Genomic DNA, 57,500 nt, shown 5'->3' on the forward strand with positions numbered 1-57,500 from the left:
TGTTTTCTGCACTCTATTACAGAGGAAACTGAGATCGAAGGGACGCGTCGATCGATTGTGTTCCTAGAAACATCCCTCCCTTGTGGAACACTGTGTCTTTCTCTTTCTCTCGCTCTCCTTCTCTTTGCTTTCGTTCTCTCTTAAGTTTTTTTCATCCTTACCTGCTTTCTGGACTTGCAGTATTCGCTCGTACACGCCGTCAGAGTTCTCCAGCAGCGTTCGGTTGGTCTGGATCATCTGTGAACACAGGGAAAAAGGGACACGTAATGAGCATCCGTGCGATTACTGTCACAATCTGACGACAGCTCATTTGTAGAGGCCTGTAGCCTGCAGATACTCGTGTGCATTCAGAGGTCATATGACATACAACAGATGTATTCCAATGACACAAAAAATAAAGCAAAGTTAATAATAATAATAATATTTTTATATATATATATATATATATATATATATATATATATATATATATATATATATATATAAATGAATTTATGCCTGAATATGGGTCATACAGTAGATATGGAAGATATTATTACAAATTATATCAGAGGTCACATGAAACATTAATACATTATAATCACCAGAATAAAATAAGTAAAACAGATATGTATATAAAAATTTGATAGATAGATAGATAGATAGATAGATAGATAGATAGATAGATAGATAGATAGATAGATAGATAGATAGATAGATAGATAGATAGATAGATAGATAGATAGATAGATAGATAGATAGATAGATAGATAGATAGATAGATAGATAGATAGATAGATAGATAGATAGATAGATCAAATAAAATAAAATTTAAATAAAATACATTTTGTGTTTATGAATTTGGGTCATATATGTGCTATACTATATGGGTCACATAGTAGCTGTATAATTTAAAGATATTATTACAAATTATATCAGAGGTCATATGAGACAATAACATCATATAGTAGTAGTATAATAAACATTACTGCAAATTAATAAATAAAATATATAAAAAAGGTTATAAAACAAATGCTTATTAATTTTTTTCCCAAGGCCAGGAAAAATATGAACTACTGGTCAGCCAAAAAACATCTATTTTAAGCCTTGTGTTCAACATAAGATTACTAGTTACAATTCAGAAGAGGAAGTTGATGGTTGTTGAATTAATGAGGAAAGTCATCGCAGGACAGGAAGTGGGGCAGATTACGCAATAGATCTGCTCTTTTGTTGAGCCTGAACCCACACCCTTCTAATGAGGCGAGCGGATTCCTACATTTAATTAAACACACACACACACACACACACACACACACACACACACACACACACACACACACACACACACACACACACACACACACACACACACACACACTAACTCAAACTAATTCAGACGGACATCTCAGCACAGGGCCAGCGGCTACAGATCCTGCACCAAACCACATCATAAAGCCATAGTCCAGATCAACAAACTTTCCTTGTGAGACTCAACATGCTGCCAAGAAAGGGGAAAAAAATGTTGCATTTACTAAAAGGCCTTTGCTGATGTTCACTTATAATGGTTTCTTACACACTGTGATGGAGTTTTACATCATGTCCATGTTGCACTCTCTCTGACCCTTAGAAATAACCACAATTTTAATAATGCTAATGCTTTTGCTCTATGTAAATTGCCTCTGTTATGATTTACTGGCTGAGTCTCAAGTCTCTGTTTAAGTTAATCTATGCAGATTATGTTCATTCTGACCTTTAGACTCTTGAAATGTTGGCCCGTATCATAAAAAACAAAGAGTTTACACTATTTTGTAACAATGGCTGTTTAGTTGAAATAATGGTTAAATTATAAATAAATAAAAAAACACTTCATTCAAGTCACTTCAGAGCAAATACATAAATATCACAATGTATATTTTATGATTTACAGAGCTTTTCAAAATGTTGGGGTCAGTAAGATTTTTGTGTTTTTTAAAAGACGTCTTTTCTGCTCACCAAGGCTGCATTTATTTAATCAAAAATACATTTAAAATGGTAAAATACTGTTTTTTTTTGTGTTGTTTTCTATGTGAATATACAGTAAAGTGTAATATATTCCTGTGATCAAAGCTGAATGTTCAGCATCATTACTCCAGTCTTCAGTGTCACATGATCCTTCAGAAATCACTCTAATATGAGGATTTGATGACATTTATGAATATTATCAGTGTTGAAAACAGTTCTTTTTCAGGATTATTTGATAAATAGAAAGTTAAAATGAATTTGAAATAGAAATCTTTTGTTACATTATAGATGTCTTTACTGATACTTTTGATCAATTTAATGTGTCCTTTCTGAATAAAAGTTTGAATTTCCTTAAAAAAAAATCTTCCTGACCCCTAACTTTTGATAACTATATATCAAATACGACAATTTATAAGAAAATGATTTTCGCAACTTGTTTGTGGTGTAATATTTATAGCAGCATATACTTAAAGGCACAGTGTGCAAGTTTCGCCACTAGAGGTCGCTTATTCACAACAATAACAAAGCCGTGGCTACTTGATGATGCCGCGAATGTGGAAAACTAGCCTATCACTGACGCCTCAGTGTTTGTTTGACACTTCAGATGCGGATTTTAAAACGATATGTATATACATGTTTTCATATCATTATAAAGTAATTAATTTGTTGATTAGATGCGCCATTAGTGGAGAACGGCAGTGTGTTTGCAGTCGAGGATAGCATTAGTAGTACCCAGAGCCATAAAGAGAAAGAGTTGCGACACTCCCATAGACCTCCGTTGTAAATAATGGCGGCGCTTTTAACCGCCCACTTCCGGGATTTGAAGAGCGGGATAGTTCTAAACACTGTCATTTTGGCGTTGGACCCCATTCACTTACATTGCTGCGCGTCGAGTTGTTCCAGAGTTAAGTTGTTGAAATATCGACCTCTTTTGAATTGTCAACCGTCTATTTTGTATCAGAGGCCCTTTGCGATGCTTATACTGGTCTTCATTTGTACATGCACAGCGTAATTATTTATATTTTATGTTAGTTGTTTCAACCAATTTTCAAGCACTGCCTGCTAACTTAGCTAGTTAGCTAGCGCGACTTCGTCAGTTAAGAGTTCGGTAATGAATCGCTGCGACCTTTATAGCAACTTTTATTTTATTTAATTTTTTGGGATATACTAACTTTTCATTATGTTTTATTGTCTTGAGTGAAGCGGCTTGTGAGAACAATGCTGGACCTCTAGGATTGTTATGGCCATCATCAGTCCTGTCTGTTTCATGGATCACCTGCCCCTGATTTTTGCTTTTCTTGTTCACACAAGCACACATTTTTGTTGTCTGTCATTGTTTAATAAAAAATGTTTATTTGAAAACCTTCATTTGTATTAGCAATGCTTAAATTCGTTTTTAATCTGTTATAGTTTTGATAATGTGTATGGCTTAATATTAAAATAATATTCTTAGTCTTAACATGATAATGTTTCACGTTGTGGTCCTGGGGTGGCCACTTTCATCAGAAGAAGTGAGCTAGCTTAAGCGAACTCTGAACGGACCGCCACGGCAGACCTCTTTGCGTGATCACGAAGGTAGGCTAATGGCTGAATCAAAATTTATAAGCAAAATCACGGGAATCAATAGCCTAATACAGCCCAGTTGTGCTAAAATAAATATCATGAGACGTCCATCATCAGATGAATGATATGGAAAAGTTAAGTTAGAGCCGCTAAAGCCAGTGCTACTACCCATACGAACATGAACACTAAGCTTTTCCCTCCAAAAATATAGCCTAAAACTTGTCTCCAAATGCAAAACTGACATTAACAAAATGCAATAACAGCTGAAAAAGTACTTGAGGTGTGTTTTATTTTATATTTACCGTTCAATAATGCAATCGCTGCTGTCTGTCCCATAGAAGAACATGACAGCCAGCGTATGTTTTAGAACTATTGGGGCTTACATGAACCACGTGACAGCCATAGCGGCGACATCAAAGAGTGTCGCAACTCTTTCTCTCTATGGCTCTGGTAGTACCGTACACGGTTAAATCAGTCAGTGTGACAAAAACACACGCAAGCCCGACACAAATGTTTAATGTCACGATTGGTATACCATCTGTTTGCATTAGTGTACATCCAGCTGGTCATTTATCATGCATTCGTTTGGAAGCAGAGCTGCATATATAAAGTGTCGTGAGAAAGCAAACCGATGTGATCATGCAGCCGACACACACAAAGAAGATATGCATCTGATTTCACTTCTTTTTATCATTACTGTAACACATATTTTGTTATTTTGATAAGATAATCATCAAGTGTTCTAAAATAAAGTGTGAGAGTAGACATACCATACACATAAGTGTCTAACTTCACTGCTATGTGTAGATATTTAAATATGGCAATCTTTAAGCATGAATGTTTGGATTTATATGAAATACAATAACAGTCCATCTGTAACATTAACTAAGGTTATTAAATGTTTTAGAAGTATTGTTTATTTAGATAATTAATTTCAACATTTGCTAATAAAAGTTGTATCTGTTAACATTAGTTAATGCACTATGAACTAACATAAATGATCAACGTATAATCAATATATTAATATTTAATTTTAATATCTATATTTATTTCATTTAATAAGTACAGTACATTTACTTGGTTCAGCTATGTTTTTTGTAATAAAAAAGATAATTTAGTTTGTTTTCATTCAGTATCAATTTTAAAAAACTATCGGTTATCGGTTATCAATATATTCATATTAATATCTATATTTATTTAATTTAATAAGTACAGTACATTTTCATGGTTTAGCTTTGTTTTTTGTTGTTTTTTTGTAATAAAAAATATTATTTTGTTTGTTTTCATTCAGTATCCATTTTAAAAAACTATCGTTATCAATATATTAATATTTAATATTAATATCTACATTTATTTAATTTAATAAGTGCAGTACATTTTCATGGTTTAGCTTTGTTTTTTGTTGTTTTTTTGTAATAAAAAATATTATTTTGTTTGTTTTCATTCAGTATCCATTTTAAAAAACTATCGTTATCAATATATTAATATTTAATATTAATATCTACATTTATTTAATTTAATAAGTGCAGTACATTTTTATGGTTTAGCTTTTGTTTTTTTTGCTGTTGTTTTTTATAATAAAAAATAGAATTTTGTTTTTTTCATTCAGTATCCATTTTAAAAACTATCGCTTATCATCCAATGGTTATCGTTATCGGTGAAATCCAGTATCGGACGACCTCTAGTAGATGTGGATTTAAAATAGACTAAGAATAAATCGTGAGATAATGTTGTTAAATATAACAGACGTAAAGTAATTGGAGTCACACTGCAGTGTTTTGTCCGTCTATCTTTCTCGTCAGGCTTCCGACGGTTTCTTTGAAACGTTCCTCTGAATAGCAACGGCCGCCTGTGCTCGTGTGATGAAGAAACAAAGGATTATCTGAAACTTCACTGTAATGCAGTCAGGGATCTGCCAAGGACACAGGTCATCATGTACCGGCCGTCTAATTGAATCGTACATCCCTATAGTGGCTAAAAGCGCAGCAGGGTCACTCGTCAGGACCAGATTATCTCTCAGTGCCAATAAAGAGGAGAACAGCTGCTTTACTTCTGACGGGTCGTGCTCAGAAAGCTTCAATCATGAGGATGTGGACGCTTTCCAAGAAGACACACACTTTCTAATGGCCTCGCCACGTGGTGATGTTGCCCAGACATAGATTATCATAGTGCACTTTATGTTTGGACCTGTCAAACACACATTGCATGCTTGCAGATTGTACAAAATGCTGCAGCAAGGTTGTTAATGAATGCTTGGGAAAACGGATCATGTTACTCCCTTGTTATCTTTTTTTTTAGGTCGGCTACCAATACATTTTAGGATACAGTATAAGATTCTGATAAATGTTTTTTTATTATTTTTTTTTATTGGAGAAATATAAAAAGTACAGATAGGCTTAACAAAATTTAAATCTGAAGATCCTCCGTCTTTTCCTTATGCATACAAAATCTAACAGGATATTATAGTTCCTTCTGCAGTTGTTAATTATATATATATACACACATTTGTACACACACGCATATATTCACTAACATGCCTATACATGTACATGCCACCTACACACAAACATATGCATATATTCCAACATACAGAAACTCTTAAAACAAAGCTACTAGAACCCTGATATATGTTTTTAAAGCACTTCACAGAATACTTAGCTGAGCTTATTAAGCCCTACAGTTCAGGCGTAAGACTAAAGCCCTATTCGGACGGGACTAGTTTAACATGGAGAGGTGGGGTAAAGTAATAATTACCAGAGCTTCTCTGTGATATTAGTCCTGTCCGAATGTGCATCTCAGTGATCATCACGGACAATGTCGGGAAAGATTACGCAGACTTTTCCCCTCAGTAAAAAGGTCTGGAAAAATTCCCTCAGGTAATACTGATCCCGTGCGAATAGACCCGCTGTAAATATGTACGTACATATTTCATAATTTCCTGTTTAAAAGTAGTTTTCCGTGTTTTTTTCAAGTATGGAGACGCTTGAAAAGCGTTCAGTTGCGTTCTAGTTGCTGGGACGAGTCTGTGGCAAAACTCAAGTGTTTCACACACACCATTCAGATCAGAAAGAATATCGACAGCACTTGTTAGAGGCACGAAACATCTTTTAGCGTTAGGTAAGTGCCTATTACCAACACAATCCAATCTGAAGTTAATACATCGTTCAACCGGACATAACTGTTTTATATATATAAATATAGGTTATATGTGTTTACACACGTGATATCAGGAAGCAGCGTAATACACACATGACGACAGGAGTGACAGCCGTGTGTAAATCGAGTACCTCTTTCACTTCTGCTAGTTTTACTGAGATTTCTTATCCTGTACGAATTGGTCATTAATATTACAGACGTCCTGTGGTAAAATTACATCACTCCATCTACCCTTGTAAAGTTAATCCCGTCCGAATAGGGCTTAAGATCATCAAACAAGTTTCTTCTAACCATTCCTCATGCACGTCTCAAATTGAAGTGTGATCGTGCTTTCTGACTCTTGATGTTTTTTACATCCGCTTAAAATCTTATCTGTACTCTTATCTGTGGCATTTTAGTACATTAGTACATGGATATTTTTATGTTTTGTATTGTTCTGTTGCTTTTTATTGCAGTGTACAGGACTTTGGAACTACGGTGGAAGCCTGTAAGGTGCTGTATAAATAAATTAATTAAATGAAATGAAACGACATGACAGATGCAGACAGGGAAGCTAACGGTATGCAAGTGTCAGATACAGTTTTTTACACAATTTTCCTCCCATAATCCAGGAAGAACCTCTAGATGTGGCCTTGCACAGGCAAACAACACTCGCATGTTCTGCAGAAAATGTAAAAAACTAGTTAGGTGACACTAAAGCCTCTTACAGTGCACACTTTATAGTAACTTGAGGCTGAGTATCGTGATCAATGGCACACTGGTGAAAGTTCATCAATGCATCTGAATCAAGTTGAATGAATCAAATTAGGACTTTTTAAAACACATTCAGAACAATTCATGATGGAATCACTCAATGGTTTGCAATATTTAATATAAAAATGGTAACACTTTAGTTTAGGGTCCAATTCTCACTAGTTGCTTTTTAACAAGTATATTATTGGCTGTTTATTAGGACTTATAAAGCACACATTAATGCCTTATTCTGTATGACCATATTCTATATCCCGATACCTAAACTTAACAACTACCTTATTAATTATTAATAAGCAGTAATTAAGAGTTTATTAAGGCAATAGTCATAGTTAATAGTGAGATTTGGACGCTAATTTAAATGTGACCTATAAAAACTAAAATACACTAGGCTACCATTCAAAAGTTTGGGCTCAGTAAGACTTTTTTTTTTTTTTTTAAGAAATTAATAATTTTATTCAGCAAGGATGCATTAAATTGATCAAAAGTGACAGTAAATGCATTTATAACGTTACAAAAGATTCTATTTCAAATAAATGCTGGTCTTTTGAACTTTCTATTCATCAAAAAAATCCTGAAAAAAACAATGCATCGCGGTTTCCACAAAAATATGAATAAATCCTCATATTAGAATGATTTCTGAAGGATCATGTGACACTGAAGACTGGAGTAATGATGCTGAACATTCAGCTTCGATCACAGGATATAAATTACACTTTACTATATATTCACATAGAAAACAGCTTTTTTAAATTATTATAATAATATTTCACAAAATTACTGTTTTTATTGTATTTTTAATCAAATAAATGCAGCCTTGGTGAGCAGAACCCAAACTTTTGAATGGAATTGTTTATCAGAAGAAAATATAAGCACTATAGAAAATTCCAAGCCTGGAAACCCAGTTAAAATTCCCTGATTTTCCATGAGTGTGTGTTGAATCAGTTTTTGGTTGTATCTGTGAGAGATAAAGCCAGAAGCCTGTTGCACATAGTTGCACAGCTGGAGCATCTGTCTCATCCGTCATGCCCACTGTCATTACATTACTAATGGCTGAAGAAATTGCAGTCTTGGTGGCAGACAAACCACTATAAGGAGGTATTTATAGAGCGAGGGAGCGGGAGGAGGACAACAGACGCCCCTTGTTCAACTGGTGCACAAACACTCACGCTTTTCCTCAAGATGAGCATATCGTTCAGCTAATTCATATGCATGTCGCTGGAAAATAAACAGTGCTCGATAGATTTCAGCAACAATACCAGACAAAAAAACGGTAACACTTTACAAAAAGGTTCATATATTAAACATTAATGTAGTAACTAACATGAACTAACCATGAGCGGTACATTTGTTCCTGTTTTTGTTAATCTTAGATAATAAATATCCAGATGTTCATTGTTTGTTGATGTTAGTTCACAGTGCATTAATTAATGTTAACAAATACAACCTTTGATTTTAATAACGTATTAATAAATGTTAAAATTCATAACTAAGATTAATAAGTGCTGAAGAAGTGTTGTTCATTCTTAGTTCAGGTTAACTAATGAACCTTATTGTAAAGTTTTACAGATTTACGCTACTATTATTATACTACTGTTAGTTCACAGTGCATTAACTAATGTTAACAATATTTTAATAAAGTATTAGTAAATGTTAAAATTAACATTAACAAAGATTAACAAATGCTGTATAAGTGCAGTTCATTATTAGTTCATGTTAATTAATGTAGTTAACTAATGTTAACTAACGAACCTTATTGTGAAGTGTTATTTAAGGCCTATGGTTAATGCTCCTAAAGTGCTGTTAATAAAATCAATAAGCTAATAAATAAGCCAATTTTTGACATGTTGACATGCAAAATTGGTTCTCATGTGGGTCTGTTGTGGTCCTTTGCTCCAGGGATCTTCCTGAAATGAAAGCTCGGAGACTTTAATGCCGTTCCTGCTCATCAAACTGCAAAACACGGCTATTCTCCGGGCAGTTTTCCCAGGAGTTTGAATTTACAATTTGTGATGGTGCATTATTCAAACATAAGCAAAAACAAAAACTGTTGGAACGCATTATCATGACCCATGAATACGGACCTGGTTTATTCATGGTTGCATCATTGCAACCCATCAAATCTGAGTCAACATGCATTCAAAAAGCCTTTGCATTTCACTACAGGACATACATACCATCATGCAAACCACAGAAAGTGTATTCTTTAGGGAGATTTCGGTGTAAATATTTTGGCTACTTTGCAATATTAAAATAAAACTGGTAACACTTTACGGTAACACTTTGTCATTGTTACATATGTTACATGTACTTACCATAGTAATAACAGTAAATTATGCATAATTACATCCAACTTACCCTCAACCAAACCCTAATCCTACCCTAACCCTACAGTAAGTACATGTAGTTGATTAATATTACTCAGTACTTAAATATATAATTACACTGTAACAATGACACCTTAAAATAAAGTGTAACCTACATTTCTTACTATATTAGTTAATCTTTGTTAAAGGGGTGGTATAATGGCCTTTTCACAAGATGTAAAATAAGTCTCTGATGTCCTCAGAGTGTGTGTGAAGTTTAAGCTTAAAATACCCCACAGATATTTTTATATAGCATGTTAAAATTGTCACTTTTTGAGAGTGAGCAAAAACGCACCGTTTTGTCCCTTTAAATGCAAATGAGCTGCTGCTCCCGGCACAGTGGGCGGAGCTTCAAGAGCTCGTGTTCTTTTACCTCACACACACATGCACTGAAAATTTCATAAACTTTTAGGCTTTTATGTTCAAACCGGAGTCAGACAATGATGGAGAGACTCGAGAAGAAGTGACAACATGTAGAAGCAACAGGACATTTCTGAATGATTAGTTGATGAATTTATGAAGCTGATGTGTAGTTATCTTCTAGTCATTGATTAGCATATTCTGTCATGATAATCTATAAATCGTGTTCCCGGGGGCGGGGTTTATGTAAATTTTAGGCTTGGTGATGTCACTAACCCGGGAGGAACGTGGTGTAGTCTCTACCAGCCGTTTGTTGTAGTCCTTATAAAACGATTTCTTTAAAAGCAAATATCTCCCTTTGAACTTTGAGCGTTGTAACTTTGCAGATGTTGTTTATGATCAAACAGCAACATTACACACTAACTAAAGTTAGAAAAGTCAAATCATAATCAACCACCCTTTTAATTTAAAAATCCAGCTGTTCATTGTTTGTTCATGTTAGTTCACAGTGCATTAACTAAATGTTTAAAAATACAACCTTTGATTTTAATAACGTATTAGTAAATGTTGGAATTAATATGAACTAAAATGAATAAATGCTGTAGAAGTATTGTTCATTCTCTAATGAACCTTATTGTAAAGTGTTGTCATAAAACCTTGCAATGTTAAAACTTGTCTTGGTTATTGCTGCTTTGAAACGATGTGTGTATAAATCTTTATGTAAATGCACTCACCATCTCATAAGCGGTGACCACTTTCTTCAGGACTTCGGGCAGCAGGCCCTGGGCCTCCATGATGGGGTACTGATCTCTGAGGTTAAACAGCAGAAGCGGGCTCGCGTCCGGCCCGCTGAGGCGCGGGGAGAGCGCTAGGATACACTGCTTCAGGTTAGCCACCGCGGACAGACCGCACAGCTCTTTAAACGGCACAATGGCATTCTGTGGAGGACATGGAGGTCAGAATGTGAAATGCTTTACAGCACAGGATCAAATCTTTCACCAAGTGTTGTGCTGCACGATTCATTGAAATAAAACAGAAACTGCAATAAGGCTGTGAATTAATTAAATAAATATGAATATGTGCTGCGAGTTTCAGAGTAAAGCATGGCTGTGAGTTTGGGTCACTTTAATGTACATTTGTAAACGCATCAAAATAAGTATTAGTATTGCAATTTTACAGTTGTAATGTCAAATAAAATGATTAAATGACTTATTTTTTTTTAATAAATTATTTTTCTTACTTTTTTTGTATTTAATTTTTTTTGTATTAATAATAATTATTATTATTATATAAATAAATAAATATTATTATTAATAATAATTATTATTATTTTATAATACATATTATTATATAAGTAATAATAAAATAGTTAGTATTATAAATATCATTATATAAATAATAATAATAATAATAATAAAGAGTATTATATAAATATTATTACAAATAATTATTATTTTTATTATAAATATAAACATAAATATTAATAATAATAATTATTACTATTATATAAATAATAATAATTACAATTTTAATTATTAGTATATCAATATAATAATACAAATAATAATAATATTTATATCATGGTCTGGGTGAATACTCGATTCTGATTGGCTGCAGGGTGTCCATTAAAAAGTGATAGAGGACACCTAGTAAAGGAGTTCTGGAGTAAAGGTGAAACTGACTGTTTACCGTTCGAAATTAATAAATAAATGCGCTGGCTACATCAGCTGTGAGTAACCATAGCAACAGGCAGTCAAAGTATCTGTACGGACTATAAATCGAGCGGACTATAAAGTTCTCCGGTTGCTAAATAAACCGTCAGGCGTAACCAGGGAAACCAAGTTATTGTTTGTAAAAACTTTAGATTTTGATTGTAAAACTAATTAAAATATAAACTAATGTTTTAAAAATGTGTTATTTGGCAAGTGACCATGGTATAAGTGGGTTAATGCCCTTTGAGGTGTCCATTGTCAGGTATTAATGGACTCCGCTGCGCGTCGGACAGTTCACGCCTTGCCGTCGTCCATTAATACCTGACAATGGACACCTCGTCGGGCATTAACCCTTACATAATATTATAATATATAATATTATTAATATTATAATAATATTAATATTATTATTATTATTATAGTTCATATAGAATTATTATAGTTCATATATATCCAATACAATATTCATCTAATCACAAAAATCATAAAAAAATGAAATATCCTTTTTTAATCAAAATCACAATTTTTATCAGAAAAATACCGTAGATTTTTCCACAATTCATGCAGCCCTTTTTCAAAATAGCTGTGATGGAGTACAAATTGTACAATACTGTCTGGCTGCACTTATGTTCGAAATAGAATACTAACATACTGTGCATATATCTATAAAATAAGATTATAAATATATATATATATATATATATATATATATATATATATATATATATATATATATATATATTTTTTTTTTTTTTTTTTTTTTTTTTTTTTTTTTTAAGCCACATGACCTCATCAGGTTGCATATTTGAATCAGCAAGTGGTGTCTAGTTATAATCTCAGAAATAGATACATTATTATGCATGAACCCTTAACAGTCCAATCAAATATGGATTCAATAAAATAAAATAAAAATCATGGCTGATAATATCACTTACAGTACACTGAAAATGGAAAGTCGAGTGCACTGGATTGTGGGATATAGAATTCCTGTTCAATAGTGCACATCTGGTATAGTAGGTCATCTGGGTATTCTATGCATATTGCATGTCACACAGTATATTCTGTGCATGCACATACACTACACACGGCAGAAATAGGAAGAGTGTAGTATGATCTTTCGAACACACCCAGTGACCTAGTTGTAGGAGGTGACGAGAAAACAAAACCAATCTGATGCCAGCAAGGTGCCGACTTCCCCATAGTGAACGTCCACGAACAAGAAATTCAATAGGAAGTGGTTTTAGTGAGTGTGTGTTCTACAAAAGCACGGCTCTGAAAGTGGGAGGAACACGTCATTTTTCTTGTGAAAGCTCCTCTAGTGGGTTTTAAACACAAACAACAGCAATATTTAACAGGGGAACATTTACACAGTATAAATAGTGAATATAGCAGAAGCGCCTGGAATTGTTTCCACGAGAAGAATGCAATGTAAACAGAGCTGTTAAAATACCCGTAATGTACAGTGTGTTATGAATAGAATAGCGTGTGCTGAAATAAAGCAAACACCAAAAGCAGGAGACCTTGTGAATGCTGCTTCATCTATCCTCTGATTTAAAGCATTTAAAGGTAAAATAATTCAGGCAATAGGGATGGCGTTATATTAAATAACCATAACATACTCATTATGGTTTTTGCTGGCAATATAAAACTAAACAACAATTCAAACTGTTCATTTAAATGATTCTTGATTCAAAACTCTGATTCAACCATTTATTAGCATTATTATTCGAAAAGATAAAGTAATGTGAGGCACGTTTTAATATACAGTATATATCTATATATCTATATCTATATCAATATATATATTTATTAATATTTAAAAATTGAAGAACGCATTGGAATAGACTTGGGTAGACAAAAAGACTATAGGATAAACTTACTAATATGAACAATATAAAAGTGTTTAAAACACATATTTGTGGATTGGAATATAATCTATTTCACAACATAGTTAACAATTTATTATATACAGTATCTTAAACTATTTAGACGGAAGCTATTATAGCTAATAAAGTTTTAAATATGGATATTTTTCTTTCAAAAACCCAGAAGGCCTTTGTTAACCCCCTGGAGCCGTATGGATTATTTTTTTATGATGGATGGATGCATTTTTTGGGCTTCAAAATCTCGCCCCCCATTCACTCCCATTATAAAGCTTGGAAGAGCCAGGATATTTTTAAATATAACTCCGGTTGTATTCTTCTGAAAGAAGATAGACATATACAACTTGGATGGCTTGAGGGTGAGTAAATCATGGAATAATTTTTATTTTTGGGTGAACTATCCCTTTAATGGTTTATCACTTTCGAACAATAGGTGGCGCTGTGACCAAATTGATGTGGTGTGGTCAGAGTAAGGTGACAATGACAGATGCAAAGCTTGGTATCAATGTGCCAAAGTATTGCAGAGATACAGCCTCGGAGTCATTGTGGCATCATGCCTCGGTATACGAAAACGGTTTCGTCAATCGACACGAAAACTTTTTACTGACATGGTCTGATGATAATACGATTCGATTTTGGTGAAAATCAGACAAACAGTCTAGGAGGAGTTTGAAAAAGTAGGTTTTTAAAGAAAATCATAATGGCGGATAGGGCTGCACAATATTGTAGAAAATTGCGATATGCAATGCCTCATTAAATAATGCGATATTCAATAATGCTTAAAATGTGTAAAATAAACTTAAATTATCTTTAAAATATATTTAAAATTATATAACCTACATGCGTGTTTCAAATTCTTTTTGTGACAAGAAAACATCCCTAAACTTCTGACAGTGAACATCAGTGTTTTACTGTATATAAGAAGTGTTATTTTAACATCAGGGGTTCAGGAGTCAGGTTATCCTACATTAGATTAGGGTTATTTCACAACACAAACTGAATAATCAAATGTAAAAATAAAACACTGCTTAGTTTTTACTGAATGAATTAAATATATACTGATTGTTATTAAAGCTACAAAAGTTATTCAGCTGAGAGAAGTAAGTGATTTTCTCTTTGTCTTTTGTTCATAACCCTAGTTATTTCAAGCTGTTGCGATATGCATATCACGATATATACATTTGCGATATTTCGATATATTGTGCAGCCCTAATGGTGGACAGAAAGTTCGGCCGACTATAGCAAAGGCATCTCGGCATGACTCAAGGAATCTATTAAGACCAGATTCATCACAATAGGCCTTTATCGCATCACAACAGAACGCCGGAAGTAGCCGCGAAAAAGTTGCTGAAGCCGTACTGCGTCTTCCGGTTATTGCGTTCACCATGGCCGCCTGTTAATTATCACTGGACTACTCGCATCTCCCAAAAGTTTCTTTTTGTTTTTGTTTTCTTGATTCCATTTTAATGGTTTAATCAAATTGTTATAACCAATTATTTAAAATGTAATGATTTAAGCAAAACTTTCTTCAAAGGTTAAACCAAACTTTTATTTTGACGGGTTGCCGTGCCGTCTCTCTGTGTTTTATAATATGACGATAGTTTTTCTCAAATGAAGCTAAAATGCTGCTGAAGTGACTCTCAGAGCGGTTGTGTTGATGAAGTGCATTAATGTCCTCATATAGGCTGAAAACTTCGCAAGCGTTATGCGTGCCTCAGTGTGTGTGTGTGTGGTAAATGAAACTGCGCATCTGTGCCATTCATTCACAGAGACACGCAGAACATGCATGATTCCTATTTAAATAGTCTTTATGCGGTTTAATATTGACAGACACTGGTCTATATCGCGATTTTATTTAAATTTACTGACCTACTTTTTATCTAAAGGTAACTAAGTAACCACTGGAAGTGCGAGTACACTGCTTGGCGATTTCGAACATTCCGAAACCATAGACTGTAAAAAAATATGGACGTAGTGTCCGTGACGTCACCCGTAGGTTTCTGAAGACCGTTTTTGAAGCCTAAAGTGGGCATAGCCGACCGTCGCCATCTTGGCAGCGCGTCACTCCCGAATTTATTTATTTTTACAGTCAGACAATTAGCTGAGGTAAAAAACGTCTAATGATGACTAATGACCACAGCAGTGGGAATCCACCTGTCACTCAAAAGTGGACACCCTTAATTATGCAAAACTTTAAAGTGTAAGTTGCAGGTTAACCACCACAGTCAATTAATGTGTAAATTAAAGTGCTCTATATGTATATATTTAATTATTTCTGTCTTAAAATGCGTTAAAATAACATTTATTGGGGTTTCTTCAACGGTAGCGTGTTTTTTCAGTTACTGGGTGATGACGTCACAAGAGGAACTCGCAACCCATACTCTGCTAGATTCCTACTGTATTATGGCTATTTGGAGAACGACTGAGGATGTGGGAAACCATCAAATTCTTTATGGACCACAGCCCTACAATTTTTAACTGGTCAGGCGTGAGAGAGGGCAGCCATGGCACTCAAAGAGTTATTAATGCTTGGTGTGAGGAGAATTAGTGGAGGGTTGGCCAAGTGTCCTGGTGAGTAACGTTAGCTACGTTATAGTCTAGCCTGGTGCAAACTTAACCCGGATAATATAACGGAACAAGCCAGTCTTTTCAAAATATTGCCGTCATGTAGAATAGCAAGGAGGGACAACGACTGAACTGAATACATTATTTACTTACAGTAAGTCAGTCCAAATCAGAGCTGCAACGTTAGAGATGCACACACTGACTGCACAGGCATCAATAGCTAGTCTCATCGACGCCTCAAACGTCATGTAATACCCTTCCTCAATCCACGCGTTATCAATTTCTCACGATTTAATTAGCGATGTTTATTGTCAGAAAAGAAAAAGAGAGATCGATGTCCCCATCACTGTGTTTGTGTGGGCTATCAGCAGTGGAGAGTGTGTGCTGCCGTGAGGTGAACGCGTTTTGGAGTTTAGTGGAACAGCTCGAGCTGCGACCGGCTGATCTGACGGCCTGAACCCGTTTGTTTTGCGAATAGCTTATTCTCATTTCAGGCAGGATCACGGTCCCCTTAAAGTCAGCACACACGAGTATGTTTACAGTGGAGTTATTTTATCCATAATTTTTTTTTATCAAATAAAACATACAACCAACTTTTCTGCAGTTATGTAAGGCATCTATAGCTGCAAGCGTACGGTAACTCTACTAGTGAGTTCCTCATATGACGTCACGCCCCATCTAGTGGAAGGGAGCGGGAGCGGTTAAAACCACTGTTAAAAGTGCCAACTTTTCATATTATATCAGCATTTTGGTATAAAAAACAATGGTGGGCGGTTCTTATCTTTATGTTTAATAAACACATTGCATTATCTTCGTGAAAAATTTAACCTGCAACTTACACTTTAAGGCTTAATATAATGTAAACAGATGAGTTATAAAAAAATTCACCCCCCTCACAGCTGTCATGAAGGGAAAAATAAGCTATATCGACCAAAGCCACTTTTTGCTCCAGGCTGTAAACGTGTTTTTTTCTGCTGTAAAGTTGGGCATTTTAACATGGGGGAGATACAAATTTGACTCACTTATGCAGCCAGACTCTAGTGGCCAGTCGATGAATTGCCGCTGAATTCACTTCCGTGTTGGTTTCAAGAGAGAGACAGGGAGGTTGCCACTTGTCCGAAACCAGGAAATGAGATAAAGGCCTATTGAAGTTAGTAGGGCTAGTAGGGCTGCACGATTAATCGCAATTTCCATGTTATCTCACTTAAACCGATTTGGCCCTAACACAAAGCATCAACATAAAGAAGCTGCATTAAAATATTATTTAGATTATAACTGATCCTGGAATATGAGTCAAGGTCATTCTGACGAGATTGCTATATTTGCTTTCGCAAGGCAACAGACCAAAAACCAATGAAGGGGAAACAAATTGAAACACCATCTGCGGTATAATCTTAAAACGACGAGAAAAAAAAACTATTTCCTGACTTCAAAATATTCTCAGTGCTTTCCTGTTATAAGAAAGCACTCCTTTTATCCATGAGACGGCCTAATCTCTTCTTAAGGGGATAGAACTGACACATGCCTCAGGACATACTAACCCTGTGTTATGCAACATTTTCCACATTAAATATTAAAAAGGAATTTGGCTGATCTCCTACCTGTAGCCTATATATGAGTATATTTTCAGTTCTCATGGCTAAATAAGGGACTGCGGTTGATCTAAGCATTTTGTGCCAGTCTGACAAGTTGTGCAACATCGAGGAATTACAACTGATTAAAATCAGCTCTTTTGTTTTTTGTTTATCAGTGCCAGAGATTTCAGTTCAAATGCTCTTGGCCTTGTGAAGAGAAACGTCCTGTAAGCTGTGCTTCCTTCTCAGGGTCGACTTTCTGATGTGCACTACATTTGAGAAAACTTTCTCACGCTATGAAAAGAAGATGCGACAATGAATTAAGGTTGGAGAGTCTTGGCAAGCTTCAAAATAAACATTTGCTGAGTCGAGTCATTTGCATTCTTTGCAGACACTGAATGGGTGAATCTCACGAAACCTTCCCAGATCATATTGCACCTGAAAATCTAAAGAAAGAAATGACATCTTTCCTTAATCATCCTACAAACAAAACCCCAGCCCACCCAAATCTCATTACCATAACGCAGATGTTTTTTAAATACAGCAATGATTTTTTCCAAAAACATATTTCACTAAAATTAGAGGTATATAGGTAAAAATAATATACCTAAAGTCCTACAATAAAACCAAACCACAAAATGTCATTACCATACTGCAATATGATTTTATTTATATTGCATTACAGCAATGATGGTATGCTGCTTTAAATCAAAGAAAAGAAATGTATGTTTATGTATAACTTATTTTGCCATTATATTTAATATATATTTTTAAATATATTCAATTTATTTCCTCTTATTTTAGATTTTGGGATGAATGCAACAATATTCATCTAAGCATGTTACTTTTGTGTTTATTGTGTCTTTGCATTCATTTCCACCTTATTTTGCAACACTGAAGTAAGCGATTTTCTTTGAATGTCCGAGACTTCAGATCCATTAAAGGGGTGGTATAATGGCCTTTTCACAAGATGTAAAATAAGTCTCTGATGTCCCCAGAGAGTGTGTGTGAAGTTTTAGCTCAAAATACCCAGAGTGAGCAAAAATGCACCGTTTTTGTGTCTGTCCCTTTAAATGCAAATGAGCAGCTGCTCCCGGCACAGTGGGCGGAGCTTCAACAGCTTGTGTTCTGAAAATTTAAAAAACTTTTTTGTTTATGTTTAAATTTATGTAGCTGATGTGGAGTTAACTATCTTCTAATCATTGATTAGCATATTCTGTCTTGATAATCTATAAAGTGTGTTCCTGGGGGCGGGGTTTATGTAAATTTTAGGGTTAGTGATGTCACTAACCCGGAAGAAATGTGGTGTAGTCTCTACCAGCCGTTTGTTGTAGTCCTTAAAAAGCAATTTATTTAAAATAAAATATCTTCCTTTGCTTTGAACTTTGAGCGTCGTAACTTTGCAGATGTTGTTTATGCTCAAACAGCAACTTTACACACTAACTGAAGTTAAAAAAGTGAAATCATAATCAACCACCCCTTTAACGCCTATAGGAAGAATATTAGAAGAATAAAAAAAGTGCATTAAACGGTTAAACGACTTGAGCTACAAACCAGTGTGTTTATGATCATGATAATGAAATCAAAATAATATGTTAACAATTAAAAGTTTGCAATATAAAGCAGCATGACTGTTTTGGTTTAGGTAAAATAACTGAAAGTAAATGACAACGGAAGCCAGACACATTCAAGTTACAAATAGTCGGACCTGTTCTTTTTAATAATAAAATAAGGTGTACAGAGCCTTTCTGGCAGTCATTTGAAAACAAGTCAAAGCGTTATCTCACCTGCATGTTCTCTCTGAGATCAGTGGCCTCCTTTAGTGGCTGTGCAGCAGATTTAAAGACTTCATCTACAGCCTTGATAAGAAGTATCCTCATACTGGCGTATTCCCGACCCCGCTTACTCTTGCGGACTGAAAGCCCCCTTTTGTGAGGCTTACCCCCACCACGGCGGTTAGTAATGGCCACGTGGACGAAGAGCCAGGCGTGTGGAAGGACTTCGCCCGTCAGAGACTGGAGGGGAATGTGGCGGAAGCCTGGCTGAATGCATTCAAACGGGATTGTGTACTGACCGATAAACTCATCCCCAATGTAGTCGTCATCCAGAACGACAAAGCGCACCATTGCCAGCTCCGGAAGGTTAATCTGAAACTCGAAACTCTCATCAAAGATGGGGTTGTCGCCATTCTGGTGGACCGTTTTAGTCCTTTGCTCTGCACAATCCGCAGGGATGCCATGAATTTCAACGTAAACGTAGGGATCGACCACATCGCCTTTGGCGCCTGAGCCCTTGGGTTTGGGGAAATTTTGTCCACTAATGATCTTTATGTGAAGGAGCTGTGGAGACACTCCCGGAACTGAGTCTTTAGTATTGGCACTGAAATAAGACACCTGCTCCCTCATGATAGCTGGACGTAGAACGTAACCACAGTTGCCATTTTGTCTAAACCAGCCGATGTTGAGGTCCATCATGAGACCTGGTGTTTGATAGTTCATTGCTACTATTTGACAGCCACACTTCCAAAAGTCCTGCGGGTTCATGTTGCTGGAATCGATTCGCATTGGGCTTGGGTAAACCCTCGCTAGGAACTTCTTGTTGTAGTTAACGAAGTCACCGGGGTGGTCAGTAGCACAACGACTGGCGAAGACCTCATTGAATGAGCAGAGCTCCCAGTGCTTCTGGTTCTGGAAAGCAGTCTGAAAATCCTTAAAAGTAACAGACTTGCATAAGGTTACCATTTCGGAGAGATCCTTGGAAAGCTGGAAGTTTTTGGGTTGAACGACCGTCCGCTGTTCACTCCCCTCGTTGTTCATCCGTTGAGACATCTCTGCACCCTCGTCCTCATCCGTCACTTCGCCTTCGGAGCCGGTGCAGTTGCTCGCCAATTTCTTTCCTTTCAGAAGAATCTTTCCCTTTAAGTCCGAGGGGGACGGAAGGTAGCTGTCGTCAAGGTTGGGAGGATCCGAGTGAATTCTGTCTCCGAGTATTTTCTTCAGGTGCTGAAACATTACCTTCTGCTGCTTCAAGGAGCAGTGGTTCTCCAAGCACAGGATCAGAGGAAATTCCGAGGCCACAAAAGCATACTTGTTGATGATGTCAATGACGCTGCGAAAAACAATCTGTGAGGTCATTGTGTGGCCTGTGTAAATGAGCGGTTCGTTATCGGGCCCGTCCCACACATCAAGTTCCACGCTCCTGCAACCCATCTTTAGGGCACGGATGTAGCCGGTAATGTCTGAGGGACCCTTGAACTGGTCCTCAATCAAGTATGTATTGTGAGAAGAGTTTATGTAATAGTGGGATAGGGGTTGGTTCATGTCTTGGCATACTGTTTTTTGCTCTGGATCAAAGATGTGGCATTCCCCGGACATGAGGTACTTGGTAAATCCATCCAGGGAGAGCCATCCCTTGAGTTGCCCTTCCTTTGAGGGTTCATACTTCTGAATAACTTCCACACTGATGTCTTCGCTCACCTTCGCCATGCCTTGCTCAGCCTCTAAAAAGATCATCAGGTCCTTGGTGTCGAGGAACTCCTTGTTGCTTGAGAACTGCACCAGCAAAAAATAGATTTCTGGTCTCGTGCAAAGGTCGTGAAAGACTTCGATGAACTCCTCCTTGGTCACGTCAGAACCGGTTTTATCCCTCGCTTTGTGCAACTCTTTGAACTTCAGCTCGATCTTGACATTTTTCACTCCAGGACTTAAGTTCTTGATCAGCTGTACGGCTGAACAAAGACTAATGCATTTTCCCCCAATGATGTCCGCTTCGTCGAAGAGGCCACCCAGCCAGGACGCACGCATGTTGTCCTGACAGCTCTGAATCATATTAAGAGTGTGTTTTCCGTACGATATTAAGTACCTGAGTCCAGTCACCCATATATTTGCTACATCAGCTGAATTTGCCACTAAATCAAGCGATTCGTAGTTCTCCCCATAGATGATGGAGAATGCGCAGTCCTCGGATATCTGATCCGAAATTCCATTGGCCCTGAAGGTGTCTGTGTTCTTACCGGTACGCACTTCTTTAATTGATTTTATGTCAATCTTGGCTTTGTCTGACTCTTTTTTGGACGGCTCCCACCGCAGAGACTGCATGTCGGCGTCTAGGAGAAAGTAACGGTAGTAGACTCTGGAGTTGGAGCGCACCTTCCTCAGTTCAGACCCGTCCACCATGGAATTAATGCAGTCGCTTGCACTGCTGATCTTCTTCTCTGTTGGCATGCTACTGAACGACACCGTCTTTTTCCTTTCCTTGCACCGCCTGGAACCATCCTGGAAAATAAAGCAATTTATCATCAGTATTGAACTGCTCGAGATGAACACTTTCAGAAAACATGCTTAAAAGGACACATTTTGTTTTATTATGCATGACTTTATTTCACTTTCAGTGCCTGCCGTTTAAAGGTTTGGGATCGGTAAGATTTTTTGATGTTTTTAAAAGAAGTCTCTTCTGGTAACCAAGGCTGCAATTATTTGCTCAAAAATACAGTAAAAACAGTGAAATATTATTACAGTTTAAAATAGCTGTTTTCTATGTGAATATATAGTAACATTTAATTTATTTCTGTGATCAAAGCTTAATTTTCAGCATCTTTACTCCAGTTTTCAGTCACATGATCCTTCAGAAATCATTCTAATATGATGATTTGCTGCTAAAGAAACATTTATGATTATTATCAATTTTGAAAACAGTTGCTTATAAAACCAGTAATGTGCAATATAGTAAATAGGGTCATTATTGAGTACATGTTGAATTTAAAATATAAACTACTGAATAATAATAAATTAAATAATACAAACTAGAGTTTTCCTGTATTTTCACTGTTGTTGTGATAATGCATCACTGTGTTGTGACCAAAAAAACAAGAACATCAATGTGTCCTTTTCTTTTATACCACCCTGAGCCTAGAGGCAGGAAAATATTGAGCTACACCAGGCTTAATTAAGAAAATAATTGCATCCGTTTCACAAAGAAAGAGAGAGAAGTCTTCATTAGGGTATGTGTGGTATAAGAAAAATGCAATATAAATGTAAATGTTCTTAGCACTATTTCTATCACATATCACATATAAAAGATGCACCGGTCGACCGTAAAGTAGCGTTTATAAGCGTGGCGCTTCTTTCTTTACAGCCTTAACCAAGGACACCCTATATTGCTGCTGTTCTATAAGCGCCACCTACTGTCAGAGAATGAATTTGCATTTTATACAGTCCGTCTTGTATGTTTTATGTAGCATAATTTCATAAAGCCAAAATCAGACCACGCTGGTTTGTGTGTAGGTAGCATCTTCGTTTTGATCTTGATTAAAGTGCAGTGGTTGCCTCTAATTTCAAATGGCTACAGATATTTTTTTGTTTAAGCCCAGTTTGGCCTATAATAGAGCAAATAAACATCAAATTAATTTAACATCATTTAACAAAGAAGCTGTATTAGGATAAAAACTGCTTGCAGTGTTTAAATTACGTGTTTTTTTACTCTCAGATCTGATGATAACAAGCAGAATCACTCAAGGAAAGAGAAACAAGAAACTGACTTCCAGCCGCAGCCTTAGATAAAATCAACTGAAAAGACATTAAATCTCTCTTGTTACAAACCAGACAGACTTTATTTCTGTCATTTGTCTACAGCTCTTTTTGAGAATTTAGCAGATTTACATGTTGATGTTTTGTTGGAGTCTTCAATGTTGGTAATAAAAAACAAAGAGTTCTCAATTGTTTTTGTGTGCTATTTGCAGTTACTCATTTTAAATGGTTGACTTTTAAGGAATTAACCAATTCTTATTTGTTAAATTTAATTAATAATATTGCTTGTAACCTGTTGCCACATTTTTATTGAGTATATTTAGTGTATTATTTTTTACAGTGTATAATCTCTAAAAACAACATTATAAATCATTATTTATAAAACGGATAATTGCATTTAAATAAAAGTATTTTGAGTGTAAAAGTTCACAAAAAAAGTGCCAAATGCCTAAAAAGTGTTTTGAAAATCACCGGTTTCCAAAAGAATCATGAGCATGTGAATCTGTAAAACAAAAGCTGAGATGAAACACAATTGAGATGAAAAAAGAAGTGGCTTATCTTATGTAAAAGTACTGAATTCACTGGATTATCCACAAATAGGCATTCATGCATCACATGGTTATTTAAATGACTTCCATAATCTTTTTTTCCAGGTGAAAGACAGGATCAATGAGGAAAAATTAAGCTTTAATCTACTTTTGACTGGATCATGAATACTCGGCATTACATGAATGGAGTCAGATTCATTTAATAATAAATAAAAGAAAGAAAGAAAAATGTATAATGATATAGTTTACACATACAATGATATACGGTTACTTCACCCATCTTTAAGTGTGTGTAATGCTCAGAATAATATTAGGTTGAGCAGAAAGTGTAGCATTTGCTCCGGGGACCGTGAGACAGAAGATTCAACATTATATAACAGACTCATTCATTCATTTTAATTACAGACCTTTGAGCTGTATCTATTACAACATGAAATAACAATAAATAAGACTTCTTTGAGAGTTGTGTCGCTATGATCTGTTTTCACTATGGCAACACTTTCCAAATTCCAATAATTCAAGTAAAAAAAGCATTGTTTTCAATGCTTACACTAACTACATCAGTCCTAGCGGTGCTCTACCTGCTCCTAAACTTCAGTGGGTTTTTACCCATCAGCAAACACAGGCATTCCCTTTGTCCCATGGTAATCCCGGTCCCATGAGAGGTCAGGCCAAAATCTGCCCCGTCTCTCAATATGACGCGGCACTTAATGAGAGTAATGGCCCATCGTGCCAGTGTCAATGGCTTTGGTCCGCTGGAAATTTACTTTAGCTGGGTCAAAGGAAATGTGCCGTCCTGCTGGAAAGAACTGAGCTTTGGAGGTTAACCTATTTCTGGTTCTGCAGTGTGAACATAAAACATCAACGGGAAAATTAGCTTTCTAAAACCCTTTTCCAAACAATATGCAATATGTTTAAAACTATTGTAATCCTTTTATACATCATTTAAATGTATAACAATATCACTGTATCTTTATGTCTGTTAAATTGTGTTAAAGCCACAATTTTAAAAGCAAATTAAAATAAAAAATTATATATATATATATATAAACAGTAATACTATGAAATATTTTTACAATTTAAAAATAAGTTTTATATTTTAATATATTTTAAAATGTAATTTATTCCTGCGATCAAAGCTGAATTTTCAGCATCATTACTCCAGTCTTCAGTGTCACATGATCCTTCAGAAATCACTCTAATATGATCATTTGATGCTCAAGAAACATTTATGATTATTATCAATGTTGAAAACAGTTGTGCTGCTTCATATTTCAGTGGAAACTGTGATACATTTTTTAATTTGATACAATTTTAAACAGTGATACACTTTGTTTGTTTCTTTGATGAATAGAAATTCAAAAGAACAGCTTTTATTTGAAACAGAATCTTTTGTAACATTATAAATGTATTTAATGTCAATTCTGATCAATTTAATGCATCCTTGCTAAATGAATAGTATTAATTTCTTTAAAAAAATAATAATTGCACAGTATTAAACTGCACATTCAAAACACTATTCTTTTTCTATCTCGCATGCTTTCCTATTTCCTTAAGGAAATACAAATGTTTAAAGTGACAGGCATCAAACAGCTCTTCAAGCTGTTTACTGAGAAAGTGTGTGTAGTTGATTATCCGGCACAAGAGTGTGTTCTCTGCGAGACTTGCCGGGGTATTGTTGTGTAAGGGGCCGGAGGCCTGGAAAAACAGCGGTCAACTCTTGCATAATGCACATTCTTCAAGTCTCAAGCAGACTTTTCAAGAATTAGTCGAAACATTATCTTACGCTTTAACCTTCTCCGCTCACGCTGACACGTTCAGGAAATGACTTGCCTAGAAAAAATGATAATTTTTTAGACAGTGATAAAAATAACACACACGACAACACCGCGGACCACATCTACAACCGATACGAGCCTTTGGCAAGATCATTCGTGAGAAGCAGATCGCCATCTGAGGCTGGAGACGCTCGAGGTCTCGTCAGACGGAACTAAGAATATCTCACGCACTTTTATTTTTTGCCAATAACAAAAATATATGATTAAATGCTGCAGCCTAACACACATTTGAAATTTCAATGGGTTTTTGTCCTGTCTCATCAAGTTCAAGGTTTGGGGTCAGAAAGATGTTTTCTTCTGCTCACCAAGGCTGCATTTATTTGATCAAAAAAATACAGAAAACTGTGAAATATTAGTATAATTTAAAATAGCAGTTTTCTATGTGAATATATAGTAAAGTGTACTTTATTCCTGTGACCAAAGCTGAATGTTCAGCATCATTACTCCAGTCTTCAGTGTCACATGATCCTTCAGAAATCACTCTAATATGATGATTTGATGCTCAAGAAGCATTTATGATTATTATCAATGTTGAAAACAGTTGTACTGCTGATTCATATATTTAGGTGGTAAACATTTTTTTCCCAGGATTCTTTGATGAATGGAAAGCATTTATTTGAAATAGAATCATTTGTAACATTATAAATGTCACTTTTGAGAAAGTTAATGCAGCCTTGCTTCTTCTTATTAAACGTTCACTACAGGGGCAGTAAACAAACACTCAGAATAGGGCTGGGCGATATGGAGCAAAAAATATATCTCGATATATTTTGCTATATCTCGATATACGATATATATCTCGATATCTTTACAGGAAAAATAACCCCCCAAAAACTACTGCAAAAACAAATATGCCAAATACCACAGTCTTTTTTTATTGAAGTGCAAATAGGTAGGCTGTTCATGTAGGAACAAAGTGCTTCTGCAGCATAAAAAAAAAAATCCCTGTATACAAAAATAACAATTTAACTGTAAAATAAAGGAAGAAATAATACATATTACCTGTATAGAAATATCATTACTAATTTTGGCAAATAAATAAAAAAAATGCCATATATCCCCCAAAAACTGCACAACTGTAGAGTAAAACATTAATTAAAAAAAAGTGATAAAAATGCATCTAAAAATTGACATGATTGTTACAAAATAACACTGTCTGGGGCCTCTGGGGAACTCAGAACAACTGCTAGCATAAAGTTTAAGGTAAAAATAACTGCCATTAAATTATAGTATCTGACTACTATGCAATTAGATAAACTGTTCATTCATTACATCACTTTACCTCTGTCTTTATCCACCTTTATCTTCTTCTCTTCTTTTCGGCACTGTATATAGCAGAATAGGTAACTTAGGCTAATGCTAATTTATAATGTGTCATGTAAATTCGGCCATCCGTCACAATCAGGAAACTTTCAACGTGTCTAGAGCTGGCGCGAGCTGCCAGGCCCGTTTCTAGGGGAGCATGTTAAGTGTGAGTGTTAAGCGCCCTCAAACAAAAGCAATGCGGCGAGAGGCGACGCTACACAAAAAAATACCAACAACAACTGATCGCGCGCGCACTGTTTCTGACGCACTTCAAGCACTCGCTGGGCGGGGAAAGATTGATGTGCCTGACCGGACTCGGGGGACTTGAATGAGACAACACGCGAGGGCGGGGGCGAGCACAGCACAGAGAAGGCAAACAAGCAAATTGGCGAAATCAGAATTAAATATAAACAATATATCGATATATACGATATGTCAAAATCCATATCGAGTTTAAAAAATATCTCGATATATCGTAAATATCGAGATATCGCCCACCCCTAACTCAGAATACATTACATATTATATTATATTATAGTAGACATTTTTGAAGGACTTTGAAGGACATGACATTTCCATGTCTGCGCTCTTTGACGTCACAGTTCAGGACAGCCACCACCAGTGAAAGATGTGGGACTTTGTGTGTTCCTCATCAGCCAATCAGTGTCGTCATGATGTCATTACTCCTGCGGCTCTAGAGTGGTTGGTCACATGACATTTGGTTTGCACAGAACTGTTCGACGGGCCTGTAAAACTCCCCTTTCCAAGCAGCACAGCGAGAGAAACCAGCAGAAACAAACAGGACTAATTTAATAAAGTTTAGTTTCAGATCTTGAAGGAAAATCCCCGGCTCATGTAGCCTTAGCTGAATCCTAATGCCAAACGTTCTCAGGAAAAGCCGAACCGCATGACTAAATATAATCTGCCTGATCTGAGACGAGGTCAGACATGCGTTGACCTTTAGGTGTGGCCGGGTTCTGTTCTGAAGTTGTGTCTTTGAGGCCAGGCGTCCTTCCCGAGGATTTCCTTACGGCGTATAAGGGACGCCCTCACATCCCAGCCCTAGAAAAACAATGCTGTAAAAAACCCCTCAGTGTCTGAACAGCCGCTTCATTATTTCCGTTAAAAAGTCTATTTCTGGCCAGTTACGTAATGACCGCCTTTTTCCAGGCCTGCTGGGATCAGGTCAGCCGTTTCATTGTTTTAATGCACACAGTTTGATTACGGTTCACATGAATGCCGACATTCCTCATCAAATCTCATTACTCTGATAAAGTCCCCCTGTAGTTAATAATTGTATCCCTTAAAACTCATCTTTAATCACCAAAGTGACATATTTAAATGTTTTTTTACTTGAAAAAAAGAGTCTTCATGTCTTAAAATAGCTTGAATGTAACTCGACACCCTTGCCTCATTTAGTATACGCGGTTCTATGAATATGCAAATGAGCCCCGCCTCCACTCACTCACTCAGCTCAGGGATCCACTGGTTGACGATCACACGTTGATCTGATTGGTTACAAGGTAGTTTGTGACGTCAGAAACACCAGCGATTTCAAAGCGTGTTTTTGAGACTGTCTTTGGTTCACTGCAGTTTTAAGGAGGAAATACTCAGCAATGCTGTCGACTTATGAATTTACACATGGTTTGTCTTAAAGCGTATTAAAAACACCACATAGACACATAAACAACATTAAACGCTGGATTTACACCAAAGGGGGACTTTAAAGATTGTACTATTTGATTTGCATAACATTTAAATGCATTTCCATAACTTGTTTTCGTCCATCCAAAATACACATTTGAGCGTTTATTTTATTACACTTTATCTATTTGAATCTGTACAGTTCAGTTACAATAAAGTTTTCTCCAGCACTGAGTCAGAAATCTCCCTTTTACAAACACCAGACCAGACTTTATTACAGTCTTTATTCTGAAGGGTTTGTTCAGATATCATTTCCCTAGTTTATATGAGGCCTGGGCGATAAAACAATAACTAAAATTATCATGATATCATTTTCCTCTTAAGTCATAACCAAAGTTTGATAAGTGTTCGATATAATGTTTACGCACTATGCAAATAATGCATGAACGTCACACTGGTGACAATAACTGATAAGCACTGCCTTTTCTGTGCATGAGACTTAACCGAAATACAGTGTTAGTTTTTGGTTTGTAGAATGTTATTCTAATGTTATACTAACGTTATTCTAACGTTTCCCAACCCTCATTTCATCATGTTTATTCTTATATGTGTGCATTCATACATATTTAATCATAAACAAAACAGTGTGATATGGACGCTTATAATCAGTATTAAAACAAACCATATCTTGTATTTATTTATTGTTTAATTAATACAAATAATCCGAGCACATCAACCATTAATTTACATCAGCGTCCAAAATCAAGCTGCGTTCACATGTGCATTCCTAAGAGACAAAACATGTAATATTAATGTGTGAAATGTGTCATATTCTGATGAAAAAAACACAATTAACTGATTTCTGAAACTTTCACTTATGAGAAATTTGACTTTTATTGTGATAATTATCTATACTGAACATTTTTACCGTTCTTTGGCCCCATCGTCCAGCCCTATACAACATTTTTTTTCTAAAAATGTGGTGACGATTATTATTTTTTTTCTGTCTGTTGACAGTATTTTCTGATTTATGAGAAAGATAAATCCAAAAATCCCCTCTGAAAAAACCCTCTAACTCTAATGTCAACAAAATCATGTTCATTTTGAAACTGTATTTAACCAATGTTCAGATTTCTGTTCTGCAAATGTATGCGAATAGGTGCATATTTATTTGATATTTAGAATTTGCATATGTAAACAAACGTAATGTTTCAGAAAACTGGGGATTTCTATTAGTTAAATATCCATTGGTAGTGTCTTGCATTAAAAAAAATTTAAACTTTGATATATTATTCTCTTATTAACCATATAAAAAGAAAATATTAATGCAAAAGCATCATAGAACAGGTCAGTTACTTTAACGAAAACAAAACAAAAGGTGTCCTGCCCGATCATGATTGAAATAATTGTTTCAAATCAAGATTCACAAGCAAATGTCTATTGTTCTTTGTTCTATTGTGTGTTCAGTGAATTAATTGTTCTGTGTGTTCAGGTGTGTGTGTGAACACTGTTCACACACACACCTGAAAGTTTCCAAGAGATAAAAGCGCACACGTTAATTGAGGGATTAAAGAGAACGAGGGACAGAGTCATTAAAACAATCCAATGGAGGGATTTTCAGTGTATTTTTGTCTGAAAATTTCCTCTGTGTTTGTCTGATAAGGGCTCGTTCTGCGCTTCCACCTGATTATAAGTCCCTAATGGATTGAAAGCTGTTTTTTTCTGGCTAACTGCACCGTTCTGAACTGCATGTCCCTGTGAGATATCCACCAGGGAGGCGCTATTTATCCGCTTCTCTTCAATATGTCACTTTTTGTGATTACACTGCAGCCCAGATTGTAGTGCTTTACTGAGAAAAAAGGGCTGACATCTGCTGGATTGTAATATACTGAACACATTAATCACAATAACATGACAACATCCGGGTAATATCCGCTTTAAAAGCCTCTCCAGCAATGTGGGCATGAAATACAGTGACCCCGAAAAGTATTTGGACACCTAAGCCACAATTAAAAATGCATTAGATTACAGAATACAGACATTACAAAAGCAGCATGAGCGAGCAAATACTGCACAAGCTTTTCTCAGAACCAACCGACTGCTTGCACAACATGTTTATGCATAAACTAGAAAAATAAAAGTATCTAGTGAGCTGCCAGTTTTTGTAAAGTGCCCCATTATGCTTTTTTTGGTGTGGGGGGGGGATATTCCCTTTCATGCAGTGTGTAATACAGATGTTTTGTGAATGTTGAAGGTCTGCAAAATTTCAAAGATCAAAGTGCAGATAAATATTGGTTTTGTTTCCCAAAAGAAATAATCGATTCTGAACTGCTGAAACGAGTCAGTAATTCCAGTCTCACTTCATGCTGAACCTATGTGGGTTTGTAACTCATTTACATAATGCCAGCCTATGGCTTTCATTGGCCGCCGGTGAACAGCGTCTCTTAGCTCCGCCCTCAAACACTGTAGTTGATCTGAGACTGGAAGAGTTTGGTTTGTGTTGTTCACAGAAAAGTGTGTGTGTGTGCGTGTGTATATATTATAGCCACTTTAGGGGCTTTCGCACAGGTTAGTTATAGGAACTGAATGGTTTCCTAAGGATGTTTTCCTGGTTGCATTCGCACCACCAGTTTGAATTTTAAAGTGACGTAAAGAGTCTCTTACGTCTGGCCACTCTGGTTATTGTGCAGGACTTTTATTTTGACGGCGGTGAGATCTTCATTAGTCTGCAATCTGTTTAACAGTCCTGTCTTATACGTTATTAGATAGAACTGTCACACAAAGAAAGCAAATGGTACACAAAAAAGTATTATAGCGTTTGCTGCGTGGTTGATGCCCAGAAAATACATAATCATGTTTCGCTTCAGCTAACGCTGTTTTCCGTGATCATGGAGTAAATATATAGCATATGTTTACAAAGCTTATTAAAAATAATGGGTGCCAGCATGCGTTCTGCCAATCAACTGCACTTTACGTCACTGGTAATTCCTATGTGCAAGTAGGAGCTAAATTAAATCCCCCAAAAGTCTTTACAGGAACTAAAACCTAAAAACGTTCCAAACATGCCAAAAAGTGGGTATTTCCACTATTAAGTATTGGAACTATAGGACGCCATTGTTACTTTTTGTATCACTAGGCGCGTTTCCATTACAGATTTGCGCAAAACTTTGGCGATTTTTTCTAAATGTCGACAAAAAACTACTGTGAAATGACGACGTTTCCATTAACCGATGTTATGCGACTAAAACTCGCGATAAGTAAAATCATTCCAAAAATCATGGCAACGGACCTTAGGTTTATGTACTATATCTCAGCCGCCGCACTGGCCATTATTATTAATCAAAGGAGACGTATGTGTGTTTTCCAAGCATTAATGGAAAGAAAAGATCCTTATTATACTTGAGCGGCTCATATGAGGAGTTTCTGGGTGTTTCTCCCTCATTTCTGCCTTGAGGTCTTGATTGTGGCATTTATTTGAGGTTTAGAATCCATTATTCCTGCAATTCTTTTGTCTTTTATGAATTTAATAAAGATCTCAGTCTCGTATTCTGTCCAAACACACCGCGTCATCAACTTTTTTGTGATAAATGGGAGTTTTTGCAAAATTGAAGTGTTTCCATCGGGCGTATTTTCAATTCGCAATTTCAAAATGCGCAATTTGATGAGTAATGGAAGCGCGGCTAGTATGTCAAGCGCTGAGGAAATTCATTATCTTAAAATTCAAATAGTGGGCGTTTGGTTCCAGACTCTCGGAAAGGGGCTTAGAGAGACTGAATCTTCAAACTAACAGTTTGAGACACTGTGAGAGAAGAGCTGATTCTGCAATGTTTATTATGAGAAAATGAAAGTGTATTTTGGCCTTGGATGCATGTAGATTTATTGAAGAAGACTCCAAAACAAAATTAGCAGCCTTTAAAATAGCACAAGAGAGGAGTTTAAAACAGGTTTTGATTGAACAACTTCAGAAAAAGGATCTCAAATGAACTATATCTGAAGACTAAAACTTTCCAAAGTTGTGCACGGTCAAGCAAGATGGAAGACGAAGCATTACAGAAGCTTAAATAATCTTTAATCGGTCACTATGGGACACGTCCAGTGAATCATGATCCAACTTTAACCTACTACACACACCGACGCTCATAAAACATGTGAAGTGTTCCTCTCAGCTCAATAATGGTGGCATGGATTCCTAATTGAGTCCAGCATTACAGAGTAAAGGACTGACAGAGCGGCTATTGCACTTCAAACACGGCCGTCTCTTTCTGCACACAAGAGCTTTCCTGTGAAGAAAGCGTCCAATTAAAGTGTTCCCAGATGAATATGAAAATCAAATCTGAATGCACCACGCTGGGCGACTCTTCTTTATCCACTGAATTGATGCAGGCTTTTAAAATGTATGTCTTTCAATACCCAAATATGAAGACCCTTTAATCACGGTAAAGAAACGTTTAGGGGTGAATCTCACAAAACCTGTCAAAAACATGTATTATGGAGAAAAGCGTGTGTGTGTGTGTGTGTGTGTGTGTGTGTGTGTGTGTGTGTGTGTGTGTGTGTGTGTGTATGTATGTATATATATATGTACATACACATACACTTTTCCCCATGTATATATATACACACACACACACACACACACACACACACACACACATATGTATGTACATACACACACTTTTCCCCATGCATACACACACACACACACACACACACACACACACACACGTATGTACATACATACACACACTTTTCCCCATGTATATACACACACACACACACACATATGTATGTACATACACACACACTTTTCCCCATGTATACACACACACACACACACACACACACACACACACACACACACACACACACACACACACACACACACACACACACACACACTTTTCCCCATGTACACACACACACACACACACTTTTCCCAATGTATAAACACACAAACACACACATATGTATGTACATACACACACATTTTTCCCCATGTAGGCTATACACACACACACACACACACACACGTATGTACATACACACACTCTTTTCCCCATGTATATATATACACACACACACACACACACTTATAAATATAAATTTACACTGATGCACAATTTCTTTTTGTTGTTGTTGCTTTTATTATAACATAATAAAGAACCTAACACGTAACCATTGAAAATAATGGGAATTACAAAAAAATTATAATTCTAAAAAAATTCTAAATCATTTCGTACTCATTACAATAATAAGAGTTTAGAGGGAAATGTATAATAACCATGGAAAGAACATGCCAAACTATTATAAAATGTCAATGTTTCTAAAACTCAGTTTCATTTTCTTTGCATAAAATGCATTTTATTATTTCTTTTAATTCTGAGGTGAAATACGACTGTTCTCGTGAGATTAACCCCGAGTTGTATCCGCAGTCTCCGTATTTGCGTAGAATCTTTAAAAAATAAAAAATAAAAGTCTAACAAGAACTTTCTGATAAAAAAAAAAAAAAAACTAGTGTCAAAGAAAACTAGTGTCAAAAAAACTACTTTAAAACAGACGGGGGGAAAAGAAGATCAGAACATTTATTTTCAGAACATACATGTTTTATTTAAAAGTCACTTGCCGAGGAAAGTGGCCGCACTATCTGCACATTTACATAAATGTGTCAAATATATATAAATAGCAGTTCAAGCTACTGATTTATTCACATATAGCAGGAGGCATTAGTTCAGAGCACTGAATGTGTGACACCGGCACATATAAAGACCTCTGCTATAGTGATAAATGAAGCATTCGATGAACGCTGACCGTTATCTGTCTCGGCGATGCCTATTAGGCCTGGTTTCTATCTAATCCATATCAAGTGGCTTATATAAAGACTGAGACTGAATGACGCCACAAACAATGAATAGACCATGAACGACGTGGCGGACCTAGAACTGAGTTCACTCATTTAACACACAAGTGTTGAGCTCAAAGTGCACATTGACCTTTTTAACGGCACACCACACCTACTGGACACGGCACAGCTTTCACTAACAAAACACGGATAGATGATGGTGATGATGTTACTTGTGCTGCAACACAGACTACATTAATAATATGTTTAGGGTCGAAATAATTAGGATGCGTTAAACTGATCTAAAGAAAATCCAGCTTTTAGTGTTGCTTATATGTCTATGTGGTGTTTTTAATGTGCTTGAACCATGTGTAAATTCATAAGTTGACACCATTGCTGAGTATTTTCTCCTTAAAGGGATCATATAATGCCATTTTTGTACAAGCTAATATGATTCTTTAGGGTCTAAATGAAAAGTTTGTAATATACTTTAATTAAAAATTCTCATTAGTGTTGTAAGAAAACACTCATTTTACCTGGTCAAAAACAGCTCTGTTTTCAGCACGCCGTTTAAGTGCATGTGTCTTTAAATGATAATGAGCTTTGCTCACCCCGCCCCTCTGTTCTGTGCGCACACCGTTTAACACGATAACACAATAACCATAACACGTTGTTCATTATAAACGTGGGATTATGAACTATATTGAGTAATGTACCCTGAGTGTAAACCTTAGCCGCATTCATCGTGAAGCGTGCTAACGATTTGCAAATATTAATATAAATATTAATATAAAGGTTAATAAAACGTTGCACTCACTTCTTCTTCTGGAGGTGTAAAGCATTCTGGTGAAATGATTCGCGCAAACATGAAAGCATTGACGTTGATCATGGGGAATATTCCCTTCGAAAACAAAACTCAGCCACTGCGTCTTCAGCGCTTCGGATTCAGGAACATCAAAATGATGCTGTGTTCCTTATTACACCCAAGAACAGAACACCACAATCGCTTAGACGCCTTTCTGCTCATAGACAGTGCTCCAGCGTATCAACAATGGCGGACTATGATTGACAGCTCGCTCACGAGCGAGCGAGGGCGGGTCTGTGTTGAAACGCTCCTGTCAATCAACAATCGTGGGAGGGGCGTCCGACCGTGTGACGTCACAAGATCGAACGGCTCGATTTGAGAGAGGGGAAAACATATAAGAAGATTAAAAAAACCACTGGAGGGATTTTTATCATTATATGATGGTTGTGAACAGACACTGCCAACACACACTTCAGTACAATCAACTTGTAAAAGTGCAGGTACCATTATATGACCACTTTAAAACTGCAGTGAACCAAAGACAGTCTCATAAACACGCTTTGAAACCGCTGGTGTTTCTGACGTCACATTTGACATTTGAGCTTGATTTTCATAAAATGCTACCGTTATATTGACGCATGCAATTTTCTGACCACGTATCAAGCCACAATAACAACTTTGACAACACAGTGTTTATTTTGAAAAACACTAGGTTTCCGCCCAACAGCAACAACATATACATATAAATTTGTTGTTTTATCAATCACCAACTCCATCATATAGCTTCATATATAACCTCATTGCGTTCACATTAAATGCAACTGCTTTTAATATAATATCCAGTTTTAATATGCCATTTGAAACTATGCATGTTTGTGCAATTTTGGGTAACGCTTTAGATTGCAGCCCGGAAAGTACTGGGTAATTAAAGCGATTTTACAGTGTAAATTTCTGTAATTATAGTGTACCTATAAAGTACTTACATGTAAGTATAAGGGAACAAGTTTTATTGTACTTACCCTGTAACTATATGGAACAAGAGTATATTTCCCAGTATAAAAAAAAATGGGTTACACTTTATTTTAAGGTGTCATTGTGACAGTGTAATTATATATTTAAGTACTGAGTAATATTAATTAAGTGCATGTACTTACTATAGGGTTAGGGTAGGATTAGGATTCGGTTGAGGGTTAGTTGCATGTAATTATGCATAATATACTATGGTACGTACATGTAACATATGTAACAAGGACACCTTAAAATAAAGTGTTACCAAAAAAATGCAATAGTTTCCTTGAAGCATGTAAGCCCAAACTTAAACATCTGCACTTTTGCTACCAAAATTTTTTTTTTATAAATGCATATATATGTACCCTGTAATTTTTAAAAAGCCTATACAGTTTGTATTGGTATACAATTATTACAAAAAGGTATGCAGTGTATGTTCTCGCTAAATTGCTCCCAAATGTAAGATTGTTGTTTCATAATAGAAGAATAAGAACCCCTTAGTTCTATAATACTTACAGTATAAATATTGTTTTAATTCTCCTGGTTGTTACTCCTTTATTCCCCAAACTTTGCATAATATTGTTCCCTTACATGCAAGTATTCATAGGTACACTATAATTACCGAAAGCTAAGCTGTAAATTCGTCTTAATTACGTAGTGCTTTCCGGGCTGTAATCTAAAGCGTTACCCAATTTTGTTATATTTTAGTGCTCTGTGCCGTAGGACTTTTTCCTTATCAAAAAAAAGCTTCCGTGAGATTAATATTGTCATGAGTTTCCAGCTGCTGATCTTCTTCATAACTCGACGGAGGAAAAGGCTGACAGACTGACAGTATTTTAAGGGCACAGACTGTTCTGAATCAGCAATAACAGCCGTTAAAAGTGCTGTTTCAGTCAAATAAAAGAGAATAATGCAACAAAGACAGAGATAATGTGTAAAAACAAACGCACGCCTCACAACAACACCTGCTTTCAGTCAGAGCGTTTTACATGTTTACTCCTGACGTGCAAAAATAGCAACTCGTTAAAGTAACAGGGTCGCCCTCGAATTACTGTCAGGTCATTGTTTTAATCTCAAATAAGAGATTTGCACTAATTTCCTCATAACCTTGCACTTAATCTACCGTATGCTGTTAAGAGTTTCTAAATTTGGTGTTAATGTAGCTGACGCCCCTGAGAGACCTCCTTTCACAGAGCGAAGTGAGCAAGTCCGTTAATGATGAAACCACATCCTCTGACAGCAATGAAGCAAACACACACACGCTTATACCAAACGCGGATTAGGACATCAGCAATCCTTCAGCAGAAGTTACTCACGGGTTACACACTCCATCCAGAAACGCCCTGCTTTTTAATTCTTTCTTCAAATGAATCCGGATGAGAATGATTGTGTTTTTCTCTCTAATGCTTTTAAAAGGTCGCGCTGGGTCTAATTCAACCTAATTTCTTCTTGAAAGCTACAATGCATCTTAAAAAGCAAAATTGCAATTTATACAGAGAGAAAATTACCATAATAACAGTCTCGGCGGCATTCGCGTGAACTGCAATTACTATCAAATTGACATGATGGATCTTGTTGGAGACATTGAAGTTAATGCATGTGCTGCAATGTATTACACATGCAGAATCATTGCTAAAATAATAATCTGAGCTTTAATGAATAGGCAGCGTTTCAACAGCCCAGTCAACTTCCAGTGAGATAGAGATCAGTTGTGAGATCAGGACAATGTCAAACAGCAGGACTGAGATTTACTGAAGAAGTTTGTTGCAAGACTGTGAAAAGTTTTTTTCAAACATACGAAAGCCCACAGAGGTCATAGTTTATTTCAATCTAATAAAAGATATCTCGACAAAACGAGAGCTTTTCTTGAGCGGTGACATTTATAATGTCACAGAAGTTTTCTATTTCAAATTCAATTGAACTTTCTATTCATCAAAGATTCCTGGGAAAGGAAATGCATCACAGTTTCCACATAAACATCAAGCAGCAGCACAACTGTTTTCAACACTGATAATAATCAGAAATGTTTCTTGAGCATCAAAGCATCATATCAGAGTGATTTCTGAAGGATCATGTGACACTGAAGACTGGAGTAATGATGCTGAACATTCAGCTTAAATAAATTACACTTTTCTATATATATCCACATAGAAAACAGCTGATTTAAATAGTAATACAAATTTACAATATTACAGGTTTTACTGCATTTCTGATCAAACAAACACAGCATTGATGAACAAGAGAATTCCCGACCACAAGGGTTTGAACCTTTAGTGTATATATGATGATATAAAAACATGCATGACATTTCTCATGTAAACATGTAAACATTTCACATTAGTTTTATCTGGTATAGTGCATTATAGTGGACGACAACTGATTTTATTTTCTGGTCATCACATCTGTGACGTCGACCAATAGGAGCACAGCTTTCAAACATGGCGAAATGGTATCGGTGCTAGGGCTGGGTACTGACACAATTTTCACAATTTGATTCGATTTCGATTCACAAGCTTGCAATTCGATTCGATTTCGATTCTGATTCGATTCAATTCAATATTGATTATTTTGGATATCTGGTACAATACATGGCAAATTTTCTCAAGGAAAACAAATCTCTTAACTAATGCTGTAAACGGGAGTCAGTGTTAGCCTATAGGCTTCATTAGCCTACTGTAATACTGAAGGTAAAAATGTACTGATTTGTATACAAACACTTAAAATACACTTATTTATTTTTAGAATAATAAAGTGATATTAAATATAAACATTTAAATGGTGGCTGTCATAAAAACTTGCGATTCCATGTGACATGATACAGACTTCGATAAGTTGTACTGTCTTTTAACACACTTTCAGAAGCTCATTCATGTTTATTTCGCACTGTAACTGGTGTTATTAAGGCGGAAGAGAAGATCATGTGCTTCTCTAGAGCTGAGCCAGAGCGATCTCACGCCACAGCACTAAAAATCGTAAGAAAATGGACGTAATTTGAAATCTGAGACTTTGTTTCATATCAATATTAACAAAGCACAAAGATTATTGTGATTTATTGGATGGGATGCGCTACAATGTTACATTCATTCATCAACTGAAAACAGGATGACTAATCAATTCTTGGGATTTAAGAATCAATATCGGTTCGTAAAACTGAGAATCGATTAAAATCGAGAAATCGATATTTTTTACCCAGCCCTAATCAGTGCTGATATTATGCGATGTAAAGAACCCGAACGTTTGAACGGTAGTGTAAATACATACTCTGATGTTTTAGTGTCTGTATAAGATTAAAGACCCTACTAAAATGTGATAGAACTAAACCGTTCTGACTTAAATGATTTGTAAAGGAGAGAGAGAGAGTATTGTCAGTGGTGCGTATGTGGGCGACGCGGGTTTGAATCCGGCTTGTGTCATTCATTTCCGGCTCCCTCTTTTCTCCCTGTCATTTCCTTTCTAACCATCCCTATCATTACACCGGGGAAAACAGCAACACATGACAGGACTTGGAGAGTTTAAACACAACTCTAGACTGAGTCACATGAATCATCATGTGTCGATGATGATGATGACACACACATTTAACTGTAGCTTTGCTTTGGAAATTTAATCATGTCTGTTGATAAGGGTAACACTTTACAATAAGGTTAATTAGTTAACATGAACTAAGAATGAACAATACTTCTTCAGCATTTATTAATCTTAGTTTAATTAACTAATACGCCATTAAAATCAAAGGTTGTATTTGTTAACATTAGTTAATGCACTGTGAACTAACATGAACAGACAAAGAGCAGCTGGATTATTATTAACTAACATTAATAAAGATTAAAAAATATTGTAACAAATGTATCGCTCATTGTTAGTTCATGTTAGTTAATACATTTACTAATGATAACTAATGAACCTTATTGTAAACCAAAGACTAATAAATATGACATTTCACTGGCCTGACTTATGACATATCATAATGCTCATGATATATTTCACAATGATTTTGCTGTCAATATAAAAAAAACTGTGTTATAGAGTTGGTCAATTCAAATAAATTCTGTGAATCAGTTCAAATTTCATCTGATTCAGTGATTCATTTCTAACAATTTTTTAATACATGGATTAATGTGACATTTTACATGCATTCAAATGTTGTAAAAATCCACTGTTACTCAAACATGTGCTTGTAATGATGAATATTCTTCCATGCGTTTATTTCACTTCTAACCTTAAACATTTCTTTTATTTCATATTTATTGTCCAGTTTGAATTCTTAAGCCTTTTAAATGAGATAGGAAGCAGGAAATGTGGAGGAAGAAGAGAAACTCCTCAGTTCACACACACAGGAACTTGCAGGAGAAAGATATAGTCTACACTTTGTTCTGTTGATTGTGAAAGGCTATTGTGAGGCTAAAGATCAGTCAGAGATTTCCTGGACTCAAGAAGACAGAGATATCAATCTCTTCAGCATCTACAGTCTCTTCTGGAGCGAAGATCAAGTCAAGTCATCTTCATTTATACAGCGTTTTAACAATATGAATTGTTTCAAAGCATCTTTACAGTGGTAATAGGAGATTACAGTAACAGAGATCGTTTAGGCTTTACAGCAGCTCTAGAATAAAGTTATTGTCCAGATAAAGTTAGTTTTGATTGATTCACTCGATTTCAATTCAAACGATTATCAGTTGTCTCTGCGCAAACACAGACGTCGCGCACATGCGCATCACGTGTTCAGTCTATAGGCAAGCGCGTTTGAATATATATGTGCGCAGGCGTCCTTCTTTACAAATCAACCCTCAACAAACTACTTGTCTGGCCTTAAAAATGTATAATACAGAATTATTTATCGCGTCCGCGTTAGATAAGTGACAAAAGAGCTAAGGATTCAGTACTATTTGTTTACAGTTATATGTGACCCTGGATCACAGAACCAGTCTCGAATCGCACGGGTATATCTGTGGCAATAGCCAACAATACATTGTATGGGTCAAAATTATCGATTTTTCTTTTATGCCAAAAATCATGAGGATATTCAGTAAAGATCATGTTCCATGAAGATGTTTTGTAAATTTCCTACCGTAAATATATAAAACATTTATTTTTGTGAGTGAATGCCGCACAATTGAGAACATAAATGGACAACTTTAAAGGAGATTTTCTCAATGTTTCGATTTTTCAATAGTTGTATCTCGACCAAATATTGTCCAAACCACACATCAATGATGCATAAATCTCAGTTTCAACAAACTGACCCATGTGACTGGTTTTGTGGTCCAGGGTCACATATATACTGTATATATGCGTCTCTCTTGCCTCCCCTGAGCCCATTGAGTTTTAAAGTCCCCCTGTAGTCAATAATTTTATCCATTAAAACTCATCATTGATCACCAAAATCACATATTTAAATGTTTTTCCTTGAAAAAAATGTTCTTCATGCCTTAAAATATCTTGAATGTAACTCGACACCCTTGCCTCATTTAGTATACGCGGTTCTATGAATATGCAAATGAGCCCCGCCTCCACTCACTCACTCAGCTCAGAGATCCACTGGTTGACGATCACACGTTGATCTGATTGGTTACAAGGTAGTTTGTGACGTCAGAAACACCAGCGATTTCAAAGCGTGTTTTTGAGACTGTCTTTGGTTCACTGCAGTTTTAAGGAGGAAATACTCAGCAATGCTGTCAACTTATGAATTTACACATGGTTTGTGTTAAAGCGTATAAAAAACACCACATAGACACATAAACAACATTAAAAGCTGGATTTTCACCACAGGAGGACTTTAGGTTTAGGTTTAGGTTTAGTGGGGGGTAACTGAGAATGAATGGGGGAAAGTCACGTGAGAGGAGGCAATGATGCCGTTGATGGAAAGACTAATTAAAAAGTAATTAAACAGCTCATCCACTTAGATATCAGCGCTTTATGTCACATCAAAATCAAACTTGAAATGGCCAGAAAACACGAAGACTGCGGGGGTTTGAGTGAGTGATCAGCTTGGTGAAATGAAAGACACATCTCCGCGTCTGTGACAGTGTTTACTGAGCTTGACTGATGAAAATATTAATGAGACTAATAAAAAGAACAGCTGAGCATTAGCTCACAAATAAAATATATTGTTTAAATTGTTACGGCCTTTAGTTATCATTTCGGAATAAATATAAAAACTCTAACTTGAGGAGATTTATAATTCTAATACATTTTAGTTTTAATAGTTTTAACAAATATAATATTAATTAGGGATAGATAGATAGATAAATAGATAGATAGATAGATAGATAGATAGATAGATAGATAGATAGATAGATAGATAGATAGATAGATAGATAGATAGATAGATAGATAGATAGATAGATAGATAGATAGATAGATAGATAGATAGATAGATAGATAGCCTACATAGTGTAGAAATACAAAATAGAATTGTATTTGGTCTTTATGTAATGTTTATTGCAGGAAAATGTATATATATATATATATACACACTGTGGGGACTTTGCTTCATTTTAAAACACCACTGCTGTATATAAACTGTACGGGTTAAACGCATCTACACTCAGCTGAATATCTTCAGGCTAACACAGATGGTTTTTGAGCCAAAACTGCAACGCTGCGAGAGTTTGCTGCAGGGTTTCATGCACAGAAGTGCCTCTGCGGTTCTTTATAACTGAATCAGTGGTTATTATCAGTCTAAATTAAACACAGGTCCGAATCATGGCCTGAATCAGTCAAACAACTCTCTGACTCACTGAATCAACTGAATCAACTCAAACGACTCACTAAAACATGTTATTCGTCTTCCTCAAAACAAGTCGAGAGAATTGTCACTGCATTATCTTTTAAAAGAAATTAGATCTTTTATAAAAAATTAGATAAAATCAGACAGTTTTTTAAAGTTCAAAACAGTAGAATATGAAGAGTTTCAAAGTTTTGCTGTAATAATAAATGTAGTTCTACACAATTCATCAAAATAAAAAGTGTGTTAACCGTTGTCAACAAAAGAGGAGCTTTAAAAGCTCCCTGAGGTTTTCAACCCAAATATAAGCTGAAAGGATTTGTTGCTTGAGGTTATTTAAGGTTATTTATTAAGGTATGTTAGTATAGTCATTTATCATTTTGCAACTGTACTGTAAAAATACATAGTTTTGAAAAAAAATTTTACAGTTTGTGCATCTCTACATACAAGCCCAGCAAACCTGGAGATTTAAATCAACTATTACCAGAGAGAAAAAAAATGCAATCATTTGTTTTAGGACTGTCATTGTTAAGTAACTTGTTGTTACACCCAAAATAGGTCTCCTGTTGCACAAACAATGTAGGAAACGCTGGTGTGCTGATGCTCACAGAAAGACGATCGCGTCTCTGTGGTTCACCTGAGAGCTCATGATCGCTCTAACCACATGGAGCTGAGAAACAAATGAGAAATCTTTCCACAGGAAGCACTGTAGTTGGTACAGACACTAAAAGCAATGCAAAGTGAAACAAATTTAGCAGAGAGAAAGCATTTCCTCTTCCCCGTCTGAACTCTCCTCCAAACAAGCTGTGCGACATTTGTCACATTCTTGCCTTCAGCGCCGAACTTTGACCTCAGATGGCACGAATACGCAATGTTACTGAGCCACCAAAACGAAATCAGAGATAAATAAGAGGCTGTTTTAAACAGTGACTGACTGCTTCTGACTTTATGACCTACGTATAAATGTCATGTGTCCGTCTGTTTGGGTACCGGTTCAAATCTCTATCTTTAGATGGATCTGACAAAATGGCTTTGTGAGCCACAACAGTCAGCATGGGGAAGTAGAGCAATATTTCCTGTCACCGCTTTCTACAGTAAAACGGTCAAAAATTTCCCAATAACTGTTCTACAAACTCACTGGGAGATTCCCTGAAATGAATTCATCCCAGCCTTTAAATGCACCGCAGTTATTTTAACGCATTTAAAGCAGTAGTTGCCTTGAGGAAGAAGTGCAACTGCAAAAACAATACTTGAAGCCCTAAATGGGATTTTTCACCCATAATTAGTGTGTGTTTAAAAAAAAAAGTGTGTTGTCCTTGAACATTATGGGCTTGTGTTCAATATTACCATCATTATCTGAACTCAACAAGTCTGGAACGGCACTGGCATTAAACATTGGCAGAAAATTAAGACATTCATTACTAGCATCTAGTTACTAGTTATGTTGTCACTAGTACATACTGAGATATTGGTGACCAATTGCTAATGTTTGCCATTGAATTATGTGAGGATCTGTGGTTCAGAAGAAAAGCATATATTCTGATTGTTGCAATGGTGCATATTCCACTTTTACTAGTAAAAAAGGCATTTTAGCTAGCAGTGAGATAAGAAATGATGGCATAGATAATAGTAATACCTCATAAACAACTAGATACCAGTAGTTGTCAGTAACTGAGAAATAATGAGCAGTTACAACTAAAACTGGATTGTAAGCAACAACTAGATTACATAGTAATCAGAAGTGAATAGTTAACATATGAACCACGGATCCCTGCGAAGATTAAGCCGCTATTGGATCCCTTAACTAGTCATTTAAAACACGCAGATGCTAGGAATATATGTAAAGGAGCGCACGTGACTTCATCTGACTGATGTCCATCATGAAATCAATCACGAAACGCTTCAAAAGAACACATGATCGTGTGTGTGGAAACAGCAATGATATGTTCACAGTGATTTCTGTGCATCCATGAACCCCCAAACCTGTGGATGATGCGTGTGTTTGTGTGTGTATCAGGGCGAGGTTTGACACCAGACGAGCGTGCAAATGAGTAAAACGCAGATGCATTGATCGTTTACCTTTATAATACTGGTCTTCCGTGGTATTCCAGTTTTGCCGTTGGCCGTGTCGAGCCCCTGGTTCTCGGGTGCACACGGTCCACAGTCCCCGTTGGAGACCGACACCTCGCTCGCAGCTCTGCCGTCCTCCTCATCGCAAGGCGGGGTTGGTTTCCCGCCACCACTCGGTGATGAGACCCCGCAGTTCTCAGCGACAAACTCCGCCATGAGCCCCGTGTAACACACACAACCGTACAGTATTAGCTGTCGGTTCGGGTATCGAGCGAGTGAAGCTCCTCAAGAGACGTTAGAGAGAAAGCAAGAGCCATCGCAGGTTGAGTTCTCGTCCGTGTTTCTGTTTCATCTGTCGGCTTCGATACATAGTAACCGCGCGGAAGAAACCGCGTTCGAATGTTTCAGTGTTACAATGTTGCGAGTGTCATTGTTGAGGTCTGACAGATACTGCCATCTGCTGAACTCACTTCACATCGGTAAAACACAACACCGCAGCTCCCAAACACACCGCGCTCGATAGATCCAGCATCAGATGAAGCTTTTACATGGAAGTGCATACAGTTACATGTCAGGACACATGATGCAGGGAGACTGGGGCAAGTTGTCACACGGGGAAAAAAATCCCTTTCTACTTTATCTCAGTGAGTGACTGTAAGGTTTGAGTCAAAAGTGAATACACAATTACTCAAACCCACCTTAGAGTTTTTATATCTAAATATATATTATATTATATTATAATCTGGTCTGTTGATATGGATAAGTCTATTTTACATCAGATGAAAATGCTATACATTTTTTGTACCAGCACACACACACACACACATACACACACACATACACAAATGCTAGAGATGCAAATTAAAGGGATAGTTCACCCAAAAATGAAAATTAGCCCATGATTTACTCTCCATTCTAGATGTTAATGACATTCTTCTTTCAGACGAATACAATCGGATTTATATTTTTAAAAAAAATAGTCTGGCTCTTCCCAGCTTTATAATTGCAGTGAATTGCTGTTTCTGTTTTGAAGTCCATAAAAGTGCATCTATCCATTATAAAAGTAATCCATACGGCTCCAGGGGGTTAACAAAGGCCTTCTGAAGTGAAGTCATCAGTCATGCATTTGTAAAAGGAAAATACCCATATTTAAAACTTTATAAACTATAATTAATAGCTTAATTACGGTCGTACACATCTATTTACGGTGGAAGAGTGACCCATTTTACATTAATCTGTCGCCATCAAGTGGATATAAAGTATTCATACAGTTCATAAAGGATGTTTATTTTTATTTATTTATTTATTTATTTATTTATTTATTTATTTTTGATTTAAAGCTGTGTGAAACAGTAGGCCACATCTGCCATATTCATTGGCTTCAGGTGGATTTGCTAATTATTAGTCTTGACAGTGACACTCCAGACTACATGTATGCCAAATTTGGTAGAGATGGAGAGAAAAGCCTAGAGATTGGTAAACAAAAGTGCATTTTTGTATAAAAGCCCAAATATGATAGAAACACGTTTTGGAAAAACGATAGTTATGGTCGTAATAAGTCTTGAAGCAAAGTTGTTTGAAGTGTGGAGATGCCTCATTTGAACTTTTGAGAAATGTTACAAATGTTTGTATGCACTATAAAAGTAATACTGTTATTCCCTAATTATATCCAGGAATCTGAGATAAGTTTCATGACAGGCTAACACCTGCAAACCTGCAGAAATGTAATATCAGAAAACTCTATGTGCAAATGGATGGACTAGATTAGACACACATTAGCAGATGAGTTTTCTCTTTTTATTTTGCCAGCAGTCCAAAGCCTGTTTGTTATTAAACCACCCCGACTTCTCACCTTGTGTTTTCATGCAGGAGTAAAGTAGTTTTTAAGCGGAAAGTTGCACGCGCTCATGCAGTCGCGCGCAATCTCCAGTGACATCGGGTGAAAGGAACACACGAGTGTCATAATAAAAACAGGAAATATGAAATGTGTATTGTTGTTCATATAGCGTGCAGCAGAGTCACCATCTGGACACTCACAGTATTACAAAAATGTTCTGATGTCAGGAAACATGATGTACTTTTGCACTGTAATAAACAATATATCCATGTAGCTAATAATTATTATGTGGTGGAATCTTCTATAAATGCCTTTTTTATGATGAAGCAAATCAGTATTTTACATTTTAAGACCATATGGACTATTATATAGAGATGTTGAATGCATATTTGTCGGAATCAATTCATGCATATTAAAATGTGCATTGTGCATGTATTATTATTATTAATACTCTAATAATAATTATACAGCAAAAATATTAATAAAAACTAAGCTCTATATTTGAGGTAGATTAAATGGTAAAAATATTCCCTTACCTATACAGTCTCTCAATAGTCAATAAAAATGTGTATAATATGGAGTATAGCAACAATGCTGTTGAGGTTTGATATGTCAATTTACTTTATTTGAGTGTACGTATGTATATATATATATATATATATATATATATATATATATATATAATGTTTTACAGACTGCACTGTTTATAATAAAGACTATATATATATATATATATATATATATATATATATAATAGTCTTAATTATAAACAGTGCAGTCTGTAAAGCATAATAAATGAATTAAACATGTATAAAAGGTCAATTATGTTAATAATAGTGTATTGAGTGAAATGACTGCATCCACACATACATGGATCTGTGAACACTAATAACTCGATCTAAAATCATTTGAATGATTTTAATAAAGTGATGTGATTATATAAAATGGTCCAGTGTTGCAGAAAACATTACACAAACATTTCAGTAAATGCACGAATGTACACTGTACAGTGAGCGAACAGTTTGACTGGCAGCAGTCACGTATCCTGTTTTCACAGTCTTAAGTTGTGCTATTATTCAGGATCTGGGTTTACAAGGCTTATAAAACACAAATGGCTTCACTGATATGTGATTGTATAAGCTTTACTGAAAAAAAAAAAAAAGTTTGAGGTAATAATGCAAAACAATGCAGACTGGCCTATTTCAGCACGTTATGAAAGTACAGTACCCTTGATTTTTAATTGTTATCATATTTGAGGTATTCCACATAGAAAGAATAGAAATAGAAAGAAGTTAGAATATATATATGTTTCACATTAGGGAAAGAGATGCTACAACTATCATCGTACTATCATAACTATCATAGAGAATGTCATTTCCTCGCTATAGGGATGATTTTGTCTTCACATAGACAACTGGCTGGACAGCCCTCGCTCACGGCGGGGTTTTCACAGGAGGCCTGTTCTATCATGGCATCACAGTTGATGTACGTGTTGATGTACGGACAAGGGTTCGCTAGAAGAAGCAGAAGAGAGAATTGGAAGTCAATGGAGCAATAAGAAGAAAAAGCATTCTGCAATGCAATCTGTGACCTGGAAAGTCTTCATTCGGGCGCATTTTGCAACCAAAACCCCAAATGTAGGTCTACTTACTGCACAGATGGTCCTGGCAGTCATCCGGGCAGGATTCACACGGAGAGCCCAGCGAGTACGGAGAGACTCCTCTGAAATTCCCTCTGAAATAGAGGAGAGGATTGCATTCAGAGAAATCTGAACTGTAGTCTATGGAACATTAAAGAGGACCTATTATGTTTTCATACATGTTCATCTTTCTTTAGTGTGTAATGTTGCTGTTTGAGCATGAAAGAGTTCCTCTCTATGTCAGTGTTTCTGAACTCCCTGTTGAAGTCTTGAGTTTCTTCCGGGAATGAACACGTCACAATATTCATTTAATTCATAATTCATACGCAGAATAAAGAGACGGGGCCTGGTTGAGGTAGTTAGCAGTGTGTTGAAACGGCAACCTTCCGGTCTCTCTCTTGAATCCAACATGGAAGTGACTTAAACTGCAGTTCATCGACTGGCCACTAGAGACCGGCTGCAAAAGAGAGTCAATCCCATAGACCCGCATGTTAAAATGGCCAACTTTAAAGCAGAAAAACGTGTTTACAGCCTGGTGCAAAAAGTGGTTTTGGTCTATATAGCTAATTTAGCCCTTCATGACGACTGTGAGGGGGATGAATTTTTTTATAACTCATCCGTTTAAATTATATTAAGCCTTAAAGTTCTGCATAATTAGGGGTGTGGCCACTTGAGTGACAGGTGGATTGCCGCTGATGTCACTACTAGCCGTTTGTCTGCTGTATGTTAGCGTCACGTCACCTCAGCTAATCCGCCTCGCTGCCCATTTGCGTTTATCCGGGAGTGACACGCGGCCAAGATGGCGACCGCCGGCTCCGCCCTCTTTGGGCTTCAAAAATGCTCTTCAGAAACACTACGGGTGACGTCATGGACACAACGTTAATATTTTTTTACGGTCTATGATTGAAACTCGAGGTTATGGTAAGGGTCGGGACATTTCCCAAACAGGCTCGAAGCGCTCGACCAATCACAACACACTGCTCCAGCCGACCAATCAGAGCACAGTGTGCATTTCAGAAGGAGGGGCTTCATAGAGACAGGAAGTAAACAGAGCGTTACTGACAGACTGGGAAGAGAGGAGCCGCAACAATGGAGAATATGAGGAAAATAATCAACATTCAAGCAGGAAAACCTGTTCTAGTAGAGCCTGAAACAACAGCAAGGCTTCATAAAAAGGCATAATGGGGTCCTCTTTAATACATCCTAGAGTGAAATAAACAGCAGGAACGTACGCGCGATAGTAATGGCATCCGAAGAAGTAGTCGCTTCCACACTGAGTCATGGCACAACCGACCTCATACGAGCTGTACCACACCACCTACAAGAACAAGCGTAAACTCCAGCTTACATCACACGTGGCACACAAATAATTATATTACACACAAATACAAATGCACATGTTGTGTACTTGAGATCTTAAAAGTAAAAAAACTTTACTTGCAAAAATACAGGAATGCAGGAAATGAATGCATTTGTCATTCTACCGAATAATCACCTGTGTGTAATGTCCAGTCGGCAGACCGTTGACAGATCCGCTGGGATATTGATAATTGTTGACTTCGCTATGCCAGGCATTTATCACTTCAGTCCATGAATAAAGTCCAGGCGCCTTAAAGAGATTTTCACCCATTTCATATCCTGTCCATCAGAGAGAAAACATTCAGTGAAAGAGTCTAGAGCGTTGCGTCTGGTGGACTGTAGGTAGGGAAGAAATTGTGATGATTTTAAAAGACATTTTAATGTGTACAGCAATATATGTTGGTGCTGTATTTGTTTGTTCAATGTCCAGTTCCTAAGCCACTGAGATGTAGTTAATGCACTGCATGTGACTGTGAAACACACTGTCATTTCTTCCTACACAGACACACACACACTTGCACAATCCTCCTGTATAAATATTAGGTCTATAGACATGTGGGTTGGATGAAAGAAATCTTCTGTTTTCTCAGGTCTACACTGCTTTGGTTGCATACACCGTGGCCTCAAAACCTATTTGGACAGTTAAGCCAAATAAAATAAAAAGTTTCTGCAATGATAAAAATAAAAAAATATTAAAGGAAGTGGCTTCTATTTAAAAGAAAAAAAAGACAGTACAAATATACTTTTCTGGTAAAATGGTTCACAAAAATAAGTTTGTACATTTTGAAGTGATAAAACAATAAATGTAGTGTTGAAAATGAAGACTTTGACTTTGTGTTTGTGAAGCATTAGTGAAACATGTCCATGTTTGATTTGATGAAAATCACCTAAACAACAGTTGATTAAAAGACACTTTAAATAGTTTGACGATTTATTATCAATGCAACAATGTTTATACTTTTAATTTCAGTATAAATAGCATAGGTACACAGCAGTTCTGTATAAAACTCTAGGGTTCTTGACCTAATTTTAATGAACCCTTTAAGGTTCTTTATCTGGAGAAATGTCTTATATGATTGCATAGTTTTTTCTAGTGATAAAGTGCGTCATACGAGCTGTTAAATTTATTCACTTTAATTCAAATGAAAAATGAAATTAAACAATGATCCCATGATAGGAAACCTAAAGGCTCTTTATATTAAGCGCCTGACGGAACCCTTTACGGTTCTATTTCCTCTAAAAGTCGGAGTGAGCTGCGGCGCTGATCCAGTCTCACGAGTCCAGCACAGAAGATCAACGGCCGATTAATACATTTCAAGTTATTTTTCACCAAATAAACCCTCATAAACCCCAGAACACTTCTGCGAGACTTTTGCGTCTTTTTAAAAAAAGCTTGATGCTGGTTTCTATTTACTGCCATTATATGGACCAGCGTGAGCAGGACCGAAAAAGAAAGAAGGCATTAGAACAACACCAGGGTGAGTAAATGATGATTTTAGGGTGAGCTATCCCTTTAAGGTGAGGTGTTGAGGTGTTTTTGGGGTCCTTGAGATGTTCTGACATGCCCTGAAATTTGTGCTTTTTTCAGTTGCTTATAAACATATTAATGGCAAAGGTGTAATTACACTCTATTTAGAACAAATAGGGCTACCATAATATGTGAGCAACATGTATGTACATGTTTGTATTTTTGAGAGAATAATGTTTGGTTATTGAAAAAACTCAAATCTAAGTTTTTGAAATAAGGCCACAAAACACACACTAAATATGTGTCCACAAGACTTTTGACTAATGGATGTTGTCACCTAGAGTAGAGAAAATCATCCTGCCTAATTCTTCACATAAAACAATACATTGATTTAAATTTGTAAGACACTTTTTGTTTAGAAAGGCAATATGCGTGGGGGCGTAAATGATCATGAATAATGATGTGATTCACACCTGAGAAGACAATGACCTACATAAATAGCCTTTCAGTCAGGTGTGTCACTGAGAGGGAACCACAAGAAAGAATGCGAGGACAAAAGATAGATATATATAATCCAAATATAAATGAAAGTCAAAAGTACATTTTGAGTACACAGTCATACCTGAAGACAAATCCTGTTCAAATAGGCTATATGGGCCATTCTTGAGAATTAGTTCAAAGTTAGAGTTGAAAACATCTTTTGTATGCATGCAAATTGTATAATATCCTAGGTAAACATTTCTAGTAATTCTGCAGTTAATTCTCATACCATATTTTCAGAAAGTTTTGGAATAGTTTCCTCTCCCTTAATTTGTCACTAATAAAACACAATAATAAATAATGTAATGAGAATGTAATACTTCAGGATTCGCGTTTGACTTGCAATCTGGGTGTTTTACAATTCTTTGTAAAACAATATGGTGTACCTATAAAAGAATGAATTGTGATATAGCATACCGTCAATCAAGCGGCTGCTCGGCGGCCCGTGTGTCATGTTACACTGATCGATCCAGTCTTGAGCCGACTGAGCCACTGCGTCACTCCAACTCTGAAAACCACACAGAAGATCTTCATTCAGCATGAGACACTGAGATGCACGCTTATAACACGGATGTGAATTACAAGCGTGTGATTGACCATTTTGAGCATGTTGCTGGCCGGTGGGTCCACAGCTCTCCTGAAGGCGTTGTGCACGTCCACGATCTCCTGCTGGACAGAAGTCAGGTCTGTACACACGCCTGTGAAGATACACAGCAAAACATCGGAAGTTTTTCCAGATGTTGCATATTAAAGAGAGTCATATAGGCATTATAGTGATAAATGCTTACCTGGCTGGAAAGCCCACCAAAGAAAAGAGACATGCATTAGATGGATATTTTTGTTAGATCATTTAATCACATAACATAATAACTGTTGATTCATTAATAAATATTGACCATGATGCTCAGATGTTTTATTCATAGCTGTTCTTTATGGAAGCTTGTTTCTGCCACAGAATGAAAAATAAAAAAGGTAATTGACTTTTTATCTCACAATTCTGACTTTTTTTCTTGCAATTGTGAGTTATAAAGTCAGAACTGTGAGATATAAACTTGCAATTCTGAGAAAAAAAACTTTTTTCCTTAGAATTGACTTTTTAACTTACAATTGCGAGTTTATATCTCATAATTCTGAGAAAAGATCTCAGAACTGCATGTTATAAAGTCAGAATTGTGAGATATAAAGTAAAAATTGTGAGTTTATTTCTTGCAATTCTGACTTTATATCTCGCAATTGCGACCTTATATCACGCAATTCTGTTTTTATATCTCACAATTATAAGATAAAAAGTCGCAATTATCTTTTAAAATGTTTTATTCTGTGGCGGAAACAAGTTTCTATAGTTTTCCATTCACTATCTGCTCCAAATAATCCATTTCTAAGTAGTTTTGTGAAGAAATTTCAATGTGTGTGTAATTTATATTTGGCTACAGAACTAATTTCAGGCAGAAGCCTTTAGACTGAAACATTTTAAGATAATTGGAAACATAAATTCAATCAAATGAGTAAAACATTTTTATACTGGTGATGTAACTTACAGCAAATAAGTTACAAGTATCATGAGCAAAATGGTGATGTATTAAATGTAATCTCACCCAGCTGCAGGAGCTGCTCATATGGAGCAATCCCAAGATACAAACTGTCACTGCAAACATTTTACTGCGTCCTTCCGTCCAGCAGACTGCGGGAATAGTATATTTAAATAATAAATAATAAAAAAATATATTTTTGTAAAAAAAATGTAAATATCATGTAAATATTTTTTAGACTATAATTGAAGTAAAAGCCGAAAGAAACTCAGATTCCAATTTTTAAAAATAATTGTGTAGTTCTTTTTAGCAAAGAAATCTGCATTATTCTCTCTCTCTGGTCCTCACCTGCCCGTATGAGTCGAGGAGTCTGAGATGTTGTGGGCACTTTTCTTTTTATATTCCCAGCATCCTAATGGGCTCGAAAACATGTTCCCATGTCACCAGTGACATGTGACACCACTTGAGCAATATGTTCAGAAAACAATACAAAACCTCCGAGGTTAATAGTAGAAGCAAACATGAGAGTGTAAACACGAGGGTGTAGATTTAGTTTAAAGAACAGCGTGAATTAACTCGCAGAAGAATGAGGCAAGATGTCTAAAGAACCTGCAAACAAAGCAAAAATGATAAATTGAATTGACAACGTGGCAACGGACCAGACCGTATCGTTAAAGAATGGAGATTATGCTTCTATTATGAGGAACTATTAGTCAGAATAAAATAGCAACTGTAGACTTTACATTATCTCATCGCCCACATGCGATCGGACTATTATTGTGTGACGTTTGCTATTGTGTCCTGGACTTCATCAAGCAAACAAGGGCTTTTTGACAGTTTCAGTCTGACTTAATAAAAACCCCACAGCTTGACCTGGACAATTAAAAATATTCCCATCACATCAGATAAGAGCGTTACAGCTTCGCCGAGAGGTTTATCAGGGGGTTTTAAGAGGGTTATAATGCAGCTGTGTGTAATCTGACCCTTTGTTGCAGAGAATTTACTCTTTTTCATCTTTTTAACTATTCATTCCTTTGTCTCAATAGAGCCACGGATCATTTCATTATTTCATGCCATTATTCTGATGCAGTGACAGGTTTATATGCTGGACGTTAGTGAGAACAATCTCTCTCATGAGAATAAATCTATCTATCTATCTATCCATCCATCCATCCATCCATCCATCCATCCATCCATCCATCCATCCATCCATCCATCCATCCATCCATCCATCTATCCATCTATCTATCCATCTATCTAATCTATCTATCTATCTATCTATCTATCTATCTATCTATCTATCTATCTATCCATCCATCCATCCATCCATCCATCCATCCATCCATCCATCCATCCATCCATCCATCCATCCATCCATCCATCCATCCATCCATCCATCCATCCATCCATCCATCCATCCATCCATCCATCCATCCATCCATCCATCCATCCATCCATCCATCCATCCATCCATCCATCCATCCATCCATCCATCCATCCATCCATCCATCCATCCATCCATCCATCCATCCATCCATCCATCCATCTATCTATCTATCTATCTATCTATCTATCTATCTATCTATCTATCTATCTATCTATCTATCTATCTATCTATCTATCTATCTATCTATCCGTCTGTTTATATTATAGTCTAAAATACTTTAATCTTACAATATAATACTTCATATTTATCCAGAACTCCCACAGAAACTTGTGCCGTAATGAAGCGAGTGCCAGTTTGACCAATAGGTGGCGCACCAGTTTAAGGATTCTCAGACAGAAAGTTTCTTGAGGTTGTCTTGCATTGAGAGTGTGTTTGATTCAGTTTGTTTACAAACCAGTATGAGTTCACGGGTTTAGACGAGTGAGCTCTAAAACAGCTTCTTCTTCTTATACGACGGGTTTCAGCGGAAGATGATTGCTGATATAATGTTACCAATGTAAACTTTATACAAGCAAGCAAAACTAGAATATCACAAAATTGTATTATGTGTATAAGTTTTGGAAGACATCCATCAGCGAAATGCCTCAAAATAGGCCAATATTGTCTGATTTATGGGTTGATCATATGGACTAAGATGAGGTGAGCATCAGTGGACTCTCGTGTGTGTGTGTGTGTGTGTGTGTGTGTGTGTGTAAAGCTGCAGTGGTTTACTCGTCTTTGCTCCACTGCACACTTTTTGTTTTCCTCTAACAATGTAGTAAGTGAAGTGTTCAGTGTTGTCGTTCACTCTTTATGTTCGCAGTGATTAGTTGGCTATAAACGCAGAGGTAATTCCGCAGTGGGACGTTCATTTTCCAACATCTCTCTTTCCTCTTCAAGCTCCAGTGAGAGACACGTGATTGGTTGACATATCAAACACTGTTTGTTTTTTCCCAGAATTCTGAGAGCGTTCTTTTCTAATTAGTTCCAATTGTTTCATTTCTTGTGATAATTTGCTTTAATTGGTGACCTTAAAATTCAGGTCTTTCTGTTTACTTATATTCAGGTCTTTCTGTTTATATATATATATATATATATATATATATATATATATATATATATATATATATATATATATATATATATATATATATGAAGAGTTCAGATGCAAAAGCCTCTAAGTGCCATCTGAAATTTTCTTCTAGAATGATCATTTTTATCAAGCTCGAATATTTAAGTTCAGTAATTTCACTTAAATGACAATTAATAGGTAATTTGCATTGCAATTTAAGTGAAATTATTGAACTTAAATATTCGAGCTTGATAAAAAATGATCATTCTAGAAGAAAATTTCAGATGGCACTTAGAGGCTTTTGCATCTGAACTCTTCATATATATATATATATATATATATATATATATATATATATAAATTATAACAGTTATATATAATATCAAATATTACAATTTTGAATATATTATAAAACATATAATATATATGTAGTTCCAGGTATTTAAAAAAAATATTTCAACTTTTAATGCGCCTATCTTATGTTCAATGCAATAATACATATTTTAAAACTTAGTTGTATATAATATACAAATATATATAAAATATTATATTTTATAATATATTAAAAAAATTATAATATAAATGTAGTTCCAGGTATTTAAAAAAACATTTCAACTTTTAATGCGCCTATCTTATGTTCAATGTTCAATATTTTATAATATTATATTTATTATTATACATAATATTATATTTTATAATATACTATAAAATATATAAATATAGTATTTTTTAAATATTTTGTAATATTTATAATAATATTTATAATATAAATAATATAAAATAATATTATAATAAATATTAATAATATATATGAATATTATATTATATATAATATTATATAAATATATATTATAATAATAATATTTATATTTTTTGTATTTCATATATATGTATATATATATATATATATATATATATATATGTGAAATACAAAAAATACATATTAGACTATATTAGAGATATAATTATATTCTAAAATATTAATATGTATATGTATATATATATATATATATATATTTATATATATATATACACGCACACATAGTTTTAGATGTACATACACATGTAAACATATGTATAATATACACACATGGAACCATAAACAAAGTATTATATTGTCAAGTATGAAATATTTGAATGAATAATTCAGCATCCTCGCTCATGATGAGGAGTTGTGCAGCGACTGCACTTCAGACGAGCGTCTCTCGCCACCAGGACTTCCTGTTTCAGACACACTCGTGTTCTTTGATCTGGGCTCGTGTCATTAATTTGTGTCCTGAGGTCAGAGGTCGCGTCTACTGTGCATAAAAACACCGTCAACAACCTCTGAAAGTGGAGCGTCAATCATCTCCAGTGCCTCAAACACAGTATTCACATGAAAACACTGACTTCTGATCAAATGCTGGTGTGTCATT

General features: G+C 35.9%; 2 protein-coding genes across 2 annotated transcripts; both read right to left on the reverse strand.

Moving 5' to 3' along the window:
* Positions 1–63: 63 nt before the first annotated feature.
* On the reverse strand, positions 64–45,575 carry LOC308686397 (inactive phospholipase C-like protein 2; the record flags this gene model as incomplete). The annotated part of the gene is made up of 4 exons (XM_081394821.1): positions 45,225–45,575; positions 19,697–22,183; positions 10,910–11,113; positions 64–237 (listed from the first exon to the last, which is right to left on the reverse strand). The coding sequence occupies exons 1-4, from the start codon at positions 45,429–45,431 to the stop codon at positions 64–66; spliced, it is 3,072 nt and encodes a 1,023-aa protein (XP_081250947.1). The 5' UTR covers positions 45,432–45,575.
* A 2,848-nt stretch (positions 45,576–48,423) lies between these two features.
* LOC308686398 (cysteine-rich venom protein ophanin-like) lies at positions 48,424–53,674 on the reverse strand (the record flags this gene model as incomplete). The annotated part of the gene is made up of 8 exons (XM_081394822.1): positions 48,424–48,566; positions 48,704–48,786; positions 49,924–50,009; positions 50,187–50,329; positions 52,476–52,566; positions 52,656–52,756; positions 52,847–52,850; positions 53,654–53,674. 8 exons carry the CDS (start codon positions 53,672–53,674, stop codon positions 48,424–48,426), a joined length of 672 nt encoding a protein of 223 aa, XP_081250948.1.
* Between the last annotated feature and the right edge of the window lie 3,826 nt (positions 53,675–57,500).

This window comes from Scardinius erythrophthalmus (assembly GCF_964197995.2).
Source record: "Scardinius erythrophthalmus genome assembly, contig: HAP1_SCAFFOLD_236, whole genome shotgun sequence".
Classification (NCBI taxonomy): domain Eukaryota; kingdom Metazoa; phylum Chordata; class Actinopteri; order Cypriniformes; family Leuciscidae; genus Scardinius; species Scardinius erythrophthalmus.